Source organism: Mercenaria mercenaria, unplaced genomic scaffold (assembly GCF_021730395.1).
Source record: "Mercenaria mercenaria strain notata unplaced genomic scaffold, MADL_Memer_1 contig_4810, whole genome shotgun sequence".
NCBI classification, from domain to species: Eukaryota; Metazoa; Mollusca; class Bivalvia; order Venerida; family Veneridae; genus Mercenaria; species Mercenaria mercenaria.
Window position 1 is genome coordinate 1 of NW_026463068.1, and position 67,750 is coordinate 67,750.

Sequence of the window (67,750 nt, forward strand, 5' to 3'; positions counted from 1 at the left end):
GATCTTAGACATTTGACATGTAGCATTGCCTAGTAGACTTCTACAAAATTTGTTCAAATCATGACCCCCGGGGTCAAATTGACCCTGCCCCATGGGATTACTTTTTTGTACATAGAAAAATCTTCAAAATAAACCAGAAGGCCTAGAGCTTAGATATTTCATATGTAGCATTGCCTAGTGGACCTCTACAAAATTTGTTCAAATCATGACCCCCGGGGTTAAAATTGACCCCACCCCAGGGGTCACTTGATTTTACATAGGAAAATCTTCAAAAATTTTCTAAAAATAAACCAGAAGGCTTAGATCTTAGATATTTGATATGTAGCATTGCCTAGTAGACTTCTACAAAATTTGTTCAAATCATGACCTCCGGGGTCAAATTGACCCCACCCCATGGTGTTATTTGTTTAGCTTTAGCAAAGAATTTTTTTCAAGAAAGCAATTAAACTCAGGTGAGCGATATAGGGCCATCATGGCCCTCTTGTTTAAGAAGATGGCCAATCTGTGTTTCCCAGTGAAGTGTATAATCAACATGAATTCCTAATAACTTTTCACATTCACTGAATTCTATTTCTTGATGTTGTAGGGTTAGTTTAGTTATATCTGTTGTTTTAAGTTCTGTATTATAGATCCTATTTGATGGTGATATTAACATTGCCTTAGTCTTCTGGGGGTTTGGTTTCATAGAATTTCTGTGACACCATTTGTTGATAGTATCAAGACTGTTCTGTAATGTTTTACAAAGACATGCTAGTGAGGTGTCATATGCACTGATGGTTGTGTCATCTGCAAATATATCTGTAGGTGTGTTTTGTAGATGTAATGGCATATCATTTATGTATAAGATGAATAGAACAGGACCTAAAACAGATCCTTGAGGAACACCAGATGAGATTTCTTGAGCACTGGATAGTTTCCCTGAGATGGCCACCTGTTGTGTTCGATCAGAAAGATATGTCTTGAACCAGTTGATAGCATCATTGGAAAAATTGTATTCCTGCATTTTATCGAACAAAAGAGAATGATTCAAAAGGTCGAATGCTTTTGTAAGATCAAGAAATATGGTACCAACCAATTTATTGTCATTGATAGCATTGATCCAAGAGTCTATTATAGAAGTCAGTGCTGTTTCGCAAGAGTGGGCTGTGCGAAATCCGGATTGTGTAGAGTGGAGTAAACATTGCTGTTCAAGATATTGTTTGATATGTTCACCAGCATGTTTTTCTAGAATTTTTGACAGAATTGGTAAGATGGAGACCGGACGATAGTTATTGATGTCTGATTTGGTGCCCTTTTTAAATATAGGTACAACTTTAGCTTTTTTGAAAAGTGAGGGAAAGGTACATGAAGATATGCTTTTATTGAATATTTGTGTAAGTGGTTGTGCTATTACTTCAGCTCCAATTTTCAAGTACTTGGCTCCAATACCGTCTAGGCCAGTGGCTTTGTTAATTTCAAGGTTTTTAAGTTGTTTGGTAATGAATTCATTTGTTAGAAGTGGAATGGTGAATTCTGGGGTTGAACTGGTTATTTTCGATTTGACAAAGTTGTTCAGGATTGTTTTGTCGTTGGAAGACATTTTGGAGCAATTATCTGGAGCAGATTTAAAGACTGTGGTGAAAAAAAGATTGAATGCTTCTGCTGTAGTGAGTGCATCATGGATAGGGTTGCCAGAGTTGTCGTTGATCATGTTTGTTTGGTGTTTTGTTGTTTTGCCAGAAAGGTCTTTGAGACTTCACCATAGCTGCCGTGGATTTTTATGGTTATTATTGATGGTGTTTGAATAGAATTCTTTCTTTGCTTTTGATATAAGTAATTTGGCTTTGTTGCGCCAGTGCTTGTATTCATTTAAGTCAGTTGATCTTTTAGCATGCTCTCTTTTTTGTATGGCCTGTGTGATATCATCATTGAACCAGTCTGGCAAGTTTTTGTGTTTGACACGTTTTCGTTTCTGTGGTGCATGTTCATTTAGTGCTTGTGTGAACATTACAGTAAAGGTATCCATGGCATCATTTGTGTCTTCAAATATATCAATTATTGACCAAGGTTGGCTTTTTAGTGTTTGTATAAAATGTTCTACATCAAAGTGTTTGGCATCTCTGTATGTGATAATATTGTGTGTATGTTTATGTTCTTTGTTCGATGCTAATTTACGTGTGAAACATAGAGGGTAGTGGTCGCTTAATGACAGACGAGGTATTTGAATATCAACAATATTACAAGGCATATTTGTATATATATGGTCAATAATGGTGGAGGTACTTGCAGTCACTCTGGTGGGCTCTTCAACCATTTGTGACATATTAAAAGCATTTATAATATTGTTCCAAACTTGATTTGATGTTTCTGTATTTATCATATTGTAATTAAAATCTCCAGTTAGTATTACTTCTTTGTTTTCTGAATATAAACGTTCAAGGATTTCTTCAAATTCAATATTCCATGCATTACTAGCAGAAGGCGGCCTGTATACATAGCCTAAAATGAATGATTTTTGCTTATAGCATCGTACCTCTAACCAGATAGCTTCTATATTGTCACTATAAAGGTCTTGCCTTTGTACACAATGTATGTTACATCGAACATATATCAAAATACCACCGCCATGTGACTGCCTATCCCTATGAAAAAGGTTATAGTTGTTCAACTGAAATTCACTGTCATCAAAATGACCATTCAAAAATGTTTCACACAAACATAATATGTCTGTTTTATCATACTGGTGTAGTAAATGTTTGACTTCATCAAATTTTGGACTGAGATAGTGAATATTGAGATGGAAGATGTTAATTCCTTGCTTTGTGAATGGAGTTCTGTTGGTCTGATTTTTATTTTCTAGCACATTTGATGACTGAGTTCCATCCGTGGAGGTGGAGGAATTCCCCACATGTGGCTGATGAGTTGATTCCATGGATGCATTGGCGGTAGCATAGGTTGTGTCATTTGATTTTTCATTTGTGGGGCAGCTTGGATGTTCATTGATGGTGCCATTTGAGAGTTCATTGGAGTTGCAACATGCTGTTTCATTTGCATTGTCATTTTTGTCTGTTTGCTGCGTCTTCCTGTGAGGCTGGCCTGTCGAAAACTTTCATTTTGAGAGATGTTGACTTGTTTATAAATAGCTTCTTTTAGCCCACTGACGAATACAGAAGTTCCTTTGTTTGAGAGATGTACTTCATCTCTGAACAATGACTTGTTTGTGTTACCGTCACTTGTAGTGAATCTTGAAGAGTTGTCAATAAAAGTGTAGTTCTTCCTTAAACATAGTTCTTCAATTTCTTTGTTCAGTTCTCGAATATTCCCCATAGACAGCTTGTCATGCTTTTTCTGAAGAATAGAAGAAACAGCTATTTTTGCTGATTTGTTTAGTTCTTCAATGTCAACTGTTAGGGCATCTAGTTCCTTCTTGATTTCATAAGTTGGCTGTGCATCAGAGATGTTATTGATTCCTGCGTGAATTATGAACATTTGGTACTGTGAAAGATTGTCCTGACTGTTTATTTCTGAAAGATTATCTTTTATGTCCTTAATTTTACCAGATGGGTGAGATCTAATATTAGTGTGAAGTTTGTTCCCCGAAAATCTAGATCTGTTAATACCTTTAGTCACTGAGTCTCCAAGTATAAAGACTTTGGGTTTGTTTTCATGTATCTCTGCTTTTTGTCTGTCATGATCCCTGTCTTGTGATGATTGCCTTTCAACTGCCAGGAATTGTTGAATATTCTTTTGTGCTGTTTCGTGCGATTTTTGTGCTATTTCAGAAGAGTTTTGTGTCGGTAGTGCTTGTGCCTGCTGGGCTGTTTCTGCAGATTTGTTTTCACCAGAGTTTGACTGTTTTTCTTATGCCATTTCTCTAATTACCACTGCATTGTCTTCTAAACTTAGATTTAGATCCTTCTTCATTTGTCTAAGTTTTCGATGGGAGGTTTTCTGTTCTTTTCTTCAATACTTCAAGAGTCACGGAAAATTCTTCAAGTTGATTTTTGATGTAAGTCATATCTGACTGCATGTCCTCTTTGTTTTCTTCCTCAAGTTGTTTTCTAGAAAGACTGCCACGCAATATCTTGTTTTCTTGTTTGATTGATTGGTTAACTTGCTTCAACTTTTTCATTTCATCTTCAAGCAGTAATATATGTTTATTTAAATCACTGAGTTGGTTCTCATCAATTTGTGTCAGTTTTTCAACTAAACTTGTGTTCTTTGTTATAAGTTCTTGATTCTCTGCTTGAAGTGTTTTGTTCTTTTTGAGACACTCTAAGTACGTTTCTTTATTTTCGCTGATTTCACATTGTGTTATTGCATCACACTTAACAGAAGGTGCTATTCCAGTTGTTTGTATCGAGATTTCTTTTCTTTCTGTTTGATTGTGCTCCGAGACATCATTGGGAGAAACATGACTTGATACAGAGACATTACTTTTCTCTGACCTGTCACTTGTTAAAGATAGCATGTCATCAGATGGAACAATATCTGCTGGTACTCTATGATTTGTCTGGTTGTACTTCCTATTCACTGGTTCTGTCTGTTGCCTTAGGAAGTAGTTTCTGTTGGCTGGATAGGAGGGAGCTGAGGACTTTTTCCTCCAAAATGAACTAAAAAGGCTTTTTGACTTTTTTGTTTTAGGCTTAGGTGTTATGTAATATACACCCTTTCTCAAAGTTTCAAAACTTTCAATTGAGGACGTGTCCCCTAAAGTCATATCTTCATTTTCAGGTTCTGATTGAACTGATTGTGTATCATCTGTGGTACTCCTTCGACTGTCACTGACACTAAGCACAGATTTTAAAGAAGTCTCATCTGTCCTTAGTTCATTTTGGTAATTTTGAATTTCTAAAGGTGGTTCTAATTGAGAGTTTGAAGGTGATGAAACTTTTGCTGGATAGTTCAATGGTCTGTTGAATCGTGAATCTGTGGATGTTCGTTGGACTGATGTGCTTTTTGAAACACTTGTTTTATTATCTGCATTTGTGGAATCAGACAGATTTTGTTTGATGTGATGGAGCACGGCATCCAGCCACAGCTTACATCCTTTTCCTTGCACTAACATTGTTAATGTTTGGTTGTAGATAGTCAGCACAACTTTCTTTTGAGAGACATTGACTGTAGCTGTCAAACCTGTCAAATCTGCAGTGTCTGTAAGCTGATACAGTGACTTTAATATTGTTATCATTTTGGTACGAGTATCTTTTTGGAGAAACCTAATTTTAATATTGTCTGAGCATGGGCTGACATAGATCTGAAATAAATCATCAGTAATGCAGTTGCCTGGAGACATTTCACCAACAAGACTGCAGTTTTCTGCTTCACTTGAGGCATAGGAAGAATTTGTGTTACTGTTTACATCCATCTTATTTGACACCTTGATAGTACAGGAAGACAAATGTTTGTTTCACTTATATCCTCAGGCTCAAAAGTATGTTGTATGATGTAATTTTACTATCAAGATTTTGTTAATATAGCCAAAACACACTGATTAATATCCAATTTTCCACAATACTAATATATTTAGCACAAATCTATTTTTCCCAAGTTATAGCAATTTATCCAAGGAATATTCTGATATAATTTTCACTTAAAAACTCCAAGAAAAAATTAATTAAATCACTAAAATTGTCAGAGCTCATAAAAACATGACCACACACGACCACTGACTATAACACAGGGATATGTATAGTTTGTATATTTCGAAAATACAGGGATTAAATTTCCCGTATATTCTTCGTATACAACTCCGTATATTTCCCGTATATGCCGGAAATACGGATTTAAATAATTTGTATATTTCGAAAATAAGGGACGTATATGTCCCGTATATGCTTGGTATACAACTCCGTATTATTCCCGTATATGCCAGAAATGCGGGATTTAAATAATTTGTATATTTTGAAAATACGGGACTTACATTTCCCGTATATTCTTTGTCTACAACTTCGTATATTTCCCGTATATTCTGGATATACGGGATATGTATAGTTTGCATATTTCGAAAATACAGGGATTAAATTTGCCGTGTATTCTTCGTATACAACTCTGTATATTTCCCGTATATGCCGGAAATACGGGATTTAAATAATTTGTATATTTCTAAAATACGGGACGTATATGTCCGTATATGCTTGGTATACAACACTGTATATTTCCCGTATTTGCCGGAAATACGGGATTTAAATGATTTATATATTTCAAAATTACGGGATGCAATCAATATGTGTAGTGAAAATGATATTCTCCGGCAATTTTAAAGGTCAAACGTTTTGCATGTTTTCGAACTTGTACGTGTATGTAGAATGAATGCCAATATTGAAAGAAAGAAATGTTTAATACTAATATGACATGAACTGAAAAAAGCATTCACGGATCAAAACAGGTATAAAATCAAACATGAATGAATCCATCATTTCATCTAGCGCGTTCCCGATTTATTTTAACATTTAATCTAAATAGCCGATTGAGAAAAGAAAAAGATTAATCAATTCACCCCTTTTTATTTGTAGTGATAAATACATCCATGGATCATCGCCATTGTAAAAATCAAATGCAAGCATAAATTAACTCTTTTTCTGCACATTTCCAACGCTTGTGCATACAATGCAAATACATATAGAAAAAAAGAGGAACTAATTCATTTATATTTTGTACTGAAAAAGTATATAAGACATGTATTGATACTTTACTTATGAAATCAATTCTAATATTTTTACAGACGCAAAATAATCAATATAATGCGTCTGCGTCCAAAGATTTGAACAAACGCCTTCCGTTCGATTTAATACAGTATCGTCTGCTACCGACAGAGTAGGGCGTTTTTTTGTGTGTTTTTGTTGGGATTAACGTTGCGCTGACACACTTATAGGTCCTTTAGCGACTTTCCAGTTTTCTTGGTGGAGGAATACCCCAGGTGCCCTAACGTGCATTATTTCATCACGAGCGAGCATCTGCTTAAAGGCAAAGAAAATCTCCTATATAAGTGACCCCCCCCCCCCCAAATACCAGACTTTTTAATCCCCAATATACAAGATCCTGTCTGGTCCAGACATAAGGGTCCATAAAACCCCTGTAGACTTGACATGCAGCCTAATTATTGTCAGAGAATCATAAATTTTATTGCCTACAGATAAATTGGTTATTTCCTGTCGTGTTTTGTATTTTATTGATTGAAATGCTTTTTTTTTTTTTTTTTTTTTGGAATGTACACAAAATATCACCTGCACAGTAGCTATACAGTAGCTTATTATGATAAACAGAAGCAAGTCTATCAATTCTCCAGACTTGTGTATTGGCCCTTGCCGCCAATACGCAGACCTTATCATCCCCATAGGCCACATACCTGGCATACCAAAATCAGTGTCTTTAATGGCTTCCTCACATGGAGAATTCAACACTGAGTGAGGCTTGAGTTCACCCTCATTGGTGATGGGCAACTGGTTTGAAGTCATCGATCTAAACCACTCGGCCACGGAGACCCACTCCGGGTAGATCGGACCTTTAAACCAACATATGTAGATAACATAGCATTTGGTAATAAAGAAAGCACATAATTAACCGAAGTCATTCAGTTTAATATAATTCAAAGAGCTATAAAATATGTATTTTATACCTTTTTGTTCAATGTTCACTTTCAGCTGTTACTTAATTATAAATATTAAGCAAAAAATATTTTCATATCCGTTGACTTTTGTTTCGAAGTAATTCTGCAGATGTTCTATGTATAGTACGGTGGCATAGCGAGGACATAGGAAATATTTTATTTTTTCTGTGCGCATGTAATAGCTACCACGTGCGTATGTGGTAATTCACACGTGCACGGGTGATAACTATCACGTGCGCAAGTGACAGCTATCACGTTCGCACGTTATACTACCATGTGCGCATGTGATAACTAACACGTGCGCTCGTGTTAGCTGATCAATGAAAAAGCGTGAAAGATCTGCAATTTTTCTAAATGGATGTCTTTCATAAGGAAGTGTTATTTATAGTTAGCTGTAATTTATGAAGTAAGTGTTTCTTTTTTTTTGAAAAAAAGGCTGATATCTCGATTAGTTTCGTTGGTAATTTTTCACGTTCGCACGTGTCAGCTAACAACTGCGAACGTGATAGCTATCACATGCGAACTTGTTGGCTAAGATAGTTATTACGTGCGTACGTGTTAATCAACACATTCGCACGTGGTATCTAACATGTGCGAATGTGGTGTGCGCACGTGATAAATAAAATGTTTCCTATGTCCCTTCTATTCCACCGTAGTATTCACTGTTCAAAGACTATTTTATTTCTCATGGATGCAGTGTCCTTTAGTATTGACCTAGCACATGTGAATATTTCGTATATTTCCGTAAATTCATTTTCAATGTCTTAACATAAATAGCGTTGCAAATATTACATATATAATTCTTAATTGATATTATACTGTAGCATGGGGGCCTCCGTGGCCGAGTGGTTAAGGTCGCTGACTTCAAATAACTTGCCCCTCATCGATGTGGATTCGAGCCTCACTCGGGGTTTTGAATTCTTCATGTGAGGAAACCATCCAGCTGGCTTACGGAAGGTCTGTGGTTCTACCCAGGTGCCTGCTCGTGATGAAATAATGCACGGAGGGGCACCTGGGGTCTTCCTCCACCATCAAAGCTGGAAAGTCGACATATAACCTATAATTGTGTCGGTGCAACGTTAAATATAAAACTAGAAATGTGTCCATGGGACAAAGATGCCCCCACTACATGACATTAAAATGACATTTTTTTTCCCAGGTCAGGGGCCAAAAAGGTCAGGGGCCAAAAATGACAATTTTTCCCAGGTCAGGGGCCAGAACTCCTACAATACTGAATGAATCCGGATGCGAAACCCCAGGTGCACAACTGCACATGCTGACCAACATTCCTGTAAACTTTGGTGACTCTAGGTCAAATACTTTTGGAGCTACGCACGACACAACATTAAAATGACCAATTTTTTGCTAAGTCAGGGGCCATAACTCCTACATGACTGGATGAATCCGGATGCAAAACCCCAGGTGCACAACTGCACATGCTGACCAACATTCCTGTAAACTTTGGTGACTGTAGGTCAAATACTTTTGGAGCTATGCACGACACAACATTAAAATGACCATTTTTTTACTAAGTCAGGGGCCATAACTCCTACATGACTGGATGAATCCGGACGCGAAACCCCAGGTGCACAACTACACATGCTGACCAACATGCCTGTAAAGTTTTGTGACTCTAGGTCATATACTTTTGGAGCTAGGCGCGACACAACATTAAAATGACCAATTTTTATAAAGTCAGGGGCCATAACTTCTACATGACTGAATGAATCCGGACGCGAAACCCCAGGTGCACAACTACACATGCTGACCAACATTCCTGTAAAGTTTTGTGACTCTACGTCATATACTTTCAGAGCTACGCGCGACACAACATTAAAATGACCAATTTTTACAAAGTCAGGGGCCATAACTTCTACATGACTGAATGAATCCGGACGCGAAACCCCAGGTGCACAACTACACATGCTGACCAACATTCCTGTAAAGTTTTGTGACTCTACGTCAAATACTTTCAGAGCTACGCGCGACACAACATTTTCGGACGGACGGACGGACGGACGGACAAGAGCAAATCTATATGCCCCCCCCACCCCAAAGTGGTGGGGGCATAAAAAAATACTGTAGCATGTGCAGGTAGCTGAGCCCCTAGTAGCCCCTAAATTTTATTTGCAAACTTTCCACTTATTTGTCAAACGCACCGTGATATTTATAGTCCATTTGTTAAAAGTTATCATATTCACCCGTTGTAAAAAAGTCGATTATTTAAAATATTCTAGACAAAAAGACACGTTACCTGTCACAAGCGTACTAGAAAATAAATACTTAAAGAGAAAATAATTAAAATTCATAAAGGTAAAACAGGTAGCGATAACATCACATTACTTTACTTTAAAGAAATGATAACCGTGGTAATGTGGATGGCCTGTCACTGATTAACTGTATAAAATACAAATATTGCTTAAAATTAACGAAAACGCTCGAAAACTATTGACAAAGATCAATGAGTGCCAAATAATATAAGCATTTACACTGATTTACCCATCTCCACGAAAATAAACTGTACATATAATTTCAGCCGAACAATTTTACTGCAACATTTAATTGATAATAATTGTATGCATATTAACTAAATCAGATAGATAGCCCATGTACCCTAAGCCTGGTAATCCAGTCTGACAATTTCTAACATTTTTCTACCTGCAAATTGACAATATCAGAAACTCGATGAATGCCAATTAACACAAATTAGCGCAAATTAAGTGGGATCTTTAATGCATGATTTCTTCTGTCCAATCAGTGGAGAACAGGCTTCGCGCGTTCATTCCCCGAGGTGATAACATCTGGCTCAAGTGACCGCACGCGATAATCTGCATATTGCATATTTCAGAGGGAAAGGAAGTCACGAGTAAGTACTTATTTGATTTAATATGTTTTAATAAACATTTTTTTTGGTGACAAACAAGACCATATTTCAATTAATCGGAAACACGGGTTGCGTTTTATTGCTTTAACAAATTCAGAAGCGTCAAAAAGGTCAGTTTAATTTTGTAATCTTAATATAAAAAAGAAATTCAGAATAGCCATTAAATAGTTCATTCATTCATTCATTCGATTGATCTTTTTGTTTTCACAACTCATCATTTAACTATTATTTCATTCATTCTTTCATCCAATAGTCTACAAGGATGTCAGTCACCAGAAGTTGATGTTGCAAGTGTTTGAAATAAAAAAAAAAATATTGTGCAAAAATCATTTGATGAATACCATTGGGGTTAAACGAGATTAAAGTTGCAAGGACAAAAACAACTCCTGATAGAAGTTTATTTCGTAGAACCTAGGTAGCTGAATAAGGCAACACGCACATTCATTCATTCGATCAAAACTGGAATCTCGGAAAAGCATTAATGAAGTTAATAATTACAATCTTTATATTTAGAAAAGGAAGTGTCTAGGGGTACGGATCCGTACCTCTAGAATCTGATTCTAGAGGTACGGATCCGTACCTCTAGACAAGCCTGTAAGGGGTTTTCTAGGGGTATGGACCTCTGATTTTCTAGAGATTAAGGGTCATTTACTTTTCAAATTTTGTTGAAAATGAAAAAACAAATAAGACTTCATCAGAATTCACCTTAAACTTGGGCCTAAATGGTTTACAGAAAACACCGTTCACCCGGTTTTTTACATTTTCTTTCGAAACGTAAATAACTGAGGTGCATATCATTATGCTTAATTTATTTTTTTTTGCTAAATTTCAAATAGAATTCATTTAAGGGATATATGAAGTATCACAAAAGAAGTATCATATTATATTTTTATAGCTCTTTGCATGCACTCATTTATCTGTTATCAACAGTTTATTTTACAACAAACTAATCGGCACGGAACAGTGTATTCATCTGGAGTTCCTCGGCTATTTAATTTTTGAAAGAGAAGGTAAACAAACGGGTGAACGCTGGTATCTGTAAACCATATAGATCCAAGTTTTAAGCGAACACTGGTTAAGTCTTATTTTTTATTTCATTTTCAACAAAATTTAAGATATATAAAACCCTAAATCTCTAGAAAAAGGAGGTCCGTACCCCAAGAAAACCCCGTAACAGGATTGTCTAGAGGTATGTATCCGTACCTCTAGAATCAGATTCTAGAGGTACGGATCCGTACCCCTAGACACTTCCTTTAGAAAATGGGTACCGGTAATCTGACGAAATAACGCTTTTTTCTAGATGGCACTTTTGAAAACAAGAGGGCCAAGATGGCCCTAGGTCGCTCACCTAAGAAGCACCCCATAACAGTGTAAAACATGTTTGACCTAGTGATTTCATGGAAACAAATATTCTGACGAATTTTCATTAAGATTGGACCAAAAAATTGGTCTCTTGCGATAAAACAAGCATTTTCTTAGATATGACCTAGTTTTTGACCCTAGATGACCCATGTTCAAACTCGACCTAGATTTTATCAAGGCAATCATTCTGATCAAAATTCATGAAGATCAATTGAAAAATACAGCCTCTAGCACATACACAAGTTTTTTCTTTGATTTGACCAAGTGACCTAGTGTTTGACCTCAGATGACCCATATTCAAATTTGACCTAGATTTCATTAAGGCAATCATCCTGACCAAATTTCATAAAAATCAATTGAAAAAACAGTATCGCATACACAAGATTTTTCTTTAATTTGACATAGTGACCTAGTTTTTGACCTCAGATAATCCATATTCAAAATCGACCTAGATTTCATCAAGGCAATCATTCTGACCAAATTTCATGAAGATCAATTGAAAAATATATCCTCTATTGCATACACAATGTTTTTCTTCGATTTGACCTAGTGACCTAGTTTTTGACCCCAGATGACCAATTTTCGAACTCGGCCTAGATTTTATCAAGGTAATCATTCTGGCTAAATTTCATGAAGATCAGTTGAAAAATACAGCCTCTATTGCATACACAAGGTTTTTCTTTGATTTGACCTAGTGACCTAGTTTTTGACCCCAGATGACCCATTTTCGAACTTGGTCTAAATTTCATCAAGGTAATCATTCTGACCAAAATTCATGAAGATCAATTGAAAAATACATTCTCTATCGCATACACAAGGTTTTTCCTTGATTTGACCTAGTGACCTAGTTTTTGACCCGAGATGACCCATTTTCAAACTTGGCCTAAATTTCATCAAGGTAATCATTCTGACCAAAATTCATGAAGATCAATTGAAAAATACCGCCTCTATCGCATACACAAGGTTTTTCTTTGATTTGACCTAGTGACCTAGTTTTTGACCTGAGATGATCCATTTTCAAACTTGGCCTAGATATCATCAAGGCAATCATTCTGACCAATATTCATGAAGATCAATTGAAAAATACAGCCTCTATCGCATACACAAGGTTTTTCTTTGATTTGACCTAGTGACCTAGTTTTTGACCCGAGATGACCCATTTTCGAACTCGGCTTACATTTCATCATGGTTATCATTCTGACCAATATTCATGCAGATTAATTGAAAAATACTGCCTCTATCGCATATACAAGGTTTGTCTTTGATTCGACCTAGTGACCTAGTTTTTGACCCGAGATGACCCATTTTCGAACTCGGCCTAGATTTCATCAAGGCAATCATTCTGACCAATATTCATAAAGATCAATTAAAAAATACAGCCTCTATCGCATACACAAGGTTTTTCTTTGATTTGACCTAGTGACCTAGTTTTTGACCTGAGATGATCCATTTTCAAACTCGGCCTAGATTTCATCAAGGTTATCATTCTGACCAATATTCATGAAGATTAATTGAACAAGAGATCACAGAGTGATCTTGGCGCCCACCAATATGCCATTTTTGTGTGTTCCAAATTTCAAGACTTATTGACTAGCTCAAGGTCAAATTTCATTTCGTACACAACACTTTGCATGTGGTCTAAATTTGAAAGCTGTAGCTTGAGAAATGTGAAAGTAGGTCACTAGATCAATTTCAAGGACAAAGTTCTTTGTACACAAAACTATGCATGTGCATCAAGTTTGAAGACTGTAGTTTGAGAAATTTGAAAGTAGGTCACTAGGTCAATCTTAAGGTCAAAGTTTATTTCGGTACACAAAACTATGCAAGTGGTCCAAATTTTAAGGCTGTAGCTTGAGAAATGTGAAAGTAGGTCACTAGGTCAAAATCAAGGTCAAATTTCACTTCAGAACACAAATCTATGCATGTGGTCCAAATTTGAAGCCTGTACCTTCAAAAATGTGAAAGTAGGTCACTAGGTCAATGTCAAGGTCAAAGTTTGTTTTGGTACACAATCCTATTCATGTGGTCTAAATTTGAAGCCTGTAGCTACAGATATGTGAAAGAAGGTCACTAGGTCAATCTTAAGGTCAAAGTTCATTTCGGTACACAAAACTATGCAAGTGGTCCAAATTTGAAGGCTATAGCTTGAGAAATGTGAAAGTAGGTCACTAGGTCAAAATCAAGATCAAAGTTTATTTCAGTGCACAAAACTATGCATGTGGTCCAAATTTGAAGGTTGTAGCTACAGAAATGTGAAAGTAGGTCACTAGGTCAAAATCAAGGTCAACTCATGTCAAGGTTCATCTTGCAACTCAAAACCATATATGTGGTCCAAATCTGAATGTTGTAGGTTATTGACAAGAAGTTTTTAAAAGCTTTTCCCTATATAAGTCTATATGAACCATGTGACACCCAGGGCGGGGCCATATTTGACCCTAGGGGGATAATTTTAACAAACTTGGTAGAGAACCACTAGACGATGCTACATTACAAATATCAAAGCCCTAGGCTTTGTGGTTTGGACAAGAAGATTTTCAAAGTTTTTCCCTATATAAGTCTATGTAAACCATGTGACCCCCGGGCGGGGCCATATTTGACCCTAGGGAGATAATTTGAAACAATCTTAGTAGAAGACCACTAGATGATGTCACATACAAAAATATCAAAGCCCTAGGCCCTGTGGTTTTGGACAAGAGGTTTTTCAAAGTTTTTCCCTATGTAAGTCTATATAAACCATGTGACCCCCTGGGTGGGCCATATTAGACCCCAGGGATATAATTTGAATCATCTTGGTAGAGTACCACTAGATGATGCTTCATACCAAATATCAAAGCTTTAGGCTCTGTGGTTTTGGGCAAGAAGATTTTCAAAGTTTTTCCCTATATAAATCTATGTAAATTATAGAAATAAACAAAGGGCCATAACTTACTAAAAAATTGTTGAACCAGTCTGATTTTCAGGGGGACACAACTAGGGTACCAATACATCATTCTGACAAAGTTTGGTCAAAATCCCCCTGGTAGTTTCTGAGGAGATGCGATAACGAGAAATTGTTAACGGAAGGACGGACGGACGGAATGACGGACGGAATGACGGACGGAAGGACGACGGACTACGGACGCAGAGTGATTTGAATAGCCCACCATCTGATGATGATGGTGGGCTAAAAATACAGCCTCTATTGCATACACAAGGTTTTTCTTTGATTTGACCTAGTGACCTAGTTTTTGACCCGAGATGACCCATTTTCGAACTCGGCCTAGATTTCATCAAGGTTATCATTCTGACCAATATTCATGAAGATTAATTGAAAAATACAGCCTCTATCGCATACACAAGCTAAATGTTGACAGACAGACAGACGACGGACATCGAGCGATCAGAAAAACTCACCTGAGCATTGCTCAGGTGAGCTAAAAATTACAACATCTCTTGCCTCTGTCTAGAGAGAAAATGTTTTCTGCGAAAATATCAGTGTCAGTATGAAGAAATTAATACTATTACCGATTACTTGATCCTACAGACTTTGTAATCTATGTAGCGGTTGTGATGCGTATTATTTTTTTCAAGTATTATATCAAAAAAGGTAGGTAATAATAAAAATTCATATTATGTAGAATCTGATTATTAATCTGAAAGTTTTAAGAATTTATAGTGACCTAAAAATGCATATATACTATAGAACTTTGCATAACCAACTTTTAGTAACTCTTTAAAACCGATAAAGCGGGAGAGCTTACCTAAGAACAAATAATCCAATTTGTTGATTTCCGTATAAGTTTTTGTTGTTGTAGTAACAGGGGGGTGGGGTGGGGTGAATCGATAACTAATAGCCTTGGTCACTAAAATATTTATCTTATGCATTTACAGGCGAACGGTTTTTACTAAACAAATGTACTTGAATGAAGTTTAAATTAATATTAAAGTGAAATGCGGAACAAGTCGAATATGTATATAATACTTTATTTGTTGTCAGATAAAAGTAATATTTAGTAATATGAATATGTATCTAACATATTAAAAAAGCGTTACATATTAACATCTAAAACAAACATTTACTTTCAGGACCATCATGTACAAACAATAAGTAATTGCTGTCTGTTGTTTTAAATCGATTTTTAACGGACCATTATGACATTTTCACAAATTAAAGTCGACGATATTTCCGATTGACTGTAAAGTTTATTCTTTTCCTCTGTTTTACTTCCATTTGCAGCTGTTAAAATCTTCAAATATGACCACAAACGTATTTTTTTCAGCAGGGCGCAAAATGAGTACTTTATTATTATATTTATTTTTTATTATTATATTATACCCACATTTATATAGCACTTTTTTCATGCACTTATACACGTTAAAAAGTGCTTTAACAGAATAATTGCAAAAATACAAACAAATACCTAACAATTTGAAAAAGCGTACATGATTTCATTCACTATCGTTTCCCAAAAAAAAAAGGAGAAAAATGGAGGGGGATCACCATTTTAAAAATTCGAGCTTTTTACCATTGCGCTTCCCCTACCCCAGTAAAAATAATGATACCTTAAATTTTTTTCGTGAAAATTTGGGCCATGATCTTTACTGTTCGATATTTACTCAGTATAGCAACTCTATAACATGTCCATTACGATATCTTATACTGTTAATTCTAAGGCTGGGTAATAGTTTGTACTGATTCCTCCGTCTGTCATAAGATTTCTGACATGAGTGCAAAAATCATATAAGCTAAATCCCCGAGAGAAAGAAAAAAGACGATATAAAGACAGAAGAATGTGGAAATTAATGGTGTATATGCTACGTATACTGACAGACTAAAATTTGTATAAGTTGCGGAAACACATGAGAATTAGATGTTTTAAACTAATTTTACGATAAATTTGTATTTAAACGCGCATTAAACCCCTAAACCCTTCATTGCTGGTAACGACAGCGGAAAACTTTTTAATTTCCCACTGGGTCAGGGTTTGATTCCCGGCGCGACCATCTTTTTTCTATATAATATTATGACATTTTAAAATAGTTTATATAGAAACGAAAATTCCTATTTTAAGTTTCATAATGTACAATTTCGCTTATCCTTTATAAACTGATAATTCTTCTTTTAACGAACCTCCTTTCAATATTTTAAATCCGTAGATGTCATTTGTGAATTTTATCGTAAAGTATATCCTGTGCATTTAAGGAATATTGATTAAGGAATATTAAAGCCGGTTTGCCTGGGGCTATATATTTCGAAAAAAAAAAAAACTGTGAGAACAATAAACATCTTGCGGGAAGGTCTATCTTGCATGATCTACCGTTTTTTTTTCTGTTACTCTAGCCAGGCCTGTTCACGTGCACGAATAACATGCGCTCGTGCAAAACCAATCATTCTAAAAACAAAGTGGTCATTTTTTAGGAATGAAATCGATTATGTTGTCCTGCTTTCCCCCTTTCCCTCCCCCCTCTTCCCTTTTTTCCTTTCCCTCATTCCTCCCTCTCCCTTCCCCTCTGACCTTCCTTATATGCGACAGCACCTCCCCTCTTTGATGAGCCCAGACTTCGATGCGCCCGCCACTCCATGTGAGGAGCGTCTCTCTGTACCTACTTATCGTCGCCCCGCCCGCTTACGCCCTTCTTGCCCTTGATATTATTTATTATATTTAGCTTAGGTCTTTATATGTATCTATGGACTTTAGAGATCATTTTCCTCCAGATCAGTATTAACCAAGAGAGAACAACAAATTGAAGAGTGGACTTACTGGTGTTTGCAAGTTGTAATACCCAAAAAACGCAACCCCTCTTGCTGAAATTAACAAACCAAGATGCATAAGCACACAACACAAAAAACAGTGATTTGAACATAAAGAGAGAGACGTTTATGATGAAATTTTACTTGTCTAAGAATATTGACTGACCGCGAAATGGAAATCTGGAAACTCTCAGATTGTTTAACCAAATATTAAAAAGGTTTAGAGGGCAAATATATCGTTCAGAACTGTTCGTCGCAAAGTTAAAGAGATGTATGAAAATTAAATTTAAAAAAGCCTAACAATGCGACTGTTAGTCATCTCATATATTTTATCAAACGTACAAAAGATTTATGGGCATTTTGGAATAAGTTCTAACACGGAGGATTGAGTAAGGCAGACAGGTTACGGAACACAATTTAGCCCTAGTTTACGTAACGCTGCGTTGGTTTCATTTATACCGAATGGCTGTTGTATTTGTCGAAATTTTGGTAGGAAGTAAAATGGGGAGGTGTTATTTAGCTCCCATTACCGCACTTTGTGCTTTTGAAGTTTTGTGACAGGTAAAATCTCTCTTGAAAAAAGACTCTTCGGTACTATGTTATTACTGTATGTCAGTTTTGAAGACAATCAATCAAAATGAGGTGAGATTGGCCGGAAAAAACGTGTGACGGCACTATGAACACCATGCATTTTATATTAGATATAATTGGGAGATAGATTTTAACGTAATATAACCATAAAATACAAATAAATCACTGTAGATAAACTTGTATGAAAATATCAACGGCACATTTAATGATAATCTAATTTCTTTTCGCGACAAATAAGTATGGTGCGTTCTGACACTTAAATGATGTCGTCATCCCTGCCCACATGTCATTTTATTCGTCATAATTTTCACATCATTTAATAGATATAATTATCAGTATCTATGAATTGCAAGAGTCCATTTTTATAACTTTTAATGCATGCATTTTTTTTATTCCAGGTTGACACAAGAGTTGTTTACTGGGATCAGAAAACGGGACGACTATGTATTTTCACGATAGAGAATAATGTATAACTCCGTATTAACGCCCCCCCTCTAATTAACACACCCCCCCCACGTTTTTTGGGGAAAATAAAAAAATCTTACCTTCAAAAATTGGTCCTAGATCAGACACAATAATATCCAGATAATAACAATTCCATAACAATACAAATGAATTTTAAAAAAAAACCACACTATTAACACAAACTTTTAAACACGTCAACAGGCATGGCACAAATAAATCTACTGTGTGTATTAAAGTACTGAATATGCCACGCTATAAACGCTACTGTATTGATCGAATTTAACTCGGATGATGTCACTCAGCGCGCGACTTTACACAGATTCCCAGTACGATTACGAATAGGGTTATGTCAGTGCATGAATTGGGATGAACAGGGGGGCGTTTATACGAGTTACTGACATTGTTCGGATCAAATTTTTCGTAAAATGCATCGCCCCCGGGGGCGTTTAAACGGGGTTATACGGTATACTTATGTGTGAAGTTTCTACTAGTTTGATCAACAGATGCAGACAGACAGCCCGGATGAGCCATTCGTTCTCAGTGACATTCGCAACAACAGATAAAAGCTTGTACTTATTGAGATCAGAAAACTGAATATTTCCATGGGGTTCATCATTTATAACCTGCTTACATATCGTGTTCCAGCACAGAACCAACATGCGTCTTTTTAAAGCGCTCGTTTTGAATACATCTTCAGACATTAGAAGGGGTGTACTGCTCTTCTTAGCAGACGGCAAATCGAAAAACCTATAGCGGTAATCAACATTCATGGGAATAACGAAAACATGTACAGACAGTAGTAAAAGAAGTGATACTATGTTGGTTTTCTCATGGCGCGGCATGGACAAGAAATAAAAATGATTCATAATCGTTTGAAAAACTTGATTTAAAAAGTATTTTAGTTGAATAAAATGTTAATTTAATCTGACATGTCTCCAATTCTGAATAACAATATGAATTTTTTTTTCTCATACCCTGTCTTTGTCTTGCTTTTTTCTAACATACCGTATTCTGCTGTAGGTATGACTGACATTCATTTTGTCACCTTCAGTGTGTGCCCATATACGAAATCAGTTCACATAAAAGAAAAATACGGGATTTGTATACTACACATAGTGCATATATGGGAAAAGTCTGGTAAATGTATCTTTTAGAAATACTGGTCCGTGAATTCCCCGAATATGAAAACCAAATTCAGTCTAAATGTGACACAAATATGGAATCTGTATACTCTGCATATCTTGCATAAATGGGGAAAAACCTGACCCGTATTTCAAAAGCTACAGGTTCGTATATCCCCGTATATCAGATGCAAATACATTCCGTATATGACACAAGTACGGGATCCATATATTGCGTATACCATGCATATACGGGACTAGGCCGTAGCCCGTATAGTAAAAAATACAGTTTTGTATATTCCCCGTATCTGACACAAGTACGGGATCCGTATATTGCATATACCATGCATATACGGGACTAGTCCGTAGCCCGTAATATCAAAAAAGTACAGTTTCGAATATGCCCCGATATAAGAAAACAGTACAGGAGCCGTATACTTAGTAATATCATGCGTATACGGAAAAAATCCGAAGCCCGTATATTAGAAAATACAAGTCCGTATATGCCCCGTATATTAGATGCAATCACAGTCCGTATATGACAAAAATACGGGATCCGTATACTAAATATATTCGGAATATACAGGCTCGTATACGTGTTCCGTATATTCTAAAATACGGGACGTATATGGGAAAAATTTATGTATATTCGGCGTATACGGGATCCCATATATGCATGACAAATATACGGACTTCCCGTATACTAGATGTTCCGAATACAGGATCGTATATTAGGTCCGTATATTTGTAATATACATCCCATATACTCCCGTATTTTCGAAATATATGGGACCGTACACTCCCGTATATTGACCCTTTTTTCGCAGTGATACTGCTGGCAATCTGTCCTTTATTTTAATGCAGTATCTTGCAAATTTAAGTCTGCACCACACTTTGATCCATGTAGATAGACAGGGCCCACAATGGGATAAAAAAAAGTTTAAGCCACTTTCATTCAGTTGGTAGAAGAGTGGGTGTGGGGAGGGGTGTTCCCTCCTGCTTTTATTTTTTTTGTAACTTCCATTAGTAAAATAGTGCTGCAGTCACATTTTGAAATGAAAAGGGTTGCAGCTGGTAAAAGGGCACATAAAACTGCAAAGTTGCAATTCAGGTGGAGGGTGTGGAAGGAATATCCACTCCTGCATGAAGGGCTTTTAGTATCACCCCAAGAAAATTTTTGAAAATGTAGGCCCTTGACACAGCACTTTGTGCATTTTCCGACTGAAAATGTCAGGTTTTAATTTCTAGATATTACCTATTACAATATCCAAAATATGAATTATTGACACTACGTGTTTTTATTTTCAGGTCATGCCTCCAGCAGAATATAAGTCTGATATATGTATATGTTATGAAAATAAATTTTAAAATTATTTCTGTTACAATAACATTAATCATGTATATTACTTGAATGTTAAAATTTCAGAACACAGTGTCTCGATAATTATCCAAAAATATTATATCCGAATATGATCATATTTTTCTAAACATCGCCTAAATCTCCAGTTTCAAAGATAGGTTTGACAAATTTTGATGATGAGAAGACAGTTTAGCAGCATTTTGCAGTATCCGACATTAAAGTTTACGGTAACATTACCTCGTATTAATATCATTTCCTGAAAAACTTCAGTTTGACACGGTCGCAGACGATCTACTTTCGATTTCAAAAACATAAAGAAAACAATACAATTTAATGTTTCCCCGATTTGGTTATTTCTCGAAAAATCCTTTATTCAGTAGAAATTAAAACAAAGCAGTAAGTGGTTATTCCTCATCCGATAATTTATCCGCTAATTGAATGCAAACAGCAATCACATGAGTCCAGGTGTTTACTACATGTGTTATCTAAAACAAAGAATGAGTATCATTTCGATTTTTTTTGCGACTTGACTTAAAGGCAAATTATTAGAACCAGTCAAAGTTCTAAAAAGGTTATGATTTAGAACAAAGGTATACTTCGCCACTTTGGATTTTAAAGCGCCATTTTAATTGCAATTTTGCCAATTTGCCGATCTCTGAGGCAATTTTCCATATTAATTTTTTGATAAATCGTAGTCTGTATTTTCAAATTCAAATTCGTAGAAACTACGGACAATCCGCAAATGTAAACAGGTCTGCAAAAATGTGGTCTCTTGAGTTTAAACAAGTATTTTCTTTGATGCCCTAGTGATCTACTTTTAACGCCAGATAACCCATATTTGAAATCGACCTAGATTTCATCAAGGCCTGCAAAAAATTTCATGAAGATCAATTGAAAAATATGGCCTCTACTGCATACACAAGGTGTTTCTTTGATTTGACCTAGTGACCTAGTTTTTGAACCCAGATGACCCATATTCAAACTCTGACTAGATTTTATCAAGGCGATCATTCAGACTTAATTTCATGAAGATCAATTGAAAAAAAAACAGCCTCTATTGCACACACAAGGTTTTTCTTTGATTTCACCTAGTGACCTGCTTTTTGACCCCAGATGATCCATATTCGAACTTGACCTAAATTTCATCAAAGCAATTTCATTCTGACCAAAATTCATGAAGATCAATTGAAAAATTCAGCCTCTATTGCATACACACGGGTTTTCCTCGATTTGACCTAGTGACCTATTTTTTAACCTTAGATGACCCATATTAGAACCTGACCTAGATTTTATCCAGGCAATCATTCTGACCAAAATTTATGAAGATCAATGGAAAAATACAGTCTCTATCGCATTCACAAGCTTTTTCTTTCATTTGAACTAGTGACCTACTTTTTGAACTCAGATGACCCATATTCAACCTCAGCCTAGATTTCATCAAGGCAATCATTCTGACAAAATGTCATGAAGATCAGTTGAAAAATACAGCCTCTATCGCATACACAAGGTTTTTCTTTGATTTGACCTAGTGACCTAGTTTTGTAACCCAGATGACCCATATTCAAATTTGAATTAGATGTCATCAAGGTAATCAATCTGACTAAATTTCATGAAGATCAATTGAAAAATACAGCCTCTATCGCATACATAAGCTAAATGTTGACAGACGACAGACAGACTACAGATGCCAGACATCGAGCGATCACAATTACTCACCTAAGCATTGCTCAGGTGAACTAAAAATAATAGGGGCCGTCTATTTTGTAAGCCCAAACTTCAAATGAAGTTTGAAAATTCTAGGTCGAATAGTTCCTTAGTTATTTATCAAAATTGAAGTGTGACGGATGGATGGGCACTTTGACCTTGATCTTTGATGGAGTGACACCCCCACCCCCCCCCCCCCCCCCCCCCCCCCCGCCACCACCAGTGATTGAGGGTCATCTACTCTGTAAATCCTATGAAATTTGAAGGTTTAGGGTCAAATAGTTCTCAAGTTATTGGTCGGAAATGGTTTTCCTTATTCTGGCCCCTATGACATTGACCTTTAAACAGATTGACCCTAAAATCAATAATTTTTGTTGGATTTAACGTCGCACCGACACATGATAGGTCATATGGCGACTTTCCAGCTTTAATGGTGGAGGAAGACCCCAGGTGCCAATCCGTGCATTATTTCATCGAGAGCGGGCACCTGGGTAGAACCAACGATCTTCGGTAAGCCAGCTGGATGGCTTCCTCACATGAAGAATTCAACGCCCCAAGTGAGGCTCGAACCCACATCGATGAGGGGTAAGTGATTTGAAGCCAGCGACCTTAACCACTCGGCCACGGAGGCCCCCTAAAATCAATAAGGGTCATCTTCTCTTTCTTTCTAATAATCCTATGAAGTTTCAACATTCTTGTCAAGTGGTTATTGATAGGAAATTGTTTTCCATGTTAAGGCCCCTGTGACCTTGACCTTTAACATAGTGACCCTAAAATCAATATAATCCTATGAAGTTTCAACATTCGGGGTCAACTGGTGGTTCTCAAGTTATTGATTGGAAATGGTTTTCTATGTAATGGCCCTTGTGACCTTGATCTTTGATGGAGTGACCCCAAAAAACAACAGGGTCTTCTGCTCTATTTGCAGACAAGAGTAAAAAGGCCGATTTTTGGTAATTCAAGGGCCATAACTCCAAAATGCCTGGACCGATTTGGCTAGTTATCGAACTTTGCTGAGGTCTTATGGTCAAACACATTTTGTTTACGTTTGGTGAAAATCGGATGAGAAATGTTCGACTTAGAGTGCGGACAAGCTTTGTGACACAAAGACAGACACACACACAGACTGGAGTAAATCAATATGTCTCCCACACTACTGTGTGGTGGGAGACATAAATATGGCCTACAGAGTATTAAAAATAGTTTTCTATGATCTGACCCAGTTTTTGGCCTTAGGGCCCTAAAAACATGTTTCTAATATGATCAAAATTATTCTGACAAAGTTTTATGTAGATCAGGTAAAATGTGGTCTCTTGAGTGTCTGTTACTTGACCTAGTGACCTAGTTTTTGACATCAGGTAGCCTAGTCAGAATAATCTATGATGATCAATCATCAAGTATAAGAGTGGCCACTTGTTAACAATATTTTTCTATGGTATGATCTTATGACATAGCTTTAGTATTCTAACTTATGATGATTAGTAGACAATGTGTCCTTTGGTTTGTTAAATATTCCTATAATTCCTTACAGTGACTTAGTCTTTGACCCATTTCAAACTTTACAAACATTTTGACCAGGTTTCTTTCATGTATTATAGGTAAACAGTGTGACCTTTTGCACGTTAACATGATTTTTCTATTTGCCGTGAGATCTATTTTTTTACCCAAGAGCAAGCACTGAATTAACAAGAGCGCCGCCAAGCGGGGCAATATACGCCCGAAGGCTTACATCATAGGATGGGAGCAAAATTTTAAGAACTTCACTGTTCAAGCCCCAAAGGACTGGAACAACAAAAGGAAAACTTCAAAAAACAAATCCACAAAAAAAAAATTCAAAGTCTACAAAAAAATCCTTATCAGGTACAGGTATGTAAAAATACACCTTAAAATTGGAGGTACCATCCATGTTGTACCACAGAAAAGTGGTCTCGGTTTTTCCCTACGGCCAATAATAAAAAGTTTCAAAATAAGCTATTTATAGTAACATAAAAGGGAAGTAATTCAAAAAAAAATTATTGTAAGTAAAAAAAAGAGATCTGCCAAATAAAAACAAGAGCACTGCAATGCAGAGCAATATACACAAAGCAAAGTCATATATGACCTTTGACCCTTAAGTGTGACCTTGACCTTGAAGTGAGTCATCCGGAACATGCGCTCTGCACATCGTTGCAATGTGGTGAACATTTCTGCCAAGTTTCTTTGAAATCCTTCCAGCAGTTCAAGAGTACAGAGCGGACACGAAAAAAAACTGATATGACTTTTGACCCCTAATGTGTGACCTTGACCTTGAAGCAAGTCATCCAGAACATGCGCTCTGCACGTCGTCTTGGTTTTGGTGAACATTTGTGTCAAGTTTTCTTTGAAATCCTTCAAGGGGTTCAAGAGTTACAGAGCGGACACGAAACAAACTGATATGACCTTTGACTCCTAAGTGTGACCTTGACCTTGAAGCGAGACATCCGGAACATGCGCTCTGCACGTCGTCTGGGTGTGGTGAACATTTGTGTCAAGTTTCCTTGAAATCCTTCAAGGGGTTCAAGAGTTACAGAGCGGACACGAAATTGCTAACGGACAGACGGACAGACGGACACCAGCGTCATAACATAATACGTCCCTTCGGGCGTATAAAAAGTCCTGCAGGTTACGCAGTATAGTGCAGAACAAATGTCGCAACATTATTGTAGCATAATGAACAGTTCAGTGAAGCATTAAGTCATGTGACTTCATATAGAAAGATTGGTTTTATCGAAGGGAAAATCCACTTCTAGGCTTCACTAACGCTTCGTAACACTTAATTTTCAAATTCGAAAAATATGTGAATATGTATACTAACATAATAAATGCAAAGATTAGTAATTACAACTCATTTTATGACAATTACTTGCATACTTGGATAAAGTTAGTATTCTGATATTCCGAGGAATAAATCAGAGTTTATCTGTTTTAGTTAAACCCTATGCTACGTCCATACGCGTCCATATGCTGTAGTCAAACGTTTTTTTTTTCAGGTTTTGGTTCAAGGGCATCTGTCATTCCTGTATCAGGCTTTCAAGCTGTTACCCAGAAAATAATAAAGCGAGAAGTAGGAGCAGTTTTTTTTTAAAGTAAAGTAAAAGTTGGGATTTTGTTAAAAAGGGGTATAACTCTATCAAAATTCAAATCAGAGTAATGAGGATTGTTTCTCCTGGTGTAGACTTTGATAGTAAATAACTATTTCAATTTTCAAGTCAAAAGATATTTGACTTCATCAAAAACTTTAACCAATGGCAACGCTGGGACGAGTGCAATAGCTCTAAGTTTTCTTTGAAAAATTGAGCTAAAAAAAAGTAGGGAAAAGTAGGAAAAATAGGGCCAACTTGACAGTCTGCTGTATGAATATTCAGTGGGATCTGTCACACTTTCAAATCAGTGTAAAGTTCATAGAAGCATAAAATAAAATTATAACAAAGGTTTTTTTCGGATCCGAGGTATGCAATTTATAGATATGGAAGAACTTAACGAAATAGTTTTAGATAGAAGCAGTAGGTTTTTAACATGCAAAACATGATTGTTAAACTGGATAATCTTGTATCATGTGACTGCTCCTTCATCCAAAATTGCAATTTGTACTGATTTTGTTGTACGCAAGTGCGTTAAGACTAAGTTATCAATGCAAACATTTTGACCAGGTTTCATTACTATTGGAAACAAGCTGTCCGTAAGACAGCCAATGCTGGACTATTCAAATTATTGTCCCAGAAGAAGGAAAAAGTTACCGTAAATGTTAAAATACCTATAGAGTTTCAATCCAGTATCTTCATTAGTTTTGGACATAATTTGACCAAAATGCATGTCAGAGTTATGGGACCTGATGCAATCAACTAGTTTTATAACCCCGAAGGCAAATGTGATGTTTAAATTTAATATCTGCATCTGTTCTGCAGAAAGTAAAACTTTAACCAGAATTAAAACTTTAACCAAAATTTTCTATGTCTAAAAGGGGTCATAATTTACCCAAAATACATGTCAGAGTTATGGGACTTGACCCAATGAGGTTGGTAATTGATCTAGAAAAAGAAAAAACTACAGCTATCACTAAAAGTGATGAATGTAGGCCCCACCCCCCCCCCCCCCCCCCCCCCCCCCCCCCCCCCCCCCCCATGCACTAACACAGTACATTGCAATTTGACGCACACAAGATTGCATTTATGTGGACTGTATATATATAGACTATGTATACAGTATAGTAACAAAAAATAAAGTCCCATAACTATGCAGAATATTTACCTAAAAGAATGTAACATTCACCATGCACAACTAGGGTTGGTACTGATGACTTGTGTGAAGTTTCATTAAATTGTGTACAAGGGTTTGGTAGATTAGGCACACACAAGATTGCATATGCAGACTGTATGTCATCTACTCTTTATGACCAATCATCCTATCAAGTTTCAACATTCTGGGTCAGGTGGTTCTCTAGTTATTGATTGGAAATGGTTTTCAATGTTCAGGCCCCTGTGACCTTGACCTTTGATGGAGTGACCCCAAAATCAATAGGGGTCATCTACTCTTCATGACCAATCATCCTATGAATTTTCAACATTCTGGGTCAACTGGTTCTCTAGTTATTGATCGGAAATGGTTTTCAATGTTCTGGCCCCTGTGACCTTGACCTTTGACGGAGTGACCCCAAAATCAATAGGGGTCATCTACTCTTCATGACCAATCATCCTATGAAGTTTCAACATTCTGGGTCAAGTGGTTCTCTAGTTATTGATCGGAAATGGTTTTCAATGTTCAGGCCCCTGTGACCTTGACCTTTGATGGAGTGACCCCAAAAACAATAGGGGTCGTCTACTCCAGCAGCCCTACAACCCTATGAAGTTTGAAGGTTCTAGGTCAAATGGCTCTCCAGTTATTGCTCGGAAATGAAGTGTGACATACGGACGGACAGGGCAAAAACAATATGTCTCCTGGGGGAGACATAATTAATGCTCCGGACAAAGTTTTCATTCTTGTATCCTTTGACCTCTAAGTGTGACCTTGACCTTAGAACTAGGGACCTGGTTCTTGCGCATGACACTCCTTCTCATCATGATGAACAATTGTGCCAACTTTCATCAAAATCCCTCCATGCATGAACAAGATATGCTCCGGACAAAGTCATTCTTGAATTTGACCTTTGACCTCTAAGTGTGACCTTGACCTTAGACCTAGGGACCTGGTTCTTGCGCATGACACTCCGTCTCATGATGGTGAACAACTGTGCCAAGTTTCATCAAAATCCCTTCATGCATGTAGAAGATATGCTCCGGACAAAGTCTGTGGACGCCGCCCGCCCGCCAGAGGCGTTCCTATAATACGTCCCGTTTTTCAAACGGGCATATAAAAAGTACCAACTCTTGGATAGAAAATGTTAGATCTAGTCGAAAAATGATTATACTAACAAACATGGAACAAGAATTTGTGTGACAGAAAATTAAGTTGGTACAATTAAGGAAAATAGAAAATTAAGTACATGTACTTAAGATAGTAAAATTTATCACAAGACCTACATCTTAGATCCAGTTTCACTGTATTAATTTCAGATGTTCCTATGCTATTTTGAGCTTCACATGAAATACTGTCACCATCATTGTCACGTGTTGGGGTCAATGTAAGTCTCTGCCGACGTTTCTGTCCGCCATATTCCGCACTCTGATCAGATAGACTTCCGTTACTTGGTGTGATGACACTGTTAATTCTCCATGTTATGTCTGATATCGGGTTTGAACTTCCAGATGTACACAGTAGTGGTAATGTATTTTGTCCATTAGCAATGATATTTCTGTTTCCTGATATTGTTGTTGTAAGAGGCTTAACTGCAACAACATGCTATTGTTTAGTAAAGAACAGGTAATAATAAGTATAATATTCAATAGTATTGTTTCAGTCAAACAAGTTTTATTTGAAGTGTTATTTGAACATAATAACTGGTTATCTTACCAAAGAAAATAAATGCTTTAATGAAAAGGAAACAAATACAAGACCATAAACATGTAGATAAAAACATACATGTAACTGTAATAGAGATTTTCTCCTGATGTTCTGCGCCTATTCCATTGTCTGCCCTACAGCTATAATTTCCATAGTGTGTTCTGTTGATAGGTGTAAAACTGTAATTCAGTACATTGCTGACTGGTGTTCCTTCAAATATCAAACTGTCCCAGTGGTACCATTTTATAGTAGCTGATGGTTTACTGTTTACTTTACAAGACAGCTGTTTCCTTTCGCCTTCTCTTAGTGTGTTCTGTTGTTGACTTCGGATAGTAACAAGTGGAGAATCTAACGAGGAATTTAAATAATTTGAAAGAAAAGAGATCACAGAGTGATCTTGGCGCCCACCAATGAGCCATTTTTGAATGTTCCAAATTTCAAGACTAGCTCAAGGTAAAAATCAGGGTCAAATTCCATTTTGGTACACAACACTTTGCATGTGGTCCAAATTTGAAAGCTGTAGCTTGAGAAATGTGAAAGTAAGTCACTAGATCAATTTCAAGGTCAAAGTTCAATTCAGTACACAAAACTATGCATGTGCTTCAAATTTGAAGGCTACAGCTTGAGAAATGTGAAAGTAGGTACTAGGTAAAAATCAATGTGAAATTTCAAATCAAATAGGTAACTAGGTCAAAATCAAGGTCAAATTTCATTTCAGAACACAAAACTATGCATGTGGTCCACCTTTAAAAATCTGAAAATAGGTCACTAGGTCAATGGCAAGGTCAAAGATTGTTTCAGTACACAAACCTATGCATGTGGTCCAAATTTGAAGGCTGTAGCTACAGAAATATGTAAGTAGTTCACTAGGTCAAGATCAAGGTCAACTCATGTCAAGGTTCATCTTGCCTCTCAAAACTATACATGTGATCAAAATTTGAATGTTGCAATTTTATGGACAAGAAGTTTTCCCTTTATAAGTCTATATGAACCATGTGACCCAGTGTGGGGCCATATTTGACCCTAGGGACTAATTTGAACAAACCTAGTTGAGGACCACTAGATGATGTCACATGCCTATGCCCTGCCATTTTGGACAAGAGGTTTTTCAAAGATTTTCCCTACATAAGTCTATATAAACCATGTGACTGCCGGGGATTTGACCCTAGGAAAATAATTTGCTCAATCTTGGTAGAGGACCACTATATGAGGCTACATACCAAATATCATAGCCCTAGGTCGTGTGGTTTTGGACAAATAGATTTTCAAAGTTTTTCCCTATATAAATCTATGTAAATTATAAAAATAAACAAAGGGCCATAACTCACTCAAATTTTTTTGAACCAGTCGGATTTTCAGGGGGGACTCAACTAGGGTACCAATACATCATTCTGACAAAGTTTGATAAAAATCCCCCCAGTAGTTTCTGAGGAGATGCGATAATGAGAAATTGTTAACGGATGGACTGACGGATGGAAGGACGACGGACCACGGACGCAGAGTGATTTGAATAGCCCACCATCTGATGATGGTGGGCTAAAAATGCAGAAATCAAAGTCAAATATGTGTAGCAAGCATTACACCAATCTATCTATATTTAGGCATACAAGAAAATATTGGCAAAACAAGTTCAGATAATGGTATACAGTCTAACCCCTCCTAACGGTCACCCCTGATCGGCGGTCACCCCTCATCCGCGGTCAGTCTGTGACACTCCCATTGATTTTTACTCTATTTTATTACCCTCTTCAGCAGTCACCCCTCATCCGCGGTCAGCGGTCAATGATTTGGCATCCCGGCCACCATTTTTACCCCTATCAGCGGCCAATCATTTTTATTCTTCCAAAATTTCGTGAATGTTCGAGCACTAAAGACGTATCTGAAAACATGTACATTTCTTTATTTAGCGACGGATTGTTTATTTCGCGGCAGTTTGATAATAATTAATGATTATGATATTTTAGTTGGAATTCTATGTGTTAACAAGAGTGCCAGAATGTCACAATATACGCCTGTCACAGCAAATTTCTTTACTCTAGCACCTGTATTTGCAGATGTAATTTTAATTTTGTGGTTGTTTAGTAATCATTGTAATTCTTTTGTTTTTCTAAGTCCACAAAAAAACTCCTTACCAGGTAGAGATACCTTAAAATACACCTAAAATTAGAAAGTAACAACTATGTTGTACCACAGAAAAGTGGTCTTCGTTTTTCCCTACAGTCAATTATAAAAAAGTTACAATATAAGTTATTTATAGTAACAACTAAGGGAAGTTAATCTTTAAAAAAAAAAAAAAAATTCCAAAAAAAAAAAATTGTAAGTCCACATAAAAATCCTTACCAGGTAGAGATTGGTCAAAATACACCTCAAAATTGGATGTAACATGCATGTTGTACTACAGAAAAGTGGTCTCGATTTTTCCCTATGTCTAGTAATGAAAAAGTTACAATATAAGCTATTTATAGTAACAACAAAGGGAAGTAATTCTAAAGAAGGGAACTGCGCATGACACTTCGTCTCATGATGGTGTATAATTGTGCCAAGTTACATCAAAATCCCTCTATGCATGAAGAAGAAATGCTTTGGACAGTCATTCTTGTATCTGACCTTTGGCCTCTAAGTGTGACCTTGAGCTTAGACTTAGGGACCTGGTTCTTGCGCATGACACTCCGTCTTGTGGTGTGAACATTTGTGCCAAGTTATATCAAAATCCCTCCATGCATGAAGAAGAAATGCTTCGGACAAAGTTTTCATTCTTGTATCCTTTGACCTCTAAGTGTGACCTTGACCTTAGACCTAGGGACCTGGTTCTTGCGCATGACACTCCGTCTCATGATGATGAACAATTGTGCCAACTTTCATCAAAATCCCTCTATGCATGAAGAAGATATGCTCCGGACAAAGTTTTCATTCTTGTATCCTTTGACCTCTAAGTGTGACCTTGACCTTAGACCTAGGGACCTGGTTCTTGCGCAAGACACTCCGTCTCATGATGATAAACAATTGTGCCAACTTTCATCAAAATCCCTCTATGCATGAAGAAGATATGCTCCGGACAAAGTCATACTTGAATTTGACCTTTGACCTCTAAGTGTGACCTTGACCTTAGACCTAGGGACCTGGTTCTTGCACAGGAAACTCCGTCTCATGATGGTGAACAACTGTGCCAAGTTTCATCAAAATCCCTCCATTCATGTAGAAGATATGCTCCGGACAAGGTCTGTGGACGCCGCCGTCATACTTGAATTTGACCTTTGACCTCTAAGTGTGACCTTGACCTTAGACCTAGGGACCTGGTTCTTGTGCATGACACTCCGTCTCATGATGGTGAACAACTGTGCCAAGTTTCATCAAAAAAGTTTCATGATCAAATAGCCAGTAATTATCGGCATGTCACCTTTTGTCAATTTTGTTAATCACAGTTTGATTTCGGTAAAAGATATTACTCGATCTTTAATCAGTATAAACAGGTTTGTGATTTTATTTATATTTCTTTCTCAAAATACTAATAAAATTTTGTTTTAAAAGAAATATAAACCAATCGATGTTTTACAGAACGTAACGGCGATGTTTGATTCTAGTCTAGACAAAAAGCGCATAGAGTAGTTTCCCTTTACTGAAATGGCGAAAAATGACAATTTTTGTTGTTTACTATAACACACACCGGAGTTGTCGATTGCAAGGAAGTATTGCGAAGTAATAAATGAACGTCAATGTATTCTAGTAAAATGATACGAGTAAATCAAACAAGAGGGCCATGATGGCCCTATATAGCTCACCTGTTATCATTGCACTTGAGGACAAGAAGGTCCTCAGAAAAAATATCTAAATCCAAAGGACAGGAACAACTAAGGGAAGAAATTCAACCAAAAAGAAAAAACAATTCTTACAAGGTATAGATATGTCAAAATACACCTAAAAATTGGAGGTACCATCCATGTTGTACCACAGAAAAGTGGTCTCGGTTTTTCCCTATGGCCAATAATAAAAAAGTTACTAAAATAAGCTATTTATAGTAACGTAAAAGGGAAGTAATTAAAAAAATAAAATATTGTAAGTGAACAAAAGAAGGATCTGCCAAATAAATCTGTTGGCATAAATGAAATTTCAGATCAGTATCTTCATTAGTTATGGAGATATACCCATTTTAATTTGAAATAAAGGGAGGTAATTTGACATAAAATCAGTCCATAGTTATCTACCCTGATTGTCTCAGTCCAACTAATAACAATAATGAAATTTCAAATAAGTCCTATAAGTACTTACTGATATAAATCCATTTTGATTACAATCAGGGGAGGTAATTAGATATAAAATAACTCTGGAACCTACGCCTGGATCTGATTTGTCATGGATCCAAGATTTATTGTTGTTGAAGATATTTTGGAAGTTTGTATCAAATAAAACCATAAACGAAGTCTCTATATGGCTGCAAAAGCCAAAATTGCCGATTTTGGACCTTTAAGGGGCCATAACTCTGGAACCCATGATGGAATCTGGCCAGTTCAAGAAAGGAAGAAAGATCTTGTGGTGATACAAGTTGTGTGCAAGTTTGGTTAAAATCAAATCATAAATGAAGCTGCTATTGTACAGACAAGGTCAAAATACCTAGTTTTGGCCCTTTCAGGGGCCATAACTCTGGACCCCATTATGGGATCTGGCCAGTTCAAGAAAGGAACCAAGATCTTATGGTGACACAAGTTTTGTGCCAGTTTGGTAAAAACCAAATCATAAATAAAGCTGCTATTGTGCAGACAAGGTCAAAATAGCTAATTTTGGCCTTTTCAGGGACCATAACTCTGGAACCCATAATGGGATCTGGCAAGTTTTGTGCAAGTTTGATTAAATTCAAATCATAAACGAAGCTGCTATTGTGCAGACAAGGTCAAAATAGCTAATTCTGGCCCTTTCAGGGGCCATAACTCTGGTACCCATACAGGAATCTCGTCAGTTCAAGAAAGGAACCGAGATCTTATGGTGATACAAGTTGTGTGCAAGTTTGGTTAAAATAAAATAATAAATGAAGCTGCTATTGTGCAGACAAGGTCAAAATAGCTAATTCTGGCCATTTCAGGGGCCATAACTCTGGAACCCATAATGGAATCTGGCCAGTTCAAGAAAGGAACCAAGATCTTATGGTGATACAAGTTGTGTGCCAGTTTGGTAAAAACCAAATCATAAATAAAGCTGCTATTGTGCAGACAAGGTCAAAATAGCTAATTTTGGCCTTTTCAGGGGCCATAACTCTGGAACCCATAATGGGATCTGGCCAGTTCAAGAAAGGAACCGTGATTTGTGGTGATACAAGTTGTGTGCAAGTTTGGTTAAAATAAAATCATAAATGAAACCACTATCGTGCAGACAAGAAATTGTTGACGCACGGACGACCGACGACGGACGAAGGGTGATCACAAAAGCTCACTTTGTCACTATGTGACAGGTGAGCTAAAAAGAAACGGGCATTAAGTTATGATTGAAAACCGGTCAGAAGTCTGACATATATAAACATTCTGGCTGCCCCTCCGATCAGCGGTCACCTCACTTTAGCGGCCAAACTGACTGTTTCCCCTGGCTGGTTGCTTAAAAGGGGTTAGACTGTATTTTTAGAAACGATAGAAAATCATTGACATGTTGACAGAGCTTGAGCAGTTGGGACACAAGTTGCCTCTTTTATTGCGCTGTATTTTTTCTGCCAGTCTTTTAATACTATCTATCTATCTATCTATCTTCTTGTATGGTCTAACCCTTTACAGAAGGAAGAAAATACTGGACTGATTCAGAGATTATGGACTCCTCCATTCTGGCACTTTAATCCAATCTCACACAATTTTATTTGATCTTAAAATCAAGGTCTAAGTTGCTCATCAAATGTCAAATAATTCATTCATGTAAAATAGTTATTTATGTTGACAGCTTAGGCATCTGTGTATACTTTAAAAGCAGAAAATAATGTTCACGAAGCTTTAATTTTCGCTATATTTACGAGGCCCTACTTCTCCTGAAAATTAATCCTCGCTTAAATATTCACCATTAGTATAATTTAAATTTGTGAAATTTTAACCCAGGGAAAATATGTGCTTTTACAGTAGTGTATAAAATGTACATTCATCATTTTATAACTTGAACATTTAGAAGCCAATGCTATTGGAAGTACATCTGCTGAGGAGCATGCATGAAGTCCACCAGATCTATTTGTAAAACAGTTTCTTCTAAGGATCAAAGATTTTAACATGGGATAACTGGATTCTTAGCATGTTTTCAGACAAAATGACTAGGACTGTCATTGGAGACTTTTTTGTTGATAATCATCACCTCTCAAATATCGACAGTACATTGATATTTGCTATAGTCTTAACTCACTGAAGTATTGCTCAAGCATTATTAGTAGATGAGCCATAGGGTTGATTGGTACCATCTTGGGGGATTAATTCTCATAGTGATTTTTGGAAAGGTATACAACCCTGGAGTAAGATAATATGAGATAGCAATGTATCCACGGTAGCTTTTGGTGTGATATCATCCTGTTATATGCCTACACTTAGATACAAGTTCAGGTGAGCTAAAATATATCCAATGTAGATATACAAATTACTGAACATATGCTATTCAGTTTGAATAATTGATGTATTTGTAACAAGTATTTAAGAACAAACAAATAAAATATTTCCTTAATTCGACATTTTTTGGGTTTGCTTCTTTGAATAAAAATTAATTAAAATAATGATTACAAAGAACATCTTAAAGGGAATTTTTTATGCGCATCTTTTTGCGCAGACGACACTTTCTATGGAAAATTGAAGTGAAGTCAGCATTTGTTGAAACATGTGACAGACAATCTTAAATATGAGGAATCTTGAATGAAATAACATTTTTGATAAGTTTTATCAGTAATCAAATGTTGATACTGGTTTCCGTTGTATTGACAAGTATCATGTCTGACAGGTATCTCGCCATTTTTGTGGTTGTGTTTTCACATCGCATTTTAGTACAAAGACAGTGCTGTTCATATAATGTAAGACAATTGACTTAGTACTGATAAGACAATATCACCTTTCAGATTATTTAGTATTCAATTATAGAAAAAATTTAAAAAAGCCGATATACATGTAATCAGTTTGGTCAGGTTCGCGCCATTTTCCATCCGAACAGGTGTTGTATTCAAGCGGTCTTAACATAAAATTTAGCCTGGTGACCCATACATTTTAAGATATTTTTATGCTCACAATACAATTATTTATACACAAGAAAAACAGGAAAAAATTCTATGAAACAGTTTTTTTCAAATTTAAAAACAAGAGCTGTCTCCATAGGATGACACATGCCCCCGATGGCACTTTGAATGAATAGCTATGGCCGATGTTAGAGTTTAGGACCTTTGACCTACGGAGCTGGGTCTTGCGCGCGACACGTCGTCTTACTGTGTCACACATTCATGCATAGTTATTTTAAAATCCATGCATGAATGACAAAGATATGGACCGGACATGCCCATCAATGCACTATCATGAAAAATGACCTTTAACGTCTAAGTGTGACCTTGACCTTTGAGCTACGGACCTGGGTCTTACGTGTGACACGTCGTTTTACTGTGGTACACATTCATGCCAAGTTATTTGAAAATCCATCCATCGATGACAAACATATGGACCGGACACGAAAATTGCGGACAAACCGACAGACGGTTCAAAAACTATATGCCTCCCTTCGGGGGCATAAAAATATTCTTCGCTATGCATGGGTATTTTTCATTGAAAAATGTTCACAAAAGTGAATATGAAACAAGATTTTTTTTTCATTTGTACCCATTATTGTAAGGATATAGTATTACAAATAAGACTATGATATCAAGTAAGTATATAATAAAATCTATAAAAAGAATAAACCTTATTGTGCTGTCTTGATATATATTTTGGTTGGTATTTATAAAAAAAAGCAGAAAATTATGAAAATGTTGAAAATCGCTGGCAGTTTCAGCAACAGTGGGTGTGTTCAAAACAATTTTTCACAAAAACAAGCCTTGTGACCCCTTGTTTTTATTTGTTCATTGTTTTCAGCACAAATTTTCCTATCATATATGTCAATTTGAAAAAATTCTATGAAAGGAAAAAAACTATAGGAATTCTCTTTAATAGCATGGACAACTATTAAGCATTATAAATTACAGTCGTCACAAGGTTTTCTGTGGCAATATTTCTCTCAAAAGTTAAACACAGGAATTATAACTTGATTTTTGATTTTCTCAAAATTATCTTATTAGAATATGTATTTTCAGAAAAATCAAATTTTGTTACAACTTATTATTATCCTCTTAAAAGATTTCTAACTAATTTACAGACATGTTTTAACCTGGACCTAATATGTTTTAGCTTTTACTGTATAATTTTATTGTGTTAAAAACATTGATATTATGCTCATTATAATGTTGATTGGTATAATGATTATGTATGATTAACTGTTATACAAACTGAAATTTATCTTGACTAATTCTCACTGTAAGAGTCTATGCTTGTTTAATACTTGTTTAGAAATGTTCTTTGGCATATGTTCCCTTGCCAACATAATATGCTATATAAAGCATAGTTTTGAATGAAGAAAAACAAGTGAATGAAGTATTGCCATGCAATACAAAGTCCCCTACTGGAAGGCACCTAATTTTCTCTTCTGCAGTATAACATAATGAACTGATATCTGTCAATGATGTATAAACAATATTGTACTATATATACAATATAATATAACAAAGCACTTGGATTAAAATTTGCATAATATAAAAACGTACAGTTGTTTTCATTTGGATTTTTTTTTTGGCCGATTATACAAAAAGTTGTCATAAAAGATATTTATAGTAACAACAAAGTGAAATTAACCCTAAAAAAAAAAAAAAAAAAAAAAAAAAAAATCTATAAAATATAAGTCCACAAGAAACTCTTTACCAGGTAGAGATAGATCAAAATACACCTAAACTTTGGATGTACCATGCATGTTGTACCACAGAAAAGTGGTCTCAATTTTTCCCTACGGCCAGTAATAAAAAAGTTACAATATAATCTATTTATAGTAATAACAAAGGGACATAATTCAAAAAAAAGTGTGCCTCATAGTGGTGAACATTTCTGCCAAGTTACATCAAAATCCCTCCATGCATGAAGAAGAAATGCTCCAGACAAAGTCATTCTTGAATTTGACCTTTAACCTCTAAGTATGACCTTGACCTTAGACCTAGAGCCGGGGCTTTGGCACAACACCTTGTCTCATCCAGGGAAATGTTTGTGCCAACTGATATTCAAATCCTGTTTTGCATGACAAAGTTATACACTGGACAGGAAAAAAATCATATTGACCTTTGATCTCATAGTGTGACCTTGACCTTTAAGCTGGGTTCTGGGTGTTGCGCATGACAAGTCGTCTCATCATGGGGAACATTTATGCCAAGTAACATTGTAATCCCTTGATGGATGACAAAGTTCTGGATCGGACGGGAAAAAAACCCTATTGACCTTTGGCCTCCAATTGTGACCTTGACCTTTCAGCTAGGGGTCCGGGTTTTGCGCAGGACAAGTTGCCTCATCATTAGGCACATTTGTGCTAAGTAGTATCAAAATCCCTTCATGGATGGCACAGTTATGGACCGGACAGGAAAAAAGCCCTATTGACATTTGACCCCCAATGGTGACCTTGACCTTTGAGCAAGGGCTCCGGCATTTGCGCATGACATGTTGTCTCATCATGGGGAACATCTGTGCTAAGTAATATTGAAATCCCTTAATGAATGACAGAGTTATGGACCGGACAGGAAATAGACCCTGTTCAATGCCATGTTGACATTTGACTGCTAAGTGTGACCTTGACCTTTGAGCTAGGGGTCTGAAAGTTGTGCATGACACATCGTCTTATTATGAGGTACAATTGTGCCAACTGATATTAAAATCCCTTCATAGATGGGAGAATTATGGACCGGACAGGAAAAAAGCCCTGTTGACCTTTGACCTCAAATTGTGACCTTGACCTTTGAACTATGGGTGCGAGTTTTGCGCATGACAAGTCGTCTCATCATGGGGAACATTTGAGCCAAGTAATATTAAAATCCCTTCATGGATGAAAGAGTTATGGACCGGACACGAAACAGACCCTGTTCATGCCATGTTAACATTTGACTGCTAAGTGTGACCTTGACCTTTGAGCTAGGGGTCTCAAAGTTGTGCATGACAAATCATGTTATTATGAGGTACAATTGTGCCAAGTGATATTAAAATCCCTTCATGGATGGGAGAGTTATGGACCGGACAGGAAAAAAGCCCTGTTGACCTTTGACCTCCAATTGTGACCTTGACCTTTAAGCTAGGGGTCCGGGTTTTGCACAGGACACATCGTCTCATCATTGGGAACATTTGTGCCAAGTAATATTAAAATCCCTTCATGGATAAAAAGAGTTATGGACCAGACACAAAATTGCGGACGGACGGAATGACGGAAAAGCGCATTCCTATAGTCTCCGAAACTGGTTTTCAACCAGTAGGGGACTAAAAAGAAAATATTAGGACTCAAAAGTAAGAACTAAGACAATCTCTGCAGAGTTAGAATTTATGTCAGGAATACCTGTAGTTGTGTAAAAAGTAAACTTTTATATGGAAAACCGTTTGGACATTAATTTTGAAGTCAAGATTTAATTGTCGAAGGAACTCGTTATTTATTTGTTATTTATATTTGTGTTGATTTCAATACAAGACATTTAAAACAGTGTTGGAGTTATTTGTGACCGTCGGTTCGGCGGCTCCAAATAGTTGCAGGGAAATTATACTCAAGTGGTAAATGACCACCGAAGACCGATCAGTCAACAGATATTTTGGAGTGGGGTCATTGCCCCTGAATGGTTATACAAATGATAAACTCCATGTTTCAGTTCAGTAATTAAATCTTTTATTTTATGATGGACACCAATGTGCAGTTTATATAATGTTATAAAATTGAGTATAATCCAGTTTTCCAAATGTTATCAAAGTTCTAAGTTCAAAATACAGTTAAGGATAAACACATCTAAGACAAGCAGCAAAATTGTATTCTATACTGTCAATTTAGTTTAGCGATGTTGCTTGTTCGACATTGCAAAGAAGACTGATTTTTAGTTCTAAAAACAAATTATAAGTTTTCAAGGACAATCTCCAGGGTAACCATATTAGCCAATAAAAATTTAAAAGTAATTTTATATTTAAACCAATGAAAATTATTGTAACAAAAAGGTGAAATCATTTACTTAAGAATTAAGAAGTTTACTTAAGAACATGCTTGGGCTTCACACTTAAGCAGCCAAGGAAGCCAAGGTGTTTCTTAACAATAGCCCATAACGCAAAGTGCTAAAAGCAAAATCTGTTTTATAATCAAAATTGTTTAGAAAGTGATAAAGTAAAAATTTCTGACATGTTTAAGCAGGAAAAACTAGAGTTGTCACAGGAGTGACGAATTATACCCCCACAATATGGCCTTGTCACAGAACTAAGCCAATGTCAAAGCCGAACTTGCTTGACCTTTGACTTACTGACCTCAAAATCAATAGAGGTCATCTGCTAGTCATGATCAACCTTCCTATGAAGTTTCAAGCTTTCATTGCGTCACCACTAATTTCACAGTATTGGAAAGTGTATTACAAAATCGCTTATCAGTTGAGCCAAGTTTTTCGGGATTTATAGTGGAAAAATAATTGAAAAGCGCAAAATACATGGGTGCCGCCATTTTTTTCTCACATAGTTTTTGTCCTAAGACAAAAGATAAAAGTTAGGGGTGCCCTGAGGCGTAATTTTACACAGTGTGACTTAAGATTTTTCTTGAAACGCAGTTTTCACCTAGTTTTGCACTTAGGAGCAAAAACAGTTCTAAGATTCTTTATGAAATGCACCCCAGAACACTCCGATACTGTAATTTAACTTGTAATACTAACAAGAGCTCCACCAAGCGGGGCTATATACGCCCGAAGGGTTACATCATAGGATGGGAGCAAAATTTAAAGAACTTGACTGTTGTAGCCAAAAGGACTGGAACAACAAAAGGAAAACTTCAAAAAACAAAAGTCCACAAAAAAAAAATACTCAAAGTCCAGAAAAAAATCCTTATCAGGTACAGGAATGTATAGCCTGGGAATCAAGTCTGACAATTTCTAATTTTTGTTTCTACCTGCAAATTGACAGCCTGGGGAAACCTGTTTTCCGACCGTATCACCACCTATATTACACCCGAATGCGGGTGTTTGATAAAGGACGATAACTTCTGAAAACAATAATCCATGGCTAAAAATAGAAAAGGAATTCTCACGGAAAGACAGATCGGAATCGTGTACTTCCGAAGGTTTCCGAACAATTCCGGGCCATAGACAAATACTAGTTTGTATTTGGTGATATCCCATTTAGATTATTGTAATGTCATTCTGTATGGTATTGCTCAAAGCGAAGTAAACAAAATGCAACAAATTCAGAACATGTGTGCAAAACTTGTCCTAAATCGAAGAAAATATGACAGTTCCAAGCAAGCGCTGTATGACCTTCACTGGCTACCAATCAAAGCCAGAATCACATTCAAAATGCTCACCTACATGTATAATTGTTCAGTTGGAAACTCTCCAGAATATCTTTCTGAACTTCTCATAAAACAAACACAGACAAGAAACTTACGTTCTTCAAACTCCGTTACTGGGTGTTTCGTTGTTCCTTTCAACAAGCGCAAAACGTTCAGCGACAGAAGTTTTGGTACTGTTGGACCTAAACTCTGGAATGAATTGCCTCTCGAAATAAGGAACTCGGACTCAACAGATGTTTTCAAAAAGAAGTTGAGAACTCATTATTTTGGAGATTACTTTGCACTCTTTTAGAGACTGTGACTGTAATTTTTAAGAAACTGAAGTAACGTGAACTGGATGATTTTATTGTGTAAATACATTCGAAAATGAACTATGTTATAACAAATACAAAATACAGTTGTTTGTAATAACTTCTGGACATGTCGCAATAACCCACTTATTCTTACTTAATAACAAACAGCTGTCTTACTGTATCTTAATATTCTAATACTTTATTAATCTTATCTGATGTCTGATCTTTTTTTTTTTTAATGCTTACTAAATAGTTTATTCACAATGGTATTTATGCTCATTTATGTTATATGTCATTAAATATCTTAATTTTTGTCGTATTTTTATGTATTTGTAAAACGCCATTGAATATGATTTGCGTAAAAATAGGCGTTTAATCAAATAAAACAGTTTTCAGTTGTTTTTTTTTTTGTACCTCCAATAGCTTTTCCAGCAAATTGTAACTTTTAAATATGTCAGTATAAACTTTAATTTGCGTCATAGCTATCAAGATGTTATATTAATGCAGACCTAGTGATCTACGAAAATTGCCGAATTTTCGGAAGCATTGCCTCCTTTTCGTTTCAAACAAGCGCAAATATGATCACATGTCAGGCCTCGACCTTAACTTTTTTTAGCAGTTGCCAGCAGGTCCACCAACTGCTAAAATCTAGTAGACCTGCTCAAACTTTAGTGGACCTCCAATTCTATCACATAAATTGTGATGTTGTAGACGTCATAACTTCATATCACTCAAACGAACAGGACTTATTTCTAAAATAATTAAAAATGGAAGACTGTAGCAATCTGTTATCCCGAAAAATGATTATTTTGAAAAGTGTCCCAAAATATGGACACAATAATCATCATCCACCCGACCCGTGTTGAAAGTGAAAAAAAAAACATTAACAATTATCGGTAATTACTCTGATGATAAACTTAGTAATTGGCCTTGTTTTCATCATCAATTAACATCCCCTCAAAGAGCTAAAAGAAGTGTGTCGGTTATTATGGCATCTGAAATAGAGATCAAAGCGGTATAGTTGCCCGAGATTATCATGGCATTACGTCATGTTTTCGCGCCATGTGACACATCACTGTCTGATCGTACTTTCTCGATTCCTTAAATTGTTGAGAAGAAATCAATAAAAAAGTTTTTTCTTTAATTTTTATAAAGCGAATGTGCAATATCCCGAATAAACTGACATGTAAATGTGTCAAACCGTGAACGATGATAGTGGATATCCTACCTCTGTGACCTATTTGCCCTCAAGAAATTTACATTATTGTTTGAGAAGAATATCTAACAAAGTATTGTGTCAAAAAATACATGTACAAAGAATCATTTAAAACTTATTAAAAACCACAACGACATCATACTGCAGTGCTTTATATTAAAACCACATTTCTATTTACGTTCACCAGGTCACGTAACCTATTCTGCCGCGCTAACAGAAATCTGTTTGCCAAAAATCGTTTTACTCCATGTATTTAAATTGCTGCCCTTTTTCATTATTTAAGATTTTTTAATTGTGTTTTTTGTACTTTCTAGTAAAAAGTCTGAATTTTATTACCATAGTATGTACCATTTATTTACTTTAAGAAAGAAATAAATAATCAAGATCGCGCTGTTTGAAATTTTACAAAACATTATATGAAAATTTGATCGTTTTTAAAGAATTTTGCCTACATTCCTGTCGATATCTTATTAAAATTGTTATAGAATTCAAACTGTATTAGTTCTCAAGCGGTGTTGAAAATTTGAAGCGATTATATTAAAAAATGAATGCACTACGCGCGTTTTTTGTGTCAAAAGTAACCGCGATGTAAATTAGATATTACGATAGGGCGCACGTGCTTGTGGAATGGAAAATTACCAGCATGACGTTTTGATATTTTTACGATTCGCGGGTAAATTCCAGTCAATCCAGGTAATTTTGCCTGATGTAATTTCTCAATTTGGTAAAGTTACCACGTAAAAACCACTCGCCCCATCGGTGGAGTAGTCCATTCGTGCTCAGTCCTTACTTAAACTCGCCAATGCTTATAACTGTAGAATGCCGTACTTATGGCAAAATCAACATTCGTTTTGTGAATTCGCCGATATGGGTACGATTTTCCCCCTATTTTTCACTTCTAAGGGTTTTATTTTATTTGCAGACCATGACTGACAACTGGTTGACCGTAGGTCTACCCAACTTTTGATAGTGGACCTGCCATTATTTTGGTTGCATCGGTCCAACGGTCCACCGCTAAGGTCGAGGCCTGCATGTTAATTAGGCTAATTATAGAAAATCGATAATCAGTAGTGTCACATGGAAACTCAATCAGATGTCCCCAGACAATGATAATATCAGAAACTCGATGAATGCCAATTAACACTAATTAGCGCTTTAGGTCTTTAATGCATAAGTATTAGGTATGATTTCTTCTAACAAAGCACAAATATTATCAATGGCTTCCCAGGCTAAGGTATGTAAAAATACACCTAAAAATTGGAGGTTCCATCTATGTTGTACCACAGAAAAGTGGTCTCGATTTTTCCCTACGGCCAATAATAAAAAAGTTTCAAAATAAGCTATTTATAGTAACATAAAAGGGAAGTAATTAAAAAAAAAATATTGTAAGTGAACAAAAAAGAGATCTGCCAAATAAAAACAAGAGCACTGCAATGCAGAGCAATATACACAAAGCAAAGTCATATATGACCTTTGACCCTAAAGTGTAACCTTGACCTTAAAGCGAGTCATCCGGAACATGCGCTCTGCATGTTGTCTCAGTGTGGTGAACATTTCTGCCATGTTTCTTTGAAATCCTTCCAGCAGTTCAAGAGTTACAGAGCAGACACGAAATTGCTAACGGACAGATGGACGGACGGACAGACGGACACCAACATCATAACATAATACGTCCCTTCGGGCGTATAAAAAGCTGTAGCTTTGAAGCTCTGTACACTTGTGTATTATCATAAGTGAAATAAATTCAACAAGAGGGCCATGATAGCCCTGTATCGCTCACCTGTTATCATTGCACTTAAGGACAAGTCTTCAAGGTCAAAAGATCATAATGAAGATCAATCAAAAGAATTATGAGAAAATATAGTTGAAATTTTCTTAAAGTAACTTTAAATAAAATTATTCTCAAATCAGGCCAGAAGTTTCATACAAGAAGTTTTAATTTTAAAGTTTTCTATATGGCCATATAGGGATAATGAGTGTCTCCTGCGGGCCGCCATGTTTTTCGAAGAATCAAAATTATCTCAAGGAATTTGGTAGAAGGTCATCCAAGGCACATTTGTGTAAAATTATTTTGAAAACGGACCAGTAGCTTTTGAGAAGAAGATTTTCAAAGTTTTCTATATAGCCATATAGGGAAAACAAGCCCCAAGCCCCTATCAGGGGCCATAACTTCAGAACCCATGATGGGAGTTTGGCCTGTTCAAGAAAGGAACCAATATCTTGTGGTGATACAAGTTGTGTGCAAGTTTGGTTAAAATCAAATCATAAATGAAGCTGCTATTGTGCAGACAAGGTCAAAATAGCTAATTTTGGCCCTTTCAGGGGCCATAACTCTGGAACCCATTATGAGATCTGGCCGGTTCAAAAAAAAGGAACCGAGATCTTATGGTGACACAAGTTTTGTGCAAGTTTGATTAAATTTAAATCATAAATGAAGCTGCTATTGTGCAGACAAGGTGAAAATAGCTAATTCTAGTCCTTTCAGGGGCCATCACTCTGGAACCCATAATGGGATCTGGCCAGTTCAAGAAAGGAACCGAGATCTTATGGTTATACAAGTTGTGTGCAAGTTTGGTTAAAATAAAATCATAAATGAAGCTGCATTTGTGCAGACAAGGTCAAAATAGCTAATTCTGGCCATTTCAGGGGCCATAACTCTTGAACCCATAATGGAATCTGGCCGGTTCAATAAAGGAACCAGGATCTTGTGGTGATACAAGTTGTGTGCAAGTTTGGTAAAAATCAAATCATAAATGAAGCTGCTATTGTGCAGACAAGGTCAAAATAGCTAATTTTGGCCCTTTCAGGGGCCGTAACTCTGGATCCCATAATGGGATCTGGCCGGTTCAAGAAAGGAACCGAGATCTTATGGTGATACAAGTTGTGTGCAATTTTGGTTAAAATAAAATCACAAATTTACAAGACAAGATATAGACAAGAAATTGTTGACGCACGCAAGCACGGACGCACAGACGACGGACGAAGGGTGATCACAAAAGCTCATCTTGTCACTATGTGAAAGGTGAGCTAAAAACAGTCCTCCTCTTGTGCACCCTGTAAGAATTATGGTCAATTTTGTACTTAGAAAACTGGTGAAATTTGAAATTCCTGGTTCTTAAGAAATCTTGATTTAGCTGAATGGTGTTTTAAACATGGCATTCATAAGAATCTTAAGTCACTGGTACGGTTAGAACAACTTACATTTCAACTTGAGTGTAATGGTATCCACAACATCAGACTCTGACTCTGTATTTGACACTTCACACGATATGCTATCACCATCCATATACCGTGTTGGGTACAGTATCAGTTGCTGTGATCTCACCAATCCATTATTGTCTCCAGCAGATTCCGTGTATGAACGATTACTAGATAATGTTACAGAACCTTTTTTCCATCTAATATCAGAGGCAGGGTTAGAGGATCCTGTGGTACATGTCAATGATAATGCTGTTTGGCCTGTAGCAATCATTTCTTTGTTGCCAGTGATATCTGTCGTTGAGGGTCTAACTGAAACTGTTTAAACCAGAAAACGTTTTACTATATATCCGGAAAAAAGATTGAAGGAAATGCCTTTTTTGATATTACATGGTTTAATTCAGTAAAATTACAAGTTAACTAGAATGTTTCTGTAGGACACAGGGTGTGTCCCCCACTGGTACATTTGTCATAAATAAGGGGAAACTAGAAAATGCTTTTGTAAAAAAGCGCATGTCTCCCCAAATGCAAAGTCCTATAGGCAAGAAGTCAATAGGGGTCAGGAGCGAAAGTCAAAGAGACACTGATGGTTGGCTGCAATAGGGATCATCTACTTGGCATGTCCAGTCATCCTGCTAAATTTCAACACTCTTGGCCTAGTGGTTCTCAAGTCACTGTTCAGGCTCCTGTAGCCTTGACCTTTGATCAAGTGACCTCAAAATAAATAGGGGTCATCTACTCTGCATGTCCAATCATCCTATTAAGTTTCAACATTGTAGGTCAAGTGGTTCTCAAGTTATTTCCAAAAAATGATTTTACATGAACAGGCCACTGTGACCTTGACCTTTAATTGACTGACTCCAAAATCAATAGGGATCATCTACTCTGCATGTTCAATCATCCTATGAAGTTTCAACATTCTGGGTCAAGTGGTTCTCAAGTTATTGATCAGAACTGGTTATCAATGTTCAGGCCCCTGTGACCTTGACCTTTAACGGAGTGACCCCAAAAACAATAGGGGTCATTTACTCTGTATGAACAATCATCCTATGAAGTTTCAACATTCTGGGTCGAGAGGTTGTCAAGTTATTGATTGGAAATGGTTTTCCATGTTCAGGCCCCTGTGGCCTTGACCTTTAACAGAGTGACCCCAAAATCGTTAGGGGTCATCTACACTGCATAACCAATCATCCTATGAAGTTTCATCATTCTGGGTCAAGTGGTTCTCAAGTTACTGACCGGAAATGGTTTTCCATGTTCAGGCCCCTGTGACCTTGACCTTTCACAGAGTGACCCCAAAATCGTTAGGGTTCATCTACTCTGCATGACCAATCATCCTATTAAGTTTCAACATTCTGGGTCAAGTGGTTCTCAAGTTACTGACCGGAAATGATTTTCAATGTTCAGGCCCCTGTGACCTTGACCTTTAATGGAGTGACCCCAAAATCGATAGGGGTCATCTACTTTGCATGTACAATCATCCTATGAAGTTTCAACATTCTGGATGAAGTGGTTCTCCAGTTATTGATCGGAAATGGTTTTCCATGTTCAGGCCCCTGTGACCTTGACCTTTGATGGAGTGACCCCAAAATCAATAGGGGTCATCTACTCTTCATGATCAATCATCCTATGAAGTTTCAGCATTCTGGGTCAAGTGGTTCTCTAGTTATTGATCGGAAATGGTTTTCAATGTTCAGGCCCCTGTGACCTTGACCTTTGACGGAGTGACCCCAAAATCAATAGGGGTCATCTACTCTTCATGACCAATCATCCTATGAAGTTTCAACATTCTGGGTCAAGTGGTTCTCTAGTTATTGATCGGAAATTGTTTTCAATGTTCAGGCCCCTGTGACATTGACCTTTGACGGAGTGACCCCAAAATCAATAGGGGTCATCTACTCTTCATGACCAATCATCCTATGAAGTTTCAACATTCTGGGTCAAGTGGTTCTCTAGTTATTGATCGGAAATGGTTTTCAATGTTCAGGCCCCTGTGACCTTGACCTTTGACAGAGTGACCCCAAAAACAATAGGGGTCGTCTACTCCAGCAGCCCTACAACCCTATAAAGTTTGAAGGTTCTAGGTCAAATGGTTCTCCAGTTATTGCTCGGAAATGAAGTGTGACGTACGTACGGACGGACAGACGGACGGACGGACAGGGCAAAAACAATATGTCTCCTGGGGGAGACATAATAATTCAAATGTTTGCAGTCTTAATGGGGTATAGCCTCAACAAACATTTTATGAAAAGGATTCGTTATTCTAGGCCATATACTATTTTGAGCTATGAGCATCACAAACAAAAATCCACTATTTTGGCTATTTCAAGGGCCATAACTCTGTAATTAGCACTAAGATTCTCAAGAAGAATACCAAGTGTGCAAGGTCACATCATGATAAAGACTTGAGCGAGGTTTCATGAATTTACATCAAATATTTTTTGAGCTGGGCACATTAGGTAAAAATGTGCATTTTTTACAATTCCAGGGGCCATAACTTTAAAAATAGGAGGTAGAGACAGACAAGAAAATAAGAGATGTGAAGTTTATTTCATGATAAAGACTTATGCAAGTTTTTAACCATTTATATTAAATGCTTTTTGAGCTAGGTGTGTCACAAGGTGAAAATGTGTATTTTTGACTATTTCAGGGGCCATAACTCTGAAAATAGGGGGTAGACACAAATAAAAAGTATGAGGTGCACAAGTTTATATCATGATTAAGACCTACGCAAGGTTTCATGAATCTATATCAAATACTTTTTAAGCTAGGCCTGTCACAAGGTGAAAATGTGCATTTTTGACTATTTCAGGGGCCATAACTCTAAAAATACGGGGCAGACTTAGACGAAAAATAGGAAGTGCGCAAGTTCATATCATGATAAAGACTCATGCAAGGTTTTATCAATTTATATGACATACTTTTTGAGCTAGGCGCGTCCCAAGCTGAAAATGTGCATTTTTTTACTATTTCAGGGGCCATAACTCTAACAACAGGTCATGATGACCCTGAATCGCTCACCTAAGTAATATGAGCCACATGTTTAAAATGGCAAACTGATGCTAAAATATAAGAAAGTAGGTCAGTAGGTCACATTCATGGTCACCAAGAGTCAGGTTTAAGATTGGTGTGAAAAACTGTACATGTCATCCAAATTTCAAGGCTGTATCTTAAAAAACAAGAAAGTAGGTCAAGGTCACAGTCAAGTGACCCCTAATCACTTTGGGTCATCAGGTAATTATGATTAAGCACTCTAGGAAATATGATTTGATAATTTTTGAAGAATTTATTCCTGTATAACTCATATATCAAGTGCCCCCCTCCCCCACCAGGGCGGGGCCTCTTTTCACCCCAGGGGCATAACTTGAACAATCTTGTATGAGATCCACTAAGCAATGCTACAAACCCAATATCAAAAGCCTAGGCTTTTAACTTTTAGATAGGAAGATTTTTTCCCTTATAGATATGTCTATGTTAAATTTGGTAACCCTAGAGCTGAGCCTCTTTTCACCCCAGGGGCATAATCTGAACAATTTTGGTAGAGGAACACTAGGCAATGCAACATACCAAATATCAAAAGCCTATGCCATGCAGTTTAAGGCAAGAAGATTTTTAAAGTTTTTTTTTTTTCCTATATAAGTCTACGTAAAACTTGAGACCCCCCGGGGCAGGGCCTCTTTTCACCCCAGGGGCATAATTTGAACAACTTTGGTAGAGGACCACAAGGCAATGCAACATACCAAATATCAAAAGCCTAGGATCTACAGTTTCAGACAAGAAGATTTTTAAAGGTTTTTCCTTTACTTTTTGAAACGGGCAGGATTACAAATGGATAAATTTGGCTCATAAATCCAATATTCAGTTTTTATTTGAATTTGTTAACATAATATTTGCTATTCTGTGACATAAGGGCATAAAATTAGCCATCATTATCATATAATAATTATGCGAACTAGTATTACCAAATTCTGCAGAATCATTACTCGTGCTTACCCTTAATGAGTTACCGCGGAAGAAAATACATGTCTTTATTCGAGTATTGCACAAATACACTTCATAAATTTGCTAGATTACATTGTATATTGGTCATATCAAATGGGATTTACATAACTGAACTTCGTCCGATCAATGAACTCTTTGAAATTAGAGACAATCTAATAGGACTGCATCAATGCACTGTGTTCGTTGTCCATTTAAGAAGAATGAGAAATCTGGCGACAGCAAGGACTCGTCGAACGCTTTCAGCGTCAGCCGAATCAAAAACAAGAAAGTAGGTCAATGTTTTCCTATGTAACTCATATAACAAGTGACCCCCAGGACGGCGCCTCTTTTTACCCGATAGGTATAATTTAAACAATCCTGTTATAAATCGACTATGCAATTCTACATACCAAATATCAAAGACTGAGGCCTTGAACTTTCAGACAAGAAGATTTTTTTTCCTTTATAAGTCTATTTTAAACTCGGGACCCCAAGGGCAGGGCCACCCAAGAGACATAATTTGAAGAATTTCGGAAGAGGAGCACAAGGAAAGGCAACATACCAAATATCAAAAGCCTAGGTTTTGTGGTTTTAGACAAGACAATTTTTTAAGTTTTTTAAACCAGAGTTCTGCATGGAATTCTTTGAACAATTCTGAAGGGGAACCATCCAAGGATCATTCCTATGAAGTTTGGTGTAATTCTGCCCAGTGGTTTTCAAGATTATTTTAGAAAATGTTGACAGACAGACCACACACGAAGGACCACGGACATAGAGCAGTCATAAAAGCTCACTATGAGCCTTTAGCTCAGGTGAGCTAAAAAGAATGCAATGTTTACCCATTCACAAATAACTGGATTCTTTAGAAATTTACATTGCAAAAAAATCCAAGACATAGTTTGGATCCCTATGTTGGAATATTAATCCATGGTAAAATCATTTTTGCAATACATGCATGCACAAACTTTTAGGCTCTTTTTTATGCTTATTTTTGACTATGTCAAGGGTCATAACTCAGGTCTGGTTTGGTTAAATCTAACACTAAGTGCACAACTTCACATGCAGAATGACAATCTGGTGAGGTTTGACGACGCTGAGTCAAATACATTCTTACGGTACAATAGTTATGTGGCTTTTCATTTGTTAATTGTTTAAGCCATATAAAAGAAACAGAATGAATCTAATGTTTCCTAGCTACATAACTATCTTACTGTATATGTGGACAGACACTGGCAAGGGCAAATCAGTGTCCTCCCTCCATCCCTCAAAAATATTTTTGGGGTCATAAAAACTAAACACCTTCATGTAATATGCAAGACAGTTGCACAAATCTTTCATAAGGCTGAAATATCTATGATATTTTAAGCAGTCAGACCTGCCAACTTCAGTCACACAGCATAGGTCATGAAAGGTTGTGAAAACGGCTTAATATGGCTGTGCCAAAAATATGATTGTGATTGTTGTAGCTCAAAAAGGTGTCTGTTCTTACTTTGTCGTAATAAAATATAAACTACTAAAAGCGAAGTTCATCATTATTTGAGTACAGTGCAACCTCTGTAGAGCAACACCCTTTGGGAGATACAAATATTGACTGTTATGCAGAGGTTGTTGTTCTGGAGAAGTAAATTTGATAGCATATTTCAGCTTAGGGAAATTTTGATGTTGTTAAAGAGTGATTTTTGCTTAAGACAGGGCTGCTCTGGAGACGTTGCACTGTATATTCAGTCTTAAAGTTCATATCTTCTTTAGAAATTACAGTCAACAAAAACAATAGTTTTTTCAAAACAAATAATATGAAATTTCTATTGATAACTTTCAGGTGTATTATTAGAGAAACAGATTTGATCAACAATTCTGTTCTTCCAAAGTCCACAATAAAAGGTTAACTTACAGTGCACAGTAAGGTTAACAGATGCAGTTTCCTCTGATGGATTGATCAAGGTTGGATGTGTAACTATACATTGTACAGTACGTCCATTATCTGCAGCAGCCACCTGTTTCCGGAATAAAGACACAACTCTATATATTTCTCTAGCATCAGGTGTAGCAGTCACATTACCAGTTATTGTTGACCCTTGGTAAGACCATGAAATATTTGCAGCAGGTCTACAACCAGTTGTTGTACAGCTGACCTCTACAGTATCTCCAACTGATACAGGAGATTTCTGAGTGACTGTTGGCGTGCTTGGCTTTACTGAAAGAGAAAAATATGGACACTGTTATGGTATTATCTTCTGCAGTGTCTCTAATATAAATAAAACTGATGTTTATGGGAGTGTTAAGTAACTTCACATGCCAAATAAAAATCCTATAAAGTCTGATGAGACCAAACTTTAAACTGGGTTTGCCCTTTACAAACCAATCTTTTTAACATTAGGTAGGTACGGTGGTATGTTTAGGACATGCAATTATTTTTTTAGGATTAAATTATCTTGAGCAATTAACATCTTATCTTGTGCGCACGACATCTTATCTTGAGCGATCAACATCTTATCTCGAGCGATCAACATATTATCTTGAGCGATCAACATCTTATCTTGAGCTATCAACATCTTATTTCGTGCACACGACATCTTATCTTGAGCAATATACATCTTATCTCGTGCGCACGACATCTTATCTTGAGCGATCAACATCTTATCTCGAGCGATCAACATATTATCTTGAGCGATCAACATCTTATCTCGAGCGATCAACATATTATCTTGAGTGATCAACATCTTATTTCGTGCGCACGACATCTTATCTTGAGCGATCAACATCTTATCTCGAGCAATCAACATATTATCTTGAGCGATCAACATATTATCTTGAGCAATCAACATCTTATCTCCTGCGCACGACAACTTATCTTGAGCCATCAACATATTATCTTGAGCGATCAACATGTTATTTCGTGCGCATGACATCTTATCTTGAGCGATCAACATCTTATCTCGAGCGATCAACATATTATCTCGAGCGATCAACATCTTATTTCGTGCGCACGACATCTTATCTTGAGCAATCAACATCTTATCTCGAGCGATCAACATATTATCTCGAGCGATCAACATATTATCTTGAGCAATCAACATCTTATCTTGAGCGATCAACATCTTATCTCGTGCGCACGACATCTTATCTTGAGCGATCAACATATTATTTTGAGCGATCAACATCTTATTTCGTGCGCACAACATCTTATCTTGAGCGATCAACATCTTTTCTCGAGCGATCAACATATTATCTTGAGCGATCAACATATTATCTTGAGCTATCAACATCTTATCTCGAGCGATCAACATATTATCTTGAGCGATCAACATATTATCTTGAGCGATCAACATCTTATCTCGTGCGCACGACATCTTATCTTGAGCGATCAACATCTTATCTTGAGCGATCAACATATTATCTTGAGCGATCAACATCTTATTTTGAGCGATCAACATATTATCTTGAGCGATCAACATATTATCTCGAGCGATCAACATCTTTTCTCGGTCATCTTATCAATATCTATTAAGGACCTTTGTGTGAATTCAGATCATTAGTAAAAACATACGGCTGCCACCGTTTTTGTTTTTATTTAGATTATACTTATAACCGTTTCACATGTTTGCAGGGTTAGACATTTAAATACGGAAACTGATAAAAAAAGCAGCAAAAAATCAGTGATGATGCAAAGAAATAAATTTAAGTCCTTGACAAAAAAAATAGTATGCAGGCTTCGCTATGGAAGCCCTGGAGGGACAATTGATTTCCGTACTTCCCACTTCTGACTTCTAACTTTTGCACTTCTCACTTCCAACTTCTTGACTTCCTACTTCCTACTTCTAACTCCCACACTTCTGACTTCTAACTTCCGCACATCTGACTTCCAACTTCCCGACTTTCGACTTCTGAATTCCAACTTCCACACTTCTTACTTCCGACTTTTGACTTCCTTCTTCTAACTTTCGCACTTTTGACTTCTAACTTCCGCACTTCTGACTTCCAGCTTCCTGACTTCATACTTCCGACTTCCAACTTCCACACTTCTTACTTCCGACTTCCAAAAAAGGAAAGTTGGCAGTCAGATGTGTGAAAGTTGGAAGTCGGAAGTCAGGAAGTTAGAAGTCAGAAGTGTGGAAGTTAGAAGTCAGAAGTGCGATAGTTAAAAGAGGAAAGTAAGAAGTCAAGAAGTCGGAAGTAAGAAGTGTGGAAGCTGGAAATCAGAAGTCAAAAGGCAGGAAGTTAGAAGTCAGAAGTGCGGAAGTTAGAAGTCAGAAGTGCGGAAGTTAGAAGAGGGAAGTAAGAAGTCAAAAAGTCGGAAGTAAGAAGTGTGGAAGTTGGAAATCAGAAGTCGAAAGTCTGGAAGTTAGAAGTGCGGAAGTTAGAAGTCAGAAGTGCGGAAGTTAGAAGAAGGAAGTAAGAAGTCAAGAAGTCGGAAGTAAGAAGTGTGAAAGTTTGAAATCAGAAGTCGAAAGTCAGGAAGTTGGAAGTCAGAAGTGTGGAAGTTAGAAGTCAGAAGTGCGGAAGTTAGAAGTAGGAAGTAGGAAGTCAAGAAGTTGGAAGTGAGAAGTGCAAAAGTTAGAAGTCAGAAGTGGGAAGTACGGAAATCAATTGTCCCTCCAGGGCTTCCAGACTTCGCCCATATATTAAACGATTTTCCTTGTTTTCCCTTAATTCATACATGCAACTTTTCTGCACGAATTTATCTGTCGAACTGAAATTTGTTGCTGTTCTAACATGCAGTATGCATCATTGGTTATGTTCATTTGACTTTGAAGATAGGATGACCAATTATATGCATTGCTTTCCCAATTGATGTGATAAACTTGTACATGTACTTGTGGGAAGTTTAAATAACAGCGGAATAGGCGGGACCCTAATTAACAACTTGTCCGTATGTTTTACTGATGACATAAATGCACACACAAAGGGCCTTAATATATATAAATAAGATGTCGTGCGCTCGAGATAAGATGTTGATCGCACAAGATAAGATGTTGATCGCTCAAGATAATGTTGATTGCTCGAGATAAGATGTTGATCGCTCAAGATAATATGCTGATTGCTCGAGATAAGATGTTGATCTCTCGAGATAAGATGTTGATCGCTCGAGATAATATGTTGATCGCTCGTGATAAGATGTTGATCGCTCGAGAAAATATGTTGATCGCTCGAGATAAGATGTCGTGCGCACGAAATAAGATGTTGATCGCTCGAGATAAGATGTTGATCGCTCAAGATAATATGTTGATCGCTCGAGATAAGATGTTGATCGCTCGAGATAATATGTTGATCGCTCAAGATAAGATGTTGATCGCTCAAGATAATATATTGATCGCTCAAGATAAGATGTTGATCGCTCAAGATAATATGTTGATCGCTCAAGATGATATGTTGATCGCTCGAGATAAGATGTAGTGCGCACGAGATAAGATGTTGATCGCTCAAGATAATATGTTGATCGCTCGAGATAAGATGTTGATCGCTCAAGATAATATGTTGATCGCTCGAGATAATATATTGATCGCTCAAGATAAGATGTTGTGCACACGAGATAATATGTTGATCGCTCGAGATAAGATGTCGTGCGCACGAGATAAGATGTTGATCGCTCAAGATAAGATGTCGTGCGCACGAGATAATTTAATCTTAAAAAAAAATAACATATGTCCTAAACATACCACCGTAGGTAGGTAGGTATATTATTACATTTTTTCCCATTCAAGTTAGGTGTTTTCTGAGGCTTAAATAAATGTGCTTACTGCTTTACATTTCACATTTTTATCAAGACTTGAAACAGAGACAGTTTGTTTGAAGAATATTTACCAATCTACTCAATTGCCTTCATGTGGGTGCCCAGACATGGAAGTGACTTATCTATTATTCAATACAGTATTGCTTTCGTCATTTACATTAATATTTTACTTCCTTTATGTATCATCTAACACTCTAGATGCCACATGTTTGGCCCTATCATAATGAAATGTGGTTAGAATGTTTCCCTTAATAAGGTACAAGAAAAATTCAAAACTGGGTAATCCGAGTCATAAACTAAGCCATATAACTAAAAAGCTTTGTTAACAAATCTAGTTTCAAGTTCAAAATGCAACTTGTGGAGCCAGTGAGGTTTGGATCATGTGTTGCTCTGCTCAGTGCTTGTGCACATGTCCAACAATGAGGATCCTATGATATACTTCAGATGTGTGCCCTTCTTCCAAGCTGAAGCTGGGATGCCATGAAACATGGTATTTACATTTTCCGGTAATAGGGATGAGAAAGACTTTCAGTGAAAACCACTGAAAATTTTTGCCAGGGGTAAGGGGGCCGTATAGTCCCCCTTATGGGGTCCAGTGGGGAACCAGTGGCAAAGCCCCTGTAAATTCTTATTCATGGACCATACATGTATCAAACAAATGAATGGAGTATTGCCATGATATACAAAGTTCCCTACTGGAAGGTGACTATAATTATCTCAACTGCAATAGAACGTTATGATCTCATATCTGTTAATGATGCACATAAAATGTTAACTATGTACGAGGGTTGTCCCAGAAAATCGTAGACTCTTTTTATTATTTCGAAAATAAGCGACGCATAAAATAATTATTTTAACTGATGTTATTACACTGTATATTCTACAGGACTATAGAGTTTAAAATTAAATATCTGTCATATTATTTGAGTATTATTTTAAATAATGGACAGTCATCAGTGCTAATCAGCGCACGCTCAATTTTCCCACTACAAAAAGAAATGGTTTTCTTTTAAATTCGCGTAACTTACTTGATATACATCTCACAGGATTGAAATTTACATCGTTGTTAACGGCAATGTGTGGCGCATAATTATCTTGCATTTCGAATCTTTGACATCACTAACATTAAAACAATGACGTAATTTTGAAAGTAATTATTGCACACCATTTCAGAAATTGCGACATCAGATAATTTCACGGCGCAGAAAATATTAATAAAATTTTGTGAAGATCGCTGTATGACCCCTTCACTAGTAAAACGAGGAATGGAAAATTCGGGAAGTTTGACAAATGTTACGGCACTTGTCTTTACGTGACAAAATCATTTTAAGGAAGGATAGGTGAGTGATTCAAAGAGAGGGCAACATTAAACTTTAATACTTTCTGCACCGCAAACTTATCTGACGTCACCATTTCTGAAATGGCATGTGACCATTACTTTAAAATTTACGTCACTATTCTAACAAAAGTGATGCCAAAGTCTTGAAACAAAACATAATTACACACAACACGTTGCTCTTCATGATAATATAAATTTTGATCTTGTGAGATGTATATCGGGTAAGTTACATTAATTTAAAATGAAGCTGTTTAATGTTGGAGTGGGAAAATTGAGCGTGTGCCGATTAGCACTGACTGCCGTCCATTATTTAACAAGAGTGCCAGAATGTCACAATATACGCCCGTCACAGCAAATTTCTTTACTCTAGCTGCTGTATTGCAAATGAATTTTAATTTTGTGGTTGTTAAGTAATCATTGTAAGTCTTTTGTTTTCCTAAGTCCACAAAAAAAATTCCTTACCAGGTAGAGAGACCTTAAAATACACCTAAAATTTGAAAGTAACATCTATGTTGTACCACAGAAAAGTGGTCTTGGTTTTTCCCTATGGTCAATTATAAAAAAGTTACAATATAAGTTATTTATAGTAACAACTAAGGGAAGTTAATCTTAAAAAAAAAAAAAAAAAAAAAAAAAAATCCAAAAAAAAAATGGAAGTCCACACATAAATCTTCACCAGGTAGAGATTGGTCAAAATACACCTCAAAATTGGATGTAGCATGCATGTTGTACTACAGAAAAGTGGTCTCGATTTTTCCCTACGACTAGTAATGAAGAAGTTACAATATAAGCTATTTATAGTAACAACAAAGGGAAGTAATTCTAAAGAAAGGAACTGTGCATGACACTTCCTCTCATGATGGTGTATAATTGTGCCAAGTTACATCAAAATCCCTCCATGCATGAAGAAGAAATGCTTCGGACAAAGTCATTCTTGTATCTGACCTTTGGCCTCTAAGTGTGACCTTGACCTTTGACCTAGGGACCTGGTTCTTGCGCATGACACTCCGCCACGTGGTGGTGAACATTTGTGCAAAGTTATATCAAAATCCCTCTATGCATGAAGAAGAAATGCTCCGGACAAGGTTTTCATTCTTGTATCCTTTGACCTCTAAGTGTGACCTTGACCTTAGACCTAGGGACCTGGTTCTTGCGCACGACACTCCGCCTCGTGGTGGTGAACATTTGTGCAAAGTTATATCAAAATCCCTCCATGCATGAAGAAGATATGCTCCGGACAAAGTTTTCTTTCTTGTATCCTTTGACCTCTAAGTGTGACCTTGACCTTAGACCTAGGGACCTGGTTCTTGCGCATGACACTCCATCTCATGATGATGAACAATTGTGCCAACTTTCATCAAAATCCCTCCATGCATGAAGAAGATATGCTCCGGACAAAGTCATTCTTGAATTTGACCTTTGACCTCTAAGTGTGACCTTGACCTTAGACCTAGGGACCTGGTTTTTGCGCATGACACTCCGTCTCATGATGGTGAACAACTGTGCCAAGTTTCATCAAAATCCCTTCATGCATGTAGAAGATATGCTCCGGACAAAGTCTGTGGACGCTGCCAGCCCGCACGCCCGCCCGCCAGGGGCGTTCCCATAATACGTCCCGTTTTTCAAACAGGCGTATAAAAAGTACTCTTAAAATATGACAGATATTTAATTTTAAATTCTATAGTTCTGTAAAGTATACAATGAAATAACATCAGTTAAAATAATTACATTATGCGTTGCTTATTTTTGAAATAATAAAAAAAGTCTACAAATTTCTGGGATAACCCTCGTATATAATATGTTACAATATACATCTGTATATAAAAACCTACAGATAGACTGATGACGGACTGACAGTGAGTGATCACAACAGCTCACACTGAAGACTTAGTGCTAACAAGAGCTCGTGGAACAAAAAATGCCACCCTTGATGCATTCAGTAACTGCACAAGGAACAAAAATTGTTTGGTCACTTTGCTATGGAAATTTGACATACTGACCTCAAATCAATAACTACATGATGCTTTTCTCTCCCCTAATGCACAATGATATAGGCAACAAGAGCTGTCTCCATAGGATGACACATGCCCCCGATGGCACTTTGAATGAATAGTTATGGCCGATGTTAGAGTTTAGGACCTTTGACCTACGGACCTGGGTCTTGCACGCGACACGTCGTCTTACTGTGGTACACATTCATGCCCAATAATTTTAAAATCCATGCATGAATGACAAAGATGTGGACCGGACACGCTCATCAATGCACTATCATGAAATATGACCTTTAACGTCTAAGTGTGACCTTGACCTTTGAGCTACGGACCTGGGTCTTGCGTGCAACACGTCGTCTTACTGTGGTATACATTCACGCATAGTTATTTGAAAATCCATCCATGGATGACAAAGATATGGACCGGACACGAATGCAGTATCATGAAAAATGACCTTTAACGTCTAAGTGTGACCTTGACCTTTGAGCTACGGACCTGGGTCTTGCGTGCGACACGTTGTCTTACTGTGGTACACATTCATGCCAAGTTATTTGAAAATCCATCCATCGATGACAAAGATATGGACCGGACACGAAAATTGCGGACAGACAGACTGACAGACCGACAGACTGACAGACGGTTCAAAAACTATATGCCTCCCTTCGGGGGCATAAAAAGTCAATGGGGACAGGAGCAAAAGTCAATAAGACACTGATGGTTGGCAGCAATAGAGGTCATCTACTTGGCATGTCCAATCATCCTACTATTATAGGCCTAGTGGTTCACAAGTTTTGAATTTGAAACAGTTTTCTATGTTCAGAACCCTGTGACCCTGACTTTTGACCACGTGACCCCTACTCTGCATGTCCAATCATCCTATCAATTTTCAACATTCCGGATCAAGTAGTTCTCAAGTTACTGATTAGAAACAGTTATAAGGGGCATAAAAATAGGAAAAAATAGGATTTGAAAAAAAAAAGCAGGAAAACGTATGACCACTTGACAGCCTGAAGTTACCACTGGGGCAGAGCCTGGCACATAATTTGAACAATCCTGTTTAGGAACCACTAGGCAATGCTACAAACCAAATATCAAAGGCCTTGGCCTTGAACCTTGAACTTCCAGACAAGAAGATTTCTTCAGTTTTTTCCCTATATAAGTCTATGTTAAAATTGGGACCCAAAGAGCAAGGCCTCTTTTGAAACAAGAGGCATAATTTGAACAATTTAGAGGACCACTAGGCATTGCAACCTACCAAATATCAAACACCTAAGTCTTGCAGTTTCAGACAAGAAGATTTTTAAAGTTTGTTTTTTTCCAATGTAAGTCAATGTAAAGCTTTGGGCATAATTTGAATAATCTTGGCAGAGGACAACTAGGCAATGCTACATACCAAATATCCAAGGCTTAGGCCTTGCAGTTTCAGACAAGAAGTTTTCTCTTATGTAAGTCTATGTAAAACTTGCAACCCCTTGAGAGGGCCTCTTTTCACCCCCAAGCTAACAAGAGCGCTGCCAAACGGGGCAATATACGCCCGAAGGCTTACATCATAGGATGGGAGCAAAATTTTAAGAACTTGACTGTTGTAGCCCAAAGGACTGGAACAACAAAAGGAAAACTTCAAAAAACAAATCCACAAAAAAATATTCAAGGCCTACAAAAAAATCCTTATCAGGTACAGGTATGTAAAAAACGACCTAAAAATTGGAAGTACCATCCATGTTGTACCACAGAAAAGTGGTCTCGGTTTTTCCCTACGGCCAATAATAAACAAGAGGACCATGATGGTCCTGAATCGCTCACCTCTTCCCACATGACCCAGTTTTGAGTATGACGTCGTTTTTTCTATTATTTGACATAGTGACCTAGTTTTTGAGCTCATGTGACTCAGTTTTAAAGTTGGTCTAGATATTATCAAGATAAAAATTCTGACCAACTTTCATGAAGATCCATTGAAAAATATGGTCTCTAGAGAGGTCACAAGGTTTTTCTATTATTTGGCCTATTGACCTAATTTTTGAAGGTACGTGACCCTGTTTTAAATTTTACCTAGATATCATCAAGGTGAACATTCTCACTAATTTTCATGAAGATCTCATGAAAAATATGGCCTCTAGAGAGGTCACAAGGTTTTTCTATTTTTATACCTACTGGCCTAGTTTTTGACCGCACGTGACCCAGTTTCGAAAATGACCTAGATATCATCAAGGTGAACATTCTGACCAATTTTCATGAAGATCTATTGAAAAATATGGCCTCTAGAGAGGTCAAAAGATTTTAATAATTTTAGACCTACTGACCTAGTTTTTGACCGCAGTTGACCCAGTTTCGAACTTGACCTAGATATCATCAAGATGAACATTCAGACCAACTTTCATACAGATCCCATGAAAAGTATGGCCTCTAAAGAGGTCACAAGGTTTTTTTATTATTTGACCTACTGACCTAGTTTTTTACTGCACGTGACCCATTTTCAAACTTGACCTAGATATCATCAAGGTGAACATTCTGACCAATTTTTATGGAGATCCATTCACAAGTATGGCCTCTAGAGAGGTCACAAGGTTTTTCTATTTTTAGACCTACTGACCTAGTTTTTGACCGCACGCGACCCTGTTTCGAACTTGACCTAGATATCATCAAGATGAACATTCAGACCAATTTTCATACAGATCCCATGAAAAATATGGCCTTTAGAGAGGTCACAAGGTTTTTCTATTATTTGACCTACTGACCTAGTTTTTGATGGCAGATGACCCACTTTTAAACTTGACCTAGATATCATCAAGATGAACATTCAGACCAACTTTCATACAGATCCCATGAAAACTATGGCCTCTAGAGAGGTCACAAGGTTTTTCTATTATTTGACCTACTGACCTAGTTTTTGAAGGCACATGACCCACTTTCGAACTTGACCTAGATATCATCAAGGTGAACATTCTGACCAATTTTCATGAAGATCTCATGAAATATATGGCCTCTAGAGAGGTCACAAGGTTTTTCTATTTTTAGACCTACTGACCTAGTTTTTGACCGCACGTGACCCTGTTTCGAACTTGACCTAGATATCATCAAGATGAACATTCAGACCAATATTCATACAGATCCCATGAAAAATATGGCCTCTAGAGAGGTCAAAAGGTTTTTCTATTATTTGACCTACTGACCTAGTTTTTGAAGGCACGTGACCCAGTTTCGAACTTGACCTAGATATCATCAAGATGAACGTTCTGACCAATTTTCATGAAGATCTTGTGAAATATATGGCCTCTAGAGAGGTCACAAGGTTTTTCTATTTTTAGACCTAGTGACCTAGTTTTTGAAGGCACGTGACCCAGTTTCGAACTTGACCTAGATATCATCAAGGTGAACATTCTGACCAATTTTCATGAAGATCTTGTGAAATATATGGCCTCTAGAGAGGTCACAAGGTTTTTCTATTTTTAGACCTACTGACCTAGTTTTTGACGGCACGTGACCCAGTTTCGAACTTGACCTAGATATCATCAAGATGTACATTCTGACCAACTTTCATAAAGATCCCATGAAAAATGTGACCTCTAGAGTGGTCACAAGCAAAAGTTTACGGACGCACGCACGCACGGACGCACGAACGGACGGACGGACGACGGACGACGGACACCGCGCGATCACAAAAGCTCACCTTGTCACTTTGTGACAGGTGAGCTAAAAAGTTTCAAAATAAGCTATTTATAGTTACATAAAAGGGAAGTAATTCAAAAAAAAAATATTGTAAGTACAAAAAAGAGATCTGCCAAATAAAAACAAGAGCACTGCAATGCAGAGCAATATACACAAAGCAAAGTCATATATGACCTTTGACCCTTAAGTGTGACCTTGACCTTGAAGCGAGTCGTCCGGAACATGCGCTCTGCACATCATCTCAGTGTGGTGAACATTTCTGCCAGGTTTCTTTGAAATCCTTACAGCAGTTCAAGAGTTACAGAGCGGACACAAAACAAACTGATATGACTTTTGACCCCTAAGTGTGACCTTGACCTTGAAGCGAGTCATCCGGAACATGCGCTCTGCACGTCGTCTTGGTGTGGTGAACATTTGTGTCAAGTTTCTTTGAAATCCTTCAAGGGGTTCAAGAGTTACAGAGCGGACACGAAACAAACTGATATGACCTTTGACTCCTAAGTGTGACCTTCACCTTGAAGCGAGACATCCAAAACATGCGCTCTGCACATCGTCTCAGTGTGGTGAACATTTGTGTCAAGTTTCCTTGAAATCCTTCAAGGGGTTCAAGAGTTACAGAGCGGACACGAAATTGCTAACGGACAGACGGAAATTGCTAACGGACAGACGGACACCAGCGTCATAACATAATACGTCCCTTCGGGCGTATAATAATCTGAACAATCTTGGTTTGTATTTTTGTTTGTTTGTTTTGGGTGTAACACGGTTTTCAACAGTTATTCATTCATGTAACAGTTGGTAGTTAACCTGACCTATCATGTGTCGGTGCGACGTTAAATGCAACAAAAAATAAATAAAACAAGAGATCACAGAGTGATCTTGGCGCCCACCACTGAGCCATTTTAGATTTTTTCCAAATTTCAAGACTAGCTCAAGGTCAAAATCAAAGTCAAATTTCATTTCAGTACACAACACTGTGCATGTGGTCCATGCATGCGGTCCAAGTTCGAAAGCTGTAGCTTGAGAAATGTGAAAGTAGGTCACAAGATCAATTTCAAGGTAAAGTTCATTTCTGTATACAAAACTATGCATGTGCTTCAAATTTGAAGGCTGCAGCTTGAGAAATGTGAAAGTAGGTACTAGATAAAAATCGATGTCAAATTTCAATTCAGAACACAAAAATATGTATGTGGTCCAAATTTGAAGTCTGTAGCTTGAGAAATGTGAAAGTAGGTCACTAGGTCCATCTCAAGATCAAAGTTCATTTCGGTATACAAAACTATGCATGTGGTCCAAATTTGAAGGCTGCAGATTGAGAAATGTGAAAGTAGGTCACTAGGTCAAAATCAAGGTCAAATTTCATTTCGGAACACAAACCTATGCAAGTGGTCCAAATTTGAAGCCTGAACCTTCAAAAATGAGAAAGTAGGTCAATGTCAAGGTCAAAGTTTTTTTTCGGTACACAAAACTATGCATGTGGTCCAAATTTGAATGCTGTAGCTTGAGAAATGTGAAAGTAAATCACTAGGTCAATGTCAAGGTCAAAGTTTATTTTGGTACACAAAACTATGCATGTGGTCCAAATTTGAAGGCTGTAGCTTGAGAAAAGTGAAAGTAGGTCATTAGGTCAAAATCCAGGTCAAATTTTATTTCGGAACACAAAACTATGCATGTGGTCCAAATTTGAAGGCTGTAGCTTGAGAAATGTGAAAGTAGGTCACTAGGTCAAAATCAAGGTCAAATTTCATTTCGGAACACAAAACTATGCATGTGGTCCAAATTTGAAGCCTGTACCTTCAAAAATTTGAAAGTAGGTCACTAGGTCAATGTCAAGGTCAAAGTTTTTTCCGGTGCACAAAACTATGCATGTGGTCCAAATCTGAAGGCTGTAGCTACAGAAATGTGAAAGTAGGTCACTAGGTCAAAATCAAAGTCAACTCATGTCAATGTTCATCTTGCCACTCAAAACTATACATGTGGTCCAAATTTGAATGTTGTAGGTTACTGACGAGAAGATTTTAAAAGCTTTTCCCTATATAAGTCCATATGAACCATGTGACCCCTGGGGCGGGGCCATATTTGACCCTAGGAGGATAATTTGAACAAACTTGGTAGACAACCACGAGATGATGCTACAAAAATTAACAAGGCAGTCTGAAAGACAGCTAAATCCCCCGCCACTGCTATGGATAGTGAAAGGGTAAAACCTTTGATTTTAGCTGTGACCTTGACCTTGAACTGACATGGTTGACTCATGAATTCTGCACAACGTCTTGATGAGGTGATCATTTGACCAAAGTTTCATGAAAATCCTTCAAGGGGTTTAGGAGATACAGAGCTGAAACCTTTGACCTTCAGTTGTGACCTTGACCTTGAGTTGACATGGCTGACTCATGAGTTCTTGGTGAGGTGATCATTTAACCCAAGTTTGATGAAAATCCTTCAAGGGGTTAAGGAGATACAGAGTGGACACCAAATGGAAGGCTCAAACCTTCGACCCTTAGTTGTGACCTTGACCTTGAGCTGGCAAGGTTGACTCATAATTTCTGCACATCTTTCTGATGAGGTAATCATTTGACCCAAGTTTTATAAAATTCCTTCAAGGGGTTTAGGAGATATAGAGCGGACACGAAAGTGAAGGCTGAAACCTTTGACCTTCAGTTGTGACCTTGGCCTTGAGCCGACATGGCTGACTCATAAGTTCTGCACATCCCCTTGATGAGGTGATCGTTTGACCCAAGTTTGATGAAAATCCTTCAAGGGGTTTAGGAGATATAGAGCGGACACAAAATGGAAGGTTCAAACCTTTGACCCTAAGTTGTGACCTTGACCTTGAGCCGGCATGACTGACTCATGGGTTCTGCACATCGTCTTGATGAGGTGATCATTTGAGCCAAGTTTTATAAAATTTCTTCAAGGGGTTTAAGAGATATAGAGCGGACACAAAATGGAAGGCTCAAACCTTTGACCTTGAGTTGTGACCTTGACCTTGAGCCGGCATGGCTGACTCATGGATTCTGCACATCGTCTTGATGAGGTGATCATTTGACCCAAGTTTTATAAAATTCCTTCAAGGGGTTTAGGAGATATAGAGCGGACACAAAATGGCAGGCTCAAACCTTTGACCTTGAGTTGTGACCTTGACCTTGAACCGACAAGGCTGACTCATGGGTTCTGCACATCGTCTTGATGAGGTGATCATTTGACCCAAGTTTCATGAAAATCCTTCAAGGGGTTTAGGAGATATGGACCGGACACAATTTTGTTATGGACGGAAGGACGGATGGAAGGACGGACGGAAGGACGGACGCAGACCATTCCTATAATCCCTCCGCCACAGCGGGGGATTAACAAATATCAAAGCCCTAGGCTTTGTGGTTTTGGACAAGAAGATTTTCAATGTTTTTCCCTATATAAGTCTATGTAAACCATGTGACCCCCAGTGTGGGGCCATATTTGACCCTAGGGGGATAATTTGAACAACCTTAGTAGAAGACTACTAAAATGATGTCACATACAAAATATCAAAGCCCTAGGTCCTGTTGTTTTGGACAAGACGATTTTCAATGTTTTTCCCTATATAAGTCTATGTAAACCATGTGACCCCCAGTGTGGGGCCATATTTGACCCTAGGGGGATAATTTGAACAATCTTAGTAGAAGACCACTAGATGATGTCACATGCAAAATATCACAGCCCTAGGCCCTGTGGTTTTGGACAAGAGGTTTTTCAAAAAATTTCCCTATATAAGTCTATATAAACTATGTGACCTCAGGGCGGGGCCATATTTGACCCCAGGGAAATAATTTGAATTATCTTGGTAGAGGACCACTAGATGATGCTTCATAGCAAATATCAAAGTCCTAGGCCCTGTGGTTTTGGACAAGAAGATTTTCCAAAATTTTCCCCATATAAATCTATGTAAATTATAAAATAAACAAGCAAATTCGATGAATTGGTATCCCCCGCCGAAAGGGTTTGTGGTGAGGAATGGCAAAAAGATATATCCGGCAAAAAGTTAAGGATGTTAATAAGAAGCAAATAATTTCATTAGTCAAAATCAATTTAACAGAAAACAAATGTTTAATTAAAGAGTACATAATAAATGTATGATACTTTGATCCTGACTTAAGAATTTATTTTGAATGGGATATGCTTACTGTAATAAGCTTAGCTTTTAAAATTAAATGCAGTTAATTGAAATGTGAGCTTGAAGTTTAACTGGAATGAAATATTGTCTTTGAGTGGTTTGGCACCAGGTGTTGCTGTTTTACATGTACATTTGAACTTAAAAGATCAGATGTCCTTAAGAGAACACAGGTAAGATATCTTGAAACGGCTGAGGGCAAGGTTTGTGCAGTCACAACTTAACATGTTGAAGGTTTGAACATTTAAAAAAAAAAAAAAAAAGGAATGGAAATATATATATCTATATATAGATATATGTATATATTTATTTTTTTAGGGGGGGGGGGTGGAGGGGAATGGGAGAGGAAACAAAATTTCACATGTTGATTATAAATATTGATTGAAAATTAAAAATAAAATAAAAAAAAGGTAAAAGGGTGAAGTTGGAGTGGGGGTGGGGAGGGGGGGGCAGAGGATGCATGATCAGTGGTGGGCATGACTGGATGGGGAAGTGAGGTGGGGGAATGGTACAACTTGAAGGTTTGAAAAAAATCTAAAATAAGAAATGAAAAAAAAAAAAAAATGGGGGGGGGGGGGAGGGGGGGGGGGTGTGACCAAGGCAAGTGGGTGACCAGGTGTGGGTGCGCAACTTCACATGTTTATAATAAATGTTCACAGAAAAGAATGAAAGAAATTTAATAAAATTCTGCCAAATGGTAAGTGTTTGTAATGTACAAATATGTGGATTTTTAGACAATTAAAGGGCAATAACTCTGAAGTTACAAAAAGAAATCCTTACAAAATTGTCTGTGCACAACCACATTATAGTGCTCTAAATTCGGGGGGGGGGGGGGGGGTCAGGGGATAAGGGGGGGGGTGTGT

The 67,750-nt window shown here is 37.1% G+C and overlaps 1 protein-coding gene across 1 annotated transcript; it reads right to left on the bottom strand.

Moving 5' to 3' along the window:
• Positions 1-28,227: 28,227 nt before the first annotated feature.
• Positions 28,228-52,229, bottom strand: LOC128554187 (nephrin-like; the record flags this gene model as incomplete). Its single annotated transcript, XM_053535434.1, has 4 exons — positions 28,228-28,646; positions 28,840-29,109; positions 46,036-46,350; positions 51,905-52,229. Coding segments are annotated over 4 exons (1,278 nt in total), but the record flags the coding sequence as incomplete, so codon positions are not given.
• Positions 52,230-67,750: the final 15,521 nt, after the last annotated feature.